Source organism: Pleurodeles waltl, chromosome 9 (assembly GCF_031143425.1).
Source record: "Pleurodeles waltl isolate 20211129_DDA chromosome 9, aPleWal1.hap1.20221129, whole genome shotgun sequence".
NCBI classification, from domain to species: Eukaryota; Metazoa; Chordata; class Amphibia; order Caudata; family Salamandridae; genus Pleurodeles; species Pleurodeles waltl.
In genome coordinates, this window is record NC_090448.1 from 536,075,557 (window position 1) to 536,147,645 (window position 72,089).

Genomic DNA, 72,089 nt, shown 5'->3' on the forward strand with positions numbered 1-72,089 from the left:
TCCTTCCCCAGGCAAAAGAACAATGCACCTGTGAGACTGAGAACTGGACTCTGCCATGGATATTCCTCCACCCCCACCCATCACCCTTAGAATCACATGTACCGATATCTAGCACTGTAAATAAATCACATTTTGCACAATAATCTGTTTTGAGTCATGCTGTCTTATTAACAAATGTATTACATATCACTGTTCAATTTCTGTTCTGTCAATTAGTCATGACAACATACCAATGTCAATACGCTGTATTTCATGGGCGAACCAAGGAGAAGTCAGGTACTGAGTCAGACAGCACTGAGAAGGGAAGGGAAAGGCAAAAATTAATGAAAAACATCTGTGGGGAACTATAGAAAGTACAGATGCAGGAGGCTAGAAGCAATTGGGAAATGGCGTGGGTGAATCTTACCTGGGTGTCACTGGAAATACTGTTGTATCACTCTATCCCTATTGTCTGTGTGGTCCTCTGAGTCTTCCTCCTCTTCACTCTCCACAGGCTCCACGGCTTCTACAACACCACCATCTGGACCATCCTCCTGCAGGAAAGGCACCTGGCGTCGCAAAGCCAGGTTGTGAAGCATACAGCAGGCCACGATGATATGGCACACCTTCTTTGGTGAGTACATTAGGGATCCACCAGTCATATGCAGGCACCTAAACCTGGCCTTCAGGAGGCCAAAGGTTCGCTCAATCACCCTCCTAGTACGCCCATGGGCCTCATTGTAGCGTTCCTCTGCCCTTGTCCGGGGATTCCTTACTGGGGTCAGTAGCCACGGCAGGTTGGGGTAACCAGAGTCACCTATTAGCCACACACGTTGTCTCTGTAGCTGCTCCATCACATAGGGGATGCTGCTATTTCGCATCACATACGCGTCATGCACTGACCCAGGGAACTTGGCATTTACATGGGAGATGTACTGGTCAGCCAAACAGACCACCTGGACATTCATCGAATGATAATTTTTTCTGTTTCGGAACACCTGCTCATCGTCTTTTGGGGGTACCAAAGCCACATGGGTCCCATCAATGGCACCAATGATGTTGGGGATGTGTCCAAGGGCATAGAAATCACCCTTCACTGTAGGCAAGTCACCCTCCTCGGGGAAAATGATGTAGCTCCGCATGAGTTTCATCAGGGCAGACAACACTCTGCTCAAAATCTTAGAAAACATAGGCTGAGACATTCCAGATGACATGGCCACTGTGGTCTGGAATGACCCACTGGCCAAAAAATGGAGGACTGACAAAACCTGCACCAGAGGGGGAATCCCTGTGGGTTGGCGGATGGGGGACATCAGGGCTGGCTCCAGCTGGGCACACAGTTCATGGATAGTGGCACGGTCAAGTCTGTATCGAAGTATTATATGGCGTTCTTCCATTGTCGACAGGTCCACCAGCGGTCGGTACACGCGAGGATTCCTCCTTCTCATCGCAAGTCCCAGCGGACGGTGCCTAGGAAGGACAACATGGAGCACAGAGTCAGCCAAAACACAGGTACGTACAGACAGCTTGCACAGTTAAAGAATGGCAATGGGTTGAAAGGCGTGTATGTGTGGCAATGCAAGGCCTAGGCCTGTGTGTCGCAGTCAAAATTAAGCCATGTGGGCCCTTGAAATGGCGGCTGCCTGACCTGTGAAGTGGGACAATGGGATGTGAGGTCAATGCGCTGGCGGGGCACACCGTGGCGGTAGGCGGTCGCAGACCGCGGCGCAAAGCCGCATTGGTTAACATTGAAGCCTATGGGTTTCAGCAGCCAATAACGAAGTGCGCCGGAGGTCGCGGTACGCACCGCCGCGGTACGCACCGCCGCGGACGTGACCGCCATTTTCTATCTGCTTAATCACTCGAGACCTGATCATCCACAGGAGAGGACCTATACTGCAAGTGCTGCTGTGACCTCGGTCTGGAAGATACAATGGCTGCTGCGCCTGGGGAAAGGGCACCTGCCTTCACGTCTGAAGAGTTGGACAAGCTCGTGGATGGGGTCCTCCCCCAGTATGCGCTACTCTACGGTCCTCCAGACCAACAAGTGAGTACACCGGGTGCTAATGGAATGGGCTATGCCTGTGTGGATTGGGGTGGATGTAAGTTGGTGGGGTGGGGGGCGAATGAGGAGTGCAACGCCCGACAGATGAGAGCATGTGCCATATGGCAAAGTGGGTGGGGGGGGCCAATTACATCTAACATGCAGGTCATTGATGAGTTCCTCCTTTCCACCCTGTACATGTCTAATAGGTCAGCGCCCATCAGAAGATCGACATTTGGCGTGCCATCGCCAAGGAAGTCCGGACCTTGGGGGTCCACAACAGACGGGGCACCCACTGCCGCAAGAGGTGGGAGGACATCCGCCGCGGAACAAGGAAGACCGCAGAAACACTGCTGGGGATGGCCTCCCAACCTAGGAGGGGTGCCAGTCGCACCATGACCCCCTGATGTCCCGGATCCTGGCGGTGGCCTACCCTGAATTGGATGGGCGCTTTAAGACATCACAGCAGACACAAGGGGGTGAGTATCAGCACATTCTCCTATCTTTCTGCGCAGTGGAGGCGTCTGGGTGGGGGAGGAGGGCTGTGGGTGACATTAGGCCAGGGCGCTTTCTGTAGTGTAGTCCTCTCCCTTAGGCATGGCCCTGTGCCCCCACCTCGGTAGGGTGACAAGTACAGCCATTGAAGGTCCAGCATCTCCCATGTGCGCGTTTGACGTCTCTTGGCCTGTTGTCTTAGTCAGTAGTACTGAGTAGTGTACCCCGAATGCGCGGCTTAGTGCATTAGGCACCTGTGTCTGTCCTCTCCGCCAACGGTGTTGACATTGCATGCACTCAACCTGGTCTTCTTTTTTCTCCCCCCACCCTTTGTCTTCATCTTCTTGTGCATGTGTGCATTAGCATCATCAGGCGGAGGAGATATGGCATCGGAGCACGAGGGAGCTGCAGGACACAAGGCCCCGGTGGGCCCAGGAACAGACACCGAGGGCACCAGTGATCCGGAGGGCGAGGGGAGCACCACGACGGGGACCGCTGGTGAGAGCAGCGAAAGCGACACGTCCTCGGATGGGAGCTCCCTAGGGGTGGCGGCAACATCCGTGCCCCCCGCCTCTACAGGTACAGCCGCCACCCAGCGCACCAGCCCCGCCCTCCCAGCAGCCCCTCAGTCTTCGCTCCGTGCCGGTTCGCCCAGGAAGGCGCGCGTCTCCTTCGCCCCAGGCACCTCAGCCCCTGCCCCTGTTGCCCCTGCTGCCCTCAGTGCGGAGCTCATTGACCTGGTAAGGACGCTCATTGTTGGGCAGACGACCCTTTTGAATGCCATCCAGGGTGTGCAAAGGGAGGTGCAACAGAGCAATGCGTACCTGGAGGGCATTCATTCGGGTCAGGCTGCCCATCAACGAGCGTTCACTGCTCTGGCCTCAGCACTGACGGCAGCCATTGTCCCTGTTTCCAGCCTCCCTCTTCTGACTGCCTCCAGCCTGTCTCTGTCTCCTGTTCCTCAGCCTATCCCATCCACACCATCAGACCAGCCTGCACACACCTCAACACCCAAGAGCAGCTCATCCAAACCCAAGCACCACAGATCCCGCAAACACTCACCCGAGCAACACCCAGATGCAGACATGCCAACAGCCACTGCCACCCCTGTGTCCCCCTCCTCCTCGTCTCCCTCCTCCCTCCCTGTGACGTCTACACTCACACCCGCATGCACCCCAACATCAGCCAGTGCTTCCATCACCACCTCACCCTCCAGTACAGTCCACACTCGTGCAGTCACCACCCCCACTGCCATGTACACGTCCCCTGTGTCCTCTCCCACTGTGTCTGTCACCCCCTCTTCCAAGACACACAAACGCAGGCAGCCACCCACCCAACAGCCATCCACCTCACGACAGCCTACAGCACCAGCACCTTCACCCAATGACAGCACACCTGACTCTCCTACAACCACCTCCTCTACCTCCACTTCCATCTCCACTCCTCCAACCCTTTACCTTGGCCCTAAAAAACTTTTCCTGGCTAACCTTAACCTCTTTCCCCCCGATGACCTCCCCCATCCATCTTCAAAGAGTCCCAAGAGCACTGCAGCCACCACCAGCCCAGCTTCGGGTGTCACTGTTGTGCCTGGGTTCTGGAGCCCACCCTTTGCCAGCAGTGACACATCGAGCTGCAGCAAGGACACGTCCAGCCCCCCCCCCCCGGCAAGAGGACCCGCAAAACCAAGGACCGCTGTGCGAGGACCGACAGGGCTGCCCCCAAGGAGCAATGTGCGGCCACTTCACCACCCACACCATCTGGGGGAGGCAAGGGCTCGAGAGCCCCATCAAAGGAGCGGAAGGGCAGCAGGAGCGCGGAGAAGGTGGACCCCACATGCCACATCCCAGCTGGGAAGGAGGACACTAAGGAGGCCAGGAGTCCGTCCCCGAAGGGTCCAGAAACGTCACGGTCCGAGGGCGACTGAGCAGGGAGTCGAGGCCAGGTCTGGCTCCCTTGACCTGCTGGATGAGCACCGCTGAACAGGGCCCGCGGTGCAGAAGAGCACCGCTGAACAGGGCCCCGCCGTGGAGATAGGCACCGCTGAACAGGGCCCGCGGTGGAGAAGAGCACCACTGAACAGGGCCCGCGGTGCAGAAGAGCACCGCTGAACAGGGCCCCGCCGTGGAGATAGGCACCGCTGAACAGGGCCCGCGGTGGAGAAGAGCACCGCTGAACAGGGCCCGCGGTGCAGAAGAGCACCGCTGAACAGGGCCCCGCCGTGGAGATAGGCACCGCTGAACAGGGCCCGCAGTGGAGAAGAGCACCGCTGAACAGGGCCCCGCCGTCTCAAGCACCGCTCCGCTGGGCCCCGCCGTCTCAAGCACCGCTCCGCTGGGCCCCGCCGTCTCAAGCCCCGCTCCGCTGGGCCCCGCCGTCTCAAGCACCGCTCCGCTGGGCCCTTCTTCTCAAGCACCGCTCCGCTGGGCCCTTCTTCTCAAGCACCGCTCCGCTGGGCCCCGCCGTCTCAAGCACCGCTCCGCTGGGCCCTTCTTCTCAAGCACCGCTCCGCTGGGCCCTTCTTCTCAAGCATCGCTCCGCTGGGCCCTTCTTCTCAAGCACTGCTCCGCTGGGCCCTTCTTCTCAAGCACCGCTCCGCTGGGCCCCGCCGTCTCAAGCACCGCTCCGCTGGGCCCTTCCTCTCAAGCACCGCTCCGCTGGGCCCGGCGTCTCAAGCACCGCTCCGCTGGGCCCCGCCGTCTCAAGCACCGCTCCGCTGGGCCCTTCCTCTCAAGCACCGCTCCGCTGGGCCCTTCCTCTCAAGCACCGCTCCGCTGGGCCCCGCCGTCTCAAGCACCGCTCCGCTGGGCCCCGACGTCTCAAGCACCGCTCCGCTGGGCCCCGCCGTCTCAAGCACCGCTTCGCTGGGCCCCGCCGTCTCAAGCACCGCTCCGCTGGGCCCTTCTTCTCAAGCACCGCTCCGCTGGGCCCCGCCGTCTCAAGCACCGCTCTGCTGGGCCCCGCCGTCTCAAGCACCGCTCCGCTGGGCCCCGCCGTCTCAAGCACCGCTCCGCTGGGCCCCGCCGTCTCAAGCACCGCTCCGCTGGGCCCTTCTTCTCAAGCACCGCTCCGCTGGGCCCTTCTTCTCAAGCACCGCTCCGCTGGGCCCTTCTTCTCAAGCACCGCTCCGCTGGGCCCCGCCGTCTCAAGCACCGCTCCGCTGGGCCCTTCTTCTCAAGCACCGCTCCGCTGGGCCCTTCTTCTCAAGCACCGCTCCGCTGGGCCCTTCTTCTCAAGCACCGCTCCGCTGGGCCCCGCCGTCTCAAGCACCGCTCCGCTGGGCCCTTCTTCTCAAGCACCGCTCCACTGGGCCCTTCCTCTCAAGCACCGCTCCGCTGGGCCCCGCCGTCTCAAGCACCGCTCCGCTGGGCCCCGCCGTCTCAAGCACCGCTCCGCTGGGCCCTTCCTCTCAAGCACTGCTCTGCTGGGCCCTTCTTCTCAAGCACCGCTCCGCTGGGCCCCGCCGTCTCAAGCACCGCTCCGCTGGGCCCTTCTTCTCAAGCACCGCTCCGCTGGGCCCTTCTTCTCAAGCACCGCTCCGCTGGGCCCCGCCGTCTCAAGCACCGCTCCACTGGGCCCTTCTTCTCAAGCACCGCTCCGCTGGGCCCTTCCTCTCAAGCACCGCTCCGCTGGGCACCGCCGTCGCAAGCACCGTTTATGGTTCACTGTGCCCACCATGCCTCCTCCTTGACCAGTGGAGACTGTCATCCACCTGATGGACTGTGGCTTTGCACTCCCCAGGATGGCCCAGTGGGCAGCCCACCCACTGTAGAGACATTGAGAGACTGTGGCTTTGCACTCCCCAGGATGGCCCAGTGGGCAGCCCACCCACTGTAGAGACATTGAGAGACTGTGGCTTTGCACTCCCCAGGATGGCCCAGTGGGCAGCCCACCCACTGTAGAGACATTGAGAGACTGTGGCTTTGCACTCCCCAGGATGGCCCAGTGGGCAGCCCACCCACTGTAGAGACATTGAGAGACTGTGGCTTTGCACTCCCCAGGATGGCCCAGTGGGCAGCCCACCCACTGTAGAGACATTGAGAGACTGTGGCTTTGCACTCCCCAGAATGGTCCAGTGGGCAATCCACCCACTGCAGAGACTTGAGAGACTGTGGCTTTGCACTCCCCAGGATGGTCCAGTGGGCATGGTGGCTCCTCGTGGATCTGGCGTCGTGGACTCATGTGGCTGTGGTGCCCCCCCCTTCCCTTCCCCCTGAGGTGCCTGTAGTTTTTACATCTGATGCCCCTGCAGTGTTCTCTCCAAAGGACTCAGGTCTCCTGTGTGGGCTTTGCCCTTGTTTCTCAAGACTTTGGCCCACGGACATGCTGAAATCGTAGGTTGTGCAGGACTTGGTACTTCAGTTATACACTGATGTGTGTGTAATTAGTTTTGTTGTGGATATCTTTCATGGTTGTACGCTAATTTTCTGGAGCTTTTTGGTACATAAATATTTATTCCAAATATGATTATGTCCTAGCATTTTTCAGGGGTGTTTGGGTGGTGTCACTGTGACTTGGTGCGCTGCATTGGTGAGTACATAGTTGGGGGGGGGGGGTCGCATATGTGTGTGGCCGTAACCTTTCGTCCTCCCCCTCCCGTGTGTCGTAGGTGCAGTACTCACCGTTGTCGTCTGCGCCGGACTTCGTACTCGTGGTAGATGAGAAGGTAGACGAGAGCAGGTAGGATGTTTAATTCGGGTTCCATGCTGTCCTCCTTCCTCCTGGAGTGCGTAGTGGTGAGCGTTTTCCCGTCCGTAGTCTGTTTCCGCCGTGTTTTTATCGGCGGTGCTCCCGCCCCGGAAAAGGTGGCGGATTGGTGAGTTGGAATAGTGTGGGCGGTACATTGTCTGCCGCCTGTCTGTTGGCGGTGACCGCCGCGCTGTTTGTTTGTACCGCCGTGGCGGTCGGAGTGTTAAGGTGGCTGTCTGTGTTGGCGGTTCCCGCCAGGGTCAGAATCCCATATTTTTTACCGCCAGCCTGTTGGCGGGTTGGCCGCCGCTTTAACACCGACCGCCAGGGTTAGAATCACCCCCAGAGTGTGCGAACTGAGGTGCAATTATGGAGCCAGCCCGAGGTCCCAGTATTGGAACAGAAGTGTGTATGACTGCAAGAAATGAGGTGCTCTAGCAGACAATATGTGTGGGGTTCGAGCACAACTGAAGAGATTGGAGTGTGTGAACTGAAGTGCACAGAAGGAGCTCCACGTGAGGTCCCAGTACTGGAACAGCAGATTGTACTGACTGCAAGAACTCTGGTGCTCTGGCAGACAGTGTGTGGAGTTCTGGGACTGGCACAGCTGAGGGCTTTTAATGTGTGAACTGCAGTGCACTGATGGAGCTGGGCCCGAGGTGCCAATACTGGAGCAGCAGAGTGTACTGACTACAAGAACTAAGGTGCTCTGGCATGTGTGGGGTTCCTGGTACTGGCACAGCTGAGGGCTTGGAGTGTGTGAACTGAAGTGCACTGATAGAGCTGCAAGTGGGATCCAAGTATGGGGCAGAAGTGGGCACTGTCTAAGGATTGTGGAGCCCTGGAAGTGTTGGGTGCCTAGGCTATAAGCAATTACAAGTGATCCTCAGCCCTTGCTCTCGGCACACAGGGTACAGAAAATCCTAGCCAAGGAAGGGAGGGAACCAGGTAGCTGAAAGAGGGTGCAAAGAGCCCACAAAGACAAAATGTGACCAAGACAGCCTGATCTATAGCCTTGTTTACAGCTAAGCTCAGAAGAAGAATCCTCTGCAAATGAAAAGTGAAGCTTCCCTGGACAGGATCAGGAACCAAAGTAAAAAAAAAAAGTCCCCTGCAGACCAGATAAACAGGACAAAGCGTAATTATACAGAAGTTGGTCCCTGTTCCCACACAGAAGAAGGTGGGACAAAGAGGGGCGACTGACCACTAGCAAGCAAGGATTTTTAAATGACACTGAAACTAACAAATGAAATAGCAGGAAGCCCACAAGAGATTGTATGCTTACGCTCGACCTAAAAAGACAAAGACAATACACAGTTGACAAAAGAACAAATAAAATAGCCAAGAGATGTCAAAATTTACAACAGATCTCACTTGCCAACAAATCAAAGAACTGTTCAAAATTATCTTCAAATTTAAACAACAAAATCAGAGCATATTATAAAAAAAGATATAGATTTTAAGACCTACTTTGTGAAGAAAATATATATAAACCATATCACATCGTTAATTGGGCAAAATGATGTTTATAGCAATACACAAACAAAACAATGATTGTTCAATCAATTATCTATAAAAGAAACAACCAAATTAATGATATCTATCAGCTGGCAGGATTTCATACTGCTGCTTGCCTCCCGCATATATTCAAAACCAATCTCAATACAACCTCTCCAGTCATAATACCCATACAGATCATCAATGAATCAATAGTGTATCTTGAAGAAGTGAAGACTGGATCCTGAACACCGAGCAAACTGCAGACCCATATCAAAAAGACCATACATGAGTGAACTGGTCGAAAAACTGTTGTTTCCACATTTCAGAATTCATGGAGAAAAACAACTTCTTCTCTAACAACTGTATTCAGAAGAAGAGGCCCAGAATCAGTACTGGTTGATATCTGGGATGACTTCAAGAATACCACTGTTTTCGAAACAGGTGTCACTACTTTCTCTGGATCTCTCAGCCATTATAGATACTATGATCCATCAATCAGTTCTCAAAAGCTTAAATGATAGAGGAATGCAGCACACTGTGCCGAAATGGATACATTCATGCCTCATAGTTGTAATAAAAAGTGAATCTGTACCTCCATTCTTACATATCAACTTCCTTACAAAATATGTTTCCCCAAGGATCAACATTTAACATCTACTCCTTAACATACATGTAACCTCACTACCACAACTAATCAACTCATTCAGACTAAACTGTTACTACTACGCCCATAACACTCTGATTATTTTCATATTGGCAAACTGTCAACTCTTGAAACATTGCAACATACTGGGTGCCTCTGGACAGTCTACAACTGGATGATACAAAATAACCACAAACTAAATTCATCTAAAACAGAGATCCTGACCTGTAGATCATGGAAAAACGTAACCCAACCACAGCCTGGTCTAAGGAAATAGGATTACCAAACTCCACATGAATTGAAGGTAAAAAACAGGATGTCGTAATGTATTACAAGCTCTCAATTGAAAATCAGGGTCAAAACGATGACAAACCTTCCTGTATCGTTTTTTCAACTCCACGCAGAATGTTTCTTCTACTTGGGATACCCCAAAAGAGAACAAACCAGTGCTGTTTCGATTAGCCTAGACTAGTAGAATGGGGCACCGTTACTGACAATCCTGCCAAATTTACAAACTATAGAACACCGTAGCCAAGAAAAAAGAACAATGAGCAACCATCTACAATTCAGAAAGGGATAAAAATCACGGCTATCCCCCCAAATAAATCCCAAACCTCTTAAGTCTGAGAGGAGAGGCTATTACCTACTTTGATTATAATGGTCAAAAAAGTATCAGTTCATATCACAACTCCATATGCATTGCGTCACACCAGCATAAATGGATGGGCCAAAACTACCTAATGGCCTTACTATTTACGTCTCATAATTATGGGAGAACCAATTAATGGCTCAACCTATGTAACAAACGCTCCCAACAGCAATCTTCAATCACTAATCACGACCACACCAAGACGTTAAGTATCAAAAAGTGCTGCAGCGTCTCTCTTTACACTACTCCGCAACATTACCCTCATGTGCCTGGAAGCCCGCCCAGCACTTCTACCTTACCTACAAACTACATGCTTCCAGCTAAACTTAAGTTTAACTGTAACCAACATTCTTTCAATCCTGCACCAGGAAGATATCTGGAAACTCAATAAAAGTTGCTGAAGTACAGTTACCTCCTGGAGCCATATAGTAGCTGCTTCTACAACAACATGAAAATTGCTTTAGGACTCTAAGAGGTATGGAAAGCAATACATAACCATACAATACACAAATTGAGAGGAGACCTTTGGTGGTACCCTTGATTCCGGGTGTGCACAAATCAGATAAGATGTTTAGAATTTGACAAGTCAGAAGTCTTTTAAAATGTAGGAATTAAACAAATGTAGATAGTGTCGTTTTATGATCTAGACTTGCTCTCTCACCAGTCTCTTGTTTTCCAAAGCTTTCATAATAAAACTGTATACAAATATACATGCATACAGGGGGCTTTTAATCAGCCATTTTTATCAATTGATCAGTTCAGAGGTTATTCACTTTTTGTTTTCAACCAACTACAGAAACGGGGGTTAGCCTACTTCTTCCACTGACTGTCCTGCTCTGAAAGTGACAGCATTTCTGCGTGATCAAACGCACAGCATACATACCACCACAGCCGATTCTGACGTGAAGCTCCCTATTTTGATAATTTTTAAGCCAAAATTGCTTTATTATATATGCCTCCCATATTCAGATGCCTGCCTTTAATAGAAGTCATTAGGGAAAATACATTCCCCATTTTTTTCAAACTTTCCCAAATCCCGGTTCTAAAATGTCATATATGATGTCGAGCTTCTGAAAAGAAATGCATTTCTGCATGTGCGAAGAGAAAAACTAAGAAGTTGTACGTTTGCCAAGGGAAGACCTACTGGATTGCCCGATTCGTCATTTCGCTAGCATTCGGGGTTTGTTTCACCTTATAAACGCACAACCACCACTTTTCAAAACTGTACTGGGTAAATTTTAATTACCCCTGCCATTTGACACTTTGTTAGCTGTAGCTACTGTAACCCCCTATCAGTTGCACATCCTCCGATTGACATCTTGCCTCAGGGGAGCGCCAAACAGCTGTTCTGTGCCTATCTGGCTCACCCGTCAGAGACTTTAGCAGGGCAACATCTTGCCCTTACTGTGACCGCGCGGTGCCGTAAGACATCGGAAGTGTCGTAAGGCAGTGGCGGAAGTGCCGTAAGGCAGTCCTGGAAGTGTCGCACAGCCTCCCCGGAAGTGGTGCTCTCCGGCAGGCCGCGGCTCTCTGCCGTGTGAGAGCAGAGCGAGGAGGCGGTGCTCGGAGTGTTTCTCAGGTAGCTCAGAGTGCTCCTGCCCGCAGAGATCATGGGCGGCGGGGCGGGGATGGCCCCCGACCTGGCCTGAAGCCTGGGAAGCCGTGTGCTTCACGCAGGATGACCACTGAGCTGCCGCCCGGGCCTAGCGTGCTGGCTGAGGCCTTTTCCGGGCCGGAGGAGGCGGCCCCCGGAGGATCCTGGAGAGGACCGAAACCGGAGGACGGGGAGTCTGAGTGCAGTGTCAAGGACCCGCACCACCACGGCCACCATCCCCCCAACGGTCTCATCGCCCCCGAGCTGCGGCATCTGCGGCCGGCCAGGAGTAAAAGCCACGCCTCGGAGGAAGACCCAGGAGATACACACCATGGGCCGCGGACTGCTGACTGCGGGGTCCCCGCCACAAACGGGCTGGAGGAGGCGCTGGCCGCCTGCAGCCTCCGGGGCCCGCACATCAGATATGTGCGTTATGAATCCGAGCTACAGATGCCCGAGATCATGAGACTGATCACCAAAGACCTGTCCGAGCCCTACTCCATATACACTTATAGGTATTTTATCCACAACTGGCCGCAGCTCTGCTTTTTGGTAAGTGAGGATCTCGCCAAAGGCGTGCAGTGAAGAGGTAGCTTGCAGAGAGCCTCGCCAGAACCCGGGTCAACGACCATCACCCGCAGTTGAACCCGGTGCTGCTACTCCCCTGCCCCCCATTACCCGTCATTTATTTTCTTTTTTTAACGATTTTTATGTATTGGACGCCAGCTGCACCTTTTTCCTCTTATTTTTGAGAATCTAACCGATTTCTTTTAACGGTCTGCCCACTTTTTTGGAAGTTGTGTGCGTCACTGAATGTAAAATTATTAACTGTACAGAGGGTTGGTCCATGTGTTACTGTTTTTAGGTATGAAAAGCTGCCTCCTCCAGATCTGCATTTACCTGCCTTAATGTGTACTGCTATAGTCAGTGTTGTCGGAGTGCCCCGTCATATCGTAGCATTTGACAGCTGTTAGGTATTTGTTTGGGTGTTTATAGAACTTATTACCAAGGCAGTGTCAAGGCGTTGTGAATTAACAGCAGTGCCTTAAATTAAATAGAAACAACACAATTGAGGTTCAAATCAGAGAAGTGAAAGGTGTTTTTTACCTAACTTTTTCAACGAGGGTCCTGTTTATTGCTAGGTCTAAGGTTGTACAGTATAAGGAGAACGTTTTCTACAACTAACACTTCCTGGGACTAAGAGTTCTTTAAACAGGCGGGTCTTCGGTCCCAACTTCCGTACCAAGCCCTCTAACTAGCTAGTGCACCATGTCCTGCCCGTAACCCCGTGGTAATGCTCCCATGGTCTTCAGGGCCATGTTGCACAGTAGTAGGCAATGTTGGAGCCCTATGCTTTTTAGGAGGACATGCCACAATAAGACCTCTCCGCTTGCATTTTATTTCGTAGTTTTTAGCTTTTTCGACATGAGGTACATCTTTCTTTATTTTTTGACCCTCAAACGGTGGTCTATTTTTAGTGTAGCTAGGAAGGTGGACCACATTTGTCTTGTTGACGTGTTGTATGTTTAATGCAGCTATAGAACCCAGCAAATATTTGTTTTCAGTACGAGAGTTCGGGCTTTCTTTGGTTGTGTGAAGTAGGAAGGTTTTTGTTTGAACTGAAAGGCTGCCGTCCTGTTTTCTTAGTTTTAGAATGCATTTATCTTCTTCAATTGGCATCCTTGCATGACACTTTAAGGTATTTTGCAGGCAGATGGGGAGTAAGATGCTTGTTTTCTCTTAGAGTGGATACCAGTGGCCAAGTTAAGAGTTAAACATGGCAGTAATAGAGCTGATTATAAAGGTTATTCACAATCCAGAGTTATGGCCCTGCAGCTGAAAGTTTCAGGGGTGTGGAATTTAACAAAAATCTACTTGTCCATGGGACAGGCTGCATCCTAAATCTACTTGTCCTATTAAAAAAAACAGCTTGTACCTTTGGTGCCAATTAGTGCAGCGACAAATTATGCCAGCAGTTTCATTATATAAGAGCTTTGACAATAGCCTATCTGATTATGCCAGGGCTCATATTATAGTACAGTTTGAATACTAGCAATTTTGTTCTTTTGCCATAGTTCCCCAGATCACACTGGGGCTGGAAGCAGCCCTTTTAAATCTGTGCAAACCTACGAATTGCATGTTTTAGGGGCTTTCACCTGCTCTTCTCTGATCTTTTCCTATACTAAAAGAGGTTGGAAATGTACTCCTGAAGGCAGAAGTAAAGCTTCTTCCAGGGTTGATGGGAAAAAATGGTTGGAGGAAAGTTAACTTGTAAACGCTCAACGCATGAGCAGATTTATGTATGCTTATTTGCTCGTGCTAAAGTGCAGTTCACAAATATTTTCTAGTGTTGCGTTTCCTGGCCTACTTCTGTTAATTTTTGTGAATTAATGAAAGCCATAACTCTGCACTAATGAAAGGAAATATACCATAAGTAGATTTTTGTGACTTTTTTTAAGACTTGGACCCCTAAGTGGGTCTGACTTCAACTAAGACCCTTTTGTTTTTATTGAAAAATTCTATTAATGCATCTATGTTTTGGCTTCTCTGTAACAGCATTCTGCTCTCTCACAAGGAGCATATCAACACACAATGTAGTTTAGTTCTGTGAAGGACTACTGAGCAATGTGTGAATTTTGAGACCAAAAATACATTTTCTTTATGCCAGTCTTTGTTATAATTGTGCAGTCCCAGCAGCTCCCACAACAATAAAGTTGTATAAAAACCATGTCAAAACAAGACACGCTTTGACAAAATCAAATTGCTGACCACCAATATCGGACCAATTCATTTTACCAATGCTTATTAATTTTTCTCCCCCATAATCGTGTTAAAAATGATTACACAGGTTTTCATTAAGAATATTATAGCATGCATCAACTCATTTTACTCAGCAAAATGATACCTACAATTTTACTGTAGTTCAGCAAAAAAAAATTCTTAGTTGCGCGTTTTTTTAAAAAACGTTTTATGTTTAAATCAAAGAATCAAACTTGCTTTTAAGCCTCAAAGAGCTGCATTTGATCAGAGAGCATTCTGGGAGCATTATACGTAGCTCCATATTGTTGTCTGACTTTTTTTTCCATCCTATTAAAATATTATTTTCATCGCACAGAAGTACAAAAAATTGTCTTTCACAGCTACTGAAATATATTTTGAAATGTTTGTAAAGTTGAATTATTAGTTATATAAATGTGTTTTAGGAAAAACCTGATTCAAAAAGCCTTTCATTTCACATAGGTCAGTTAGTTCACATTACAAAATCCCGGAACTCTGCAGTCACAAGGACAGCTATTTGCATTTTCAAGACAACAAACTGACTTTTGACCTCTGTCTCTGAACACAGAGCAAATGTGACAAGAATAAGCTTTGAAGGCATCTTAATTGCTAATGAACACCTGTTCTTCGTCCACTCACCAGAAGGGGCAAGTAGGATCTAAAAGTTGGCCATGATTTGGTTATTTCTTGTAGGCAAAACCGATATTGGAGAGCTTAGTCAGTGGGCTGCTATTCAGCTGCTACATGGGTAGAAGATGGTGGATGTTTTTAACATGCATATATACCTCTTAAAAGCATGAACCCCTAAATTTCTTCATTTGGAGAGTGAGGGAATGGGAATTTAGCAACTGCCCTCAAGCACCACAATTATTAAAAGGTCCTAACCCATATGCATATATATATTTTGTATTTCTATTCAGTGTCTGTGTTCCTCAAGACTAAATGTCCCCTGCTATTTGAGTTATTCTATGAATGCTGTAGGGATGGAATTTAACACTATCCCTTCTCACTTGTTGGTACAACTTGTTAGTCAAGATCTGCAACTTAAAGTGCAGTTTTTGTGAACTTTTTTTTTTGCTTGATTGGAGAGCTGTCATGTCTAGTTAACTGCAACATATTTTTGCAGAATTGGCTTTTCTGTGAATACATGCTGTATTTGGGTGCTGTAAGTGCTCATACAGTGTGGATTGCAAACACAGAACAAGATTACATTAATCTTACCCGGCTAAAGAGATTGACAATCTGTACTCGAAAATTGCTCCTTTTCAATTCGGAATTACTTCTATGTAGCCTATCAAGTTTGTGAAACAAGTGAAAATTGATTTGTTTTGGTTTTCGTTAGATCGTTCATCAAAGGTGTGCAGTTTTACGAGTTTTGTTTAATTAACAAAGTCTAATGTGATAAAAATACATATGGTGTTTTAGGATTTTGTACACTTACGTTTTGGGAAAATGTGCCTTATTAGATTGTATCAGAGGTCCCTCTGCCTGTAACACTGCAACTGTTTTATGCTTTTTAGGGCCTTTGACATTGGCAAAATTCAGACCTGCTTCGTGGCAGTGGTCTTCATCTTTTTAATGCAGCCCCCTCGTGTAAAATAAATTTCATCGGGAACCTCCAGAATGCAAAAACATTTTCACTGTCATTTTATAAAACTGGTAGCTCAAAACACATGGTAATAGTTCAAACATAACAGTTATGCTCAGCTAATTCTTTTAAGAATGCAATTCATTACATTATTGCCATTACGCTCTACGCAGCACTGTGGCCCTAAATTGTAAAAATATCAACATACTGCTCCTTTGTGAGAAATGGGGGCTCTGGGCCTTTAGACGTATTGGCTCCCAAAAGACACCTACTCCCAGCTATGACAAGAGTGACAAAATGTTATGATGGTCAACTACAGTGCAGCACACTCACACTTTTTTCAGAAAAAACACAGTTACAGTTTTCAGCTTGATGCTCTTCTTGATCATTGCCTACCTGACCTCATCCCCTGTTTTGCTACTCAGGTCCTCAGGGATTTGGGTGAGGTAGTGTCTTTCTCCCCTGCTCCCCCTTCCAGTTTGAATACCTCTGCTCTAAAACCATTCCATATGAAAACGGGGTTTGTGCTTGGAGTTGATATTGTAGTCTAGACAATATCATAAAGATAACACAACATTGAAAAATTCTAGATTTCAATTTGAGAGCGATTTCCTGCCAATGCTTCAGTGGCAAATATTTATATTACAGCTGTAGGTATAAATATTGAATGGATCCGTATAATTATGCTAAATCTATTGATAGCTTCAGAACAGCAGTGATCTAATCTTGTTGCCGTGGCAAATTACTTTTCAACGCCTCATTCTTTGGGTTTATTGGAAATGTATAGTGAGGAACATGTTGGACTGTTTTTCACCTTTTTTTATGAACAGTTTTCAAGAAAGGTGCATTCATTTTAAGCAAATATTCTCACTCGTAGGATCAAGATGTTATCATGCTTATTACCTAGTTACCACCAAAGGGACACTCCTAGCTTGTTGGCGAGCCAAGTATTCTACTCTTAATAGTAAATCCTAATTAAGCAGCATTAGCTTTTTCTGTACCAGCAGACTTACTATAACCCTTCGATGGAGGCCAAAGCCAACACAATACTACAGCTAGTACCCTTCACATGCAGTTGTGTGGAAAAATGGGTAACATTTTTACCCCAAATGAAGGACTGGATAATTGAAAACTCTTCCATATGCCGTAGTACAAGGATGTGAACCTGCTACTCATTACCACCAATAGCTATATCATTGAGATGACCCTCCTCACAAACTAGGCACGTTGCTACATTTAGTTACTGAAGCAGGCTAATTATAAATTGCAGGATACCAAAGTACCCTTCACACGACTCTCAAGTGGAAAAAACCTGAGCTAGATCAACAAAACCAAATACAAAAGGGGGGCTTTTCAGCTATAAATCCAACACCCTCTGCCAGTACTCATTTTTCAAACTAAACTCTATTTCTTTCTCTAAATAAAAACAAGGCCTATGTTATTGCCATTCCGCTTTGTCAGCATCCCAAAGACTGTCACCTATGAAGAGACTATTAAACATAACCTAGGCTTCAGGGGCACGGAGGTAAAGTAATGAAAACAAAGGTGTTCTCTGTACAGATTACGGTGTTTTTTTGCATTTATTTTAATTGTCTCGGGGTAATGATCAACATCATGTACCTGTTTAGCTATTACAGATTAAGATGCAAAGTACCTCATGTTGCTTTCGTTAGCCAGGGCCGAGACAGACCCTTTCAAATGTCCACATCTCGCCAAACTGATTCCAGATTCACTAACCGGATCCATCATGTTAAAAGGGGATCGTGGATTATGCATGATTAACCTGGACTGATTGCCCGATTCCAAAACATTTAACACATTATTCCTTAGAAAAAGGAATACTGAATCAGCTTGATGTCTAAAGTGAAAACCAAAGGCCAAATGACAACGCAGTGCACATCCGTCATAGTTGCATTTTGAGTAACTAGCATGTCCAACAGCTTGGAGCTCCTTGGCAGTCCTTTGTTTTGTCTACCTAACAGTAAGCCAGTAAAACAGTGTGCCTTTTTTCCCTTGTTACCGGCTCTGTGCACCATTGTACCTATATGGTGTAATTCTCACTGGCCTGCTGGCAGTTTCAGCCTAGGCGGGATGTGGCACCTTAAGGAGCCGCCCGATGGTACCATCATTTAATTTGGCAAATAATGATGTCTGCTTTTAAGGGCACTCCCCATTTAGTACTGATAGATAGTCGAACATTGTTTTTTTTTTTATTTTATTTTTTTAAACCCTACATGCCTTCTACTGTGTCATTTTAAACAACAATCCTGTTTTTTTTTTTTTTTTCACATAGGTGTTTTTTTGAGGGATTCAGCAACAACCACAGAGCGGGGAGGCCTGATTTTTCTTTGCAATGTAATCGAAACTTTAATGCCCTTCACCAGCACCTCTTTCCAAGAAATGTTCCACACCGTTGTCCATCAGTGACAAGCTTGTGTGAGAGATGAGCAGCATAAAACCCATGATTTGCACTTTACTAGGCACAGTAGATAAAATACACGGCTATTTTACAGTAGTCGAAAGACCAGTTAAAAGTAAGGGAAACTGGTAAAGACCGAGTTAAAAATGGTTAAGTGAGTTCCAGCAATTGCATAACTCTACTGTAAAATAAATGCAGAGCTCAATTGAAGGTATTTATTTTTAGTTTTGTCTCTTTTTAAATTAATATTTGTTTAGCAAATGTCTTCTAAATCATTGGATTGCCTTTGTATTTTATTACAAATGCAGGCTTAATAGACAAAGGGAATTGTCAGTTTTCTTACTTACTGTTGTCATTATATTGCATTTCTTTGTCTTCTGTATTTCTTGTTATGCCAATTCCCTTATTCAAATCCCAAGCAAAAAGCTGTTCGAGACGTTTATTGTAACATCTTGTCAGCAGCCAACAGTCCAGAAGGGAGAAAGAACCCTTCAGGTACTCATTCCACGCATCTTCTTCAGGTACTCATGCTGCACATCTTTGCTATGATATATTTTGATAACGTAAGACTTGTTACTCAATGTAGTTACCAGCATCACTGCTATTTAACTAGAAAACATTTACACTTAATTACTTTATCTTTAAGGCCATGGTAGGAGAGGAGTGTGTGGGTGCCATCGTCTGCAAGTTGGATATGCACAAAAAGATGTTCCGAAGAGGTTATATAGCCATGTTAGCTGTGGATTCCAAATATAGAAGAAATGGCATTGGTAAGAAAATCGTCCTTCATTTTTAGAGCACGTTTTGTATTTCTCTTTATACCAATAGTTGTAATTCTATCTGCCATTGGTACATTGATTGCATTTCACCATTGTGTGCTGGTTATGGCCACAGCTGCTAGTTTAGATAGGGCAGTCTTCATTGATAAGAATGCCCTAGCTGAATTATACTTTCTTTGGGTGACCTGAGTTTACCAAGCCTGCAGTTGATGTACTAAAGCAAAAGTGGAAAACGGGAGCTTAGAAGGGATGGCGAAACAAACCTGTTTCTGCCGATGGCACTGCAACACAAATTACAAAATAGTTGATTGAGCTTCTGGTTTCAGAAGTCTGGTCACTATCAAAGAATATTTTAGCTTGTTGGACTCTTCCTCTCCCCGTCATTACACTGATGTGCCACATGTGTTTTTGTTTCTCTCTTCCTTCTTGTCGTTACCTGCGCTGTGATGAGATTGATTACTGACTACGCCAGTGAAAGTCCAGTCCATTTCCTATTCAAGGTCTTTTGCTGTCATGGAGTGTGCAAAATGTATTGTGAGTTGCGTGTGGGTGAACAATGGGCCCCATTGTAAACTAGTTGTCACTTAAAGTGTTGTTTTTGTGGGATTAGGAGGGAGCTTTAAGTTGTAAGGATGATTGAAACCAAACAATGCTGTGGTCTTTAGCCATAGATACTGTGTCCAACCCGCTAGTTACATTCATTTGCCATGTTGTATGCAGCAGAAAAGCCCAGCGTTCTCAAGGGAGTGCAAATTTCTACAGCAATGATGCATAGAATGTAGTCCTAGAAACGAAACAGGTCAACTTCTGTTCCATACCAAGGTCTGAATCCTGATGAGTAAGAAAAAGAAGCTTGACGACAGTCACGTCTAATACCATTCAAAACTCATTCCGTCCGGTATCGTGGCAATAATTATTAAGGTTGTGATGGGGACAAAATTAGGTTATTAATTAGGAGGCAAATATTTTTAAACGTTATCTTAATAAATAGCAATACCCTGCCTCAACATTACAGGTATGGTATCTTCCCCTGATGGACACGTTTTTGAACTGCAGCTTGCTGAGTGGAAAGCACATTGACAAATACGATAGGTCTTGTTTACTAGAACTAGTAGCTTTGCCAATCTTTTTGCCATGCTATAGAGCATAGCAGTTGCTGTGCAGCATGGTAATTATAACAACAACAAAAAACACACGGCGTGTTTTTGAAATCGGAATTTTTTTTCTTTAAAAAAGGAGCATGAAATCCCTGTTTTAAAATGCAAAAGGAACAGATGATCGACTGAACGGTGAATAAATAAAACATTTAAAATGAAGTGCAAAGGGATCATTTGGTTGGTTTAGCAGGTTGGAGGTGGAAGAAGCAACATAGGCAAAATAGCCTCGCAGACCAATGGGCAGTATGGGAGGACTGCACATAATTGAGAGGTGGAGGAGGAAGAGAAACACAGAGGCGGTAACTGGAAGACACAGACAATCTCATGCTGTGCTTCAACTCAGAAAAAAAGATGGTATTTAAAAGTAAGCAGTGAAAGCATAGAAACTAGAGAGTCAAAGCGATGGTAATGGGCTGCACTTAATTGGAGCGACAAATGCAAAATTGAAAAGCTGGGACACACATAAAAAGCGGGCACATGAGTGACAGTAATCCCAACCAGTGATAAGAAATGGATGGACTTCAAGCCACTGTATGTTCATAGTAATTCCACAGTATCTTTTGCAACCATACAGCTTGCACTGCCTTGTAGCGTGACCTAAGGTGGCCTGTCAGTTTTAGTTGAACGAATCTGAAAATCAGTAGATGTTTTTTATTATGAAGGTTAACTATACTTTTCTCGAATCAAGGGGCCAACCAATTGTACTGCAGTCTATTGTGGGAGGAAAGGACAGTGGCTTCCCTTGAGGAAAGTACATGTTGGATGTGCAGTGGATGTAATAGTGGGTGAAGGTGCTCACAACAAACCATCTTACAGATTTTGTTAATGAAAAACGTATTGCGTATATTTCACAGGTCTTGTGAGAAGATAATAGTTGGAAAGTAAAGCATGGTCAGGTTGAGTAGGGACCACTTTAAACAGAGCACCATAAACATCTTTACTTTAATGCGTTTTATGGTCGAATTGTACATTTTTACAAGAGGTTGCTGTGTTAGCTTGTCCTGCAGAGGCATGTTGCCTCCACTTAGGTTCTTCCATTAGACGTTCTTGCTTAATTTAGGATAGGTGTAGTGAAAGCGATTGTAATCAATAAGGAGTGATGTGATATAAAAGCATCTTTGTGGCTTCATTCGTGTATTTAGTGAGTACATGTGTGTACTTCCCTTTTTACTCAGGCAGGACCTGAAGCAGAGAGAGAAGCAAGTGAAGGCCAAGATTATTTTTTCCCGTTTTGAGCAGCAGCAATCAACCTCTCTCTTGCACTCACCATCTTGTAACCAAAATATCCTTACTGTAAAGTAAGGTAACGCTTACAACAGGTGCACCAAAGGTTATCTTGATGATAAATTAAAATATGTATACTTCTACTTACAACCGGCCCCTTTGCAGAGAGATCAAGGGCAGCTACCCCCTCTAGCCTACAGCGGTGAGGAGACTGATTTAGAATCTTCCCATTCTAAAGGTACAACAAAGGTGTCCATATTTGATCAGGCCTAAATTCATTGGCATTGCAGCCTATTTTTTTTTTTTTTTTTCCGTTTTTTTTTCTCGATTTCATTTGAAATAATTTTTTGGATTCCTTTATACTTGATTATGGTACCGCCAGTGATCCTGAGCAAGGGCATCTCTTGTGGTGTTTGTGTGTTGTGTTTAATGGTTTTTACAGGTCTTCACTAAGATATATTGATTTACCTGATTGGTTATTAGTCAAACAACAATCTATCAAACAATAGATAGATAATTGCTCGCCGACCAGTACATGGTTGTCCTACAAAAGCTGTAGGATAACTGTTTGGCAAGTGAAATTTTATGGCAAGAAGGCACTCCTTCCCAGGGTATATTACAAAAGCTCACTTGTTCTATTTCTTATTGCAGTGGCATTTCCAGGTATGCACCAATCAAAAAAGGGTGCAAGTCCGAATTGACAGTGCACTCCTAACGAGAGAAGACTTCCTCGCTAGAAGACCCAAAAATGTTGCACGTTTGTTTTTTCTTCGTAGTGCAGGATTGTTTTTTGGGCTAAATCACTTGTATGTTTCTCAGCTGATGTGTACAATTTAGGAACATACATACATACATTTTTGAGTAATTCCTGTACAAAACTGCTGTAATTATCCCGGTTTTGTGCCTGGGAATCCTTTACCCCTATTTAAATCTGTACCTTTATATTATTGCTTAAGTAGGGGACACAAGGAAAAAACATTTTGTAGTCTATTTGCGCAACCAATCTGTTCTTGTGATGAAGATTGAAAATGTGCATTCATTTTTCACTTAAGCAGTGTCTCCATATTTAAAAGTATTTGTAACCAAGTCATTGCAAGCTTTCAGATACAATATGTGTATCCTATCATTCATTTAAAAACCATCATCCTGCTATGGTAAAAAACAACATCCGCTAAGCATTCTTTTTCATTCATGGTAACCCAGGGCAATAAAACAGGTGCTTTTTAGTTCTATTTAATGCCTCGCCTACTGGACAGCTTTTAGCTGTCTGTAGATGAAAGCTTACTGTGGATCATGGAAAAAACGTAGCGGGCTTAGATCCTGTACATTGAATACCATTGATTGGCTTTATTGACCCTCTCATTTACTATTTTTATTATTGCAATTTCAACCATAAACTGGTATAACTTCAAATCAAACTGACCATGTTTAGTACACAGACAAGTAAGCAAATCCAGACTATTGGTATTATTAGACTAGACGGTGTATGTACACAATAAATAGAAATGATTCTTTTACTTTACACAGTGAATGTTTGAGGTAAAAAATAAACACGTATGGGAAGCCCAGCAAATGCAACAAGAACCAGGGACATAATTTTTACTGTAATGGTAGAAACACAGTGGATCCCAAATATAGCTAGGCCTGAATGCACTTGGTAGCAGTGTGCCATATGTTTCAGCATTCGCACAAGAGGTTAGCTTTTTTTAACCAGCCTGCCCAACTCACTGATGTTCTACTCCTTCAGTTAATCTCAAATATGTGTTTTTCCAACAGCAGGGCAAGACTTACACATTTACAAAGTGTTCAGTATCCTTTTAATATGCTGTAGGAAAGTATACCTTCGTCCTTGGCATGTTACCCCCAATTTCTGCCTGTAAGTCAGTATGTTTTGCCTTTCTTACTGGGATCCTGCTGGTCAGGACCCCAGTGCTCATAGTTTGTGGCCTAATGTGTGTGTTGTCAGTAGTGTTTAACTGTGTCACTTCATAGTATATGGTACGTAGGTACCCAGGGCATTGGTGTTCCAGTAGATCCTTATGAGCTGCAGCATTTCTTTTGCAACTGAGAAGGAGCTCAGACAAACCCTTTCACAGCCCTGCCACTGCAGCCTGCGTGAAATAGTCCACACACTATTTCACAGCCATTTTCGCTGCACTTAAGTAACTTATAAGTCACCTATATTTCTAACCTTCATTTACTGAAGGGTAGGTGCAAAGTTACTAAGTATGAGGGTACCCTTGCACTAGCAAAGGTGCCCCCATGCTGTCCAGGTTCAATTCCCCAAACATTGTGAGTTGTGGGGGTACCATTACATGCGCGCACTACATATAGGTCAATACCTATATGTAGCTTCACAATGGTAACTTCGAATATGGCCATGTAAGGTACAGGGAGTGCAGAATTATTAGGCAAGTTGTATTTTTGAGGATTAATTTTATTATTGAACAACAACCATGTTCTCAATGAACCCAAAAAACTCATTAATATCAAAACTGAATATTTTTGGAAGTAGTTTTTAGTTTGTTTTTAGTTTTAGCTATGTTAGGGGGATATCTGTGTGTGCAGGTGACTATCACTGTGCATAATTATTAGGCAACTTAACAAAAAAATATATATACCCATTTCAATTATTTATCATTACCAGTGAAACCAATATAACATCTCAACATTCACAAATATACATTTCTGACATTCAAAAACAAAACAAAAACAAATCAGTGACCAATATAGCCACCTTTCTTTGCAAGGACACTCAAAAGCCTGCCATCCATGGATTCTATCAGTGTTTTGATCTGTTCACCATCAACATTGCGTGCAGCAGCAACCACAGCCTCCCAGACACTGTTCAGAGAGGTGTACTGTTTTCCCTCCTTGTAAATCTCACATTTGATGATGGACCACAGGTTCTCAATGGGGTTCAGATCAGGTGAACAAGGAGGCCATGTCATTAGATTTCCTTCTTTTATACCCTTTCTTGCCAGCCACGCTGTGGAGTACTTGGACGCGTGTGATGGAGCATTGTCCTGCATGAAAATCATGTTTTTCTTGAAGGATGCAGACTTCTTCCTGTACCACTGCTTGAAGAAGGTGTCTTCCAGGAACTGGCAGTAGGACTGGGAGTTGAGCTTGACTCCATCCTCAACCCGAAAAGGCCCCACAAGCTCATCTTTGATGATACCAGCCCAAACCAGTACTCCACCTCCACCTTGCTGGCGTCTGAGTCGGACTGGAGCTCTCTGCCCTTTACCAATCCAGCCACGGGCCCATCCATCTGGCCCATCAAGACACACTCTGATTTCATCAGTCCATAAAACCTTAGAAAAATCAGTCTTGAGATATTTCTTGGCCCAGTCTTGACGTTTCAGCTTGTGTGTCTTGTTCAGTGGTGGTCGTCTTTCAGCCTTTCTTACCTTGGCCATGTCTTTGAGTATTGCACACCTTGTGCTTTTGGGCACTCCAGTGATGTTGCAGCTCTGAAATATGGCCAAACTGGTGGCAAGTGGCATCGTGGCAGCTGCACGCTTGACTTTTCTCAGTTCATGGGCAGTTATTTTGCGCCTTGGTTTTTCCACACGCTTCTTGCGACCCTGTTGACTATTTTGAATGAAACGCTTGATTGTTCGATGATCACGCTTCAGAAGCTTTGCAATTTTAAGAGTGCTGCATCCCTCTGCAAGATATCTCACTATTTTTGACTTTTCTGAGCCTATCAAGTCCTTCTTTTGACCCATTTTGCCAAAGGAAAGGAAGTTGCCTAATAATTATGCACACCTGATATAGGGTGTTGATGTCATTAGACCACACCCCTTCTCATTACAGAGATGCACATCACCTACTATGCTTAATTGGTAGTAGGCTTTCGAGCCTATACAGCTTGGAGTAAGACAACATGCATAAAGAGGATGATGTGGTCAAAATACTCATTTGCCTAATAATTCTGCACTCCCTGTATCTATGCTCATGGAATTGTCCCCCCCCCTTCCAAAACTGGTATAGGGGGATGGGGGCAATTGCATGCATCATGGGGGCTCCACCATGGATCCCCAGTACTGCCAAACCAGCTCTCTGAGGCTTGCACTGCAGCTACAGCTGCTGCCACCTCACAGACAGGGTTTTGCCCCCCTGGGGTCTGAGCAGCTAAGGCAGAACAAAACATTTCCTTTGGGAGGAGGGAGTTGGCCCCTCTCCTTTCGGAAATAGGTGTTACAGGCTTGGGAGGGGTAGCCTCTAGGAGCCTCTGGAAATGCGTTGAAGGACACAGATGGTGCCCTCCTTGCATAAGCAAGTCTACACCGGTTCAGGGACCCCCAGTCCCTGCTCTGCAGTGAAACCGGACAAAGGAAAGGAGAGTGACCACTCCCCTGTCCATCACCACCCCAGGGGTGGTGCCTGGAGCTGCTTCAGTGTGTCCTTGGCATCAGCCATCTTGTTTTCTGAGTGGCCAGTGCCAGCAGGTGACTTCAGAGACCCCTCCTGATAGGTGAATACCTGGTTAGGTAGCCAATCCCCCTCTCAGGGCTATTTAGGGTCTCTCCTGTGGGTTCCTCTTCAGATTCAGCTTGCAAGTTTCCAGCAGGACTCCTCTGCAACTCCTGCTTCATCCTCTGACCGTCGGATCAACCTCTGACTGCTCCAGGAACAGCTGTAACTGCAGCAAAGTATCCAGAAAGGCTACTTTGACCCTGCAACTTCAGCTCCAGTTTTCAACTGCAACAGTTTCCAAGGTGGGCACGCTCTGAGGACTCCCTGTCCTCACCCTGCACCAGAAGGACCGAAGAAATCTCCCTTGGAGTGACGGAGTCACTTCCCTGCTCCAGCAGGCACCTTCTAAGACGACGACGACCGGTTCTTTGGGACTACTCTCCTGGCGGTGAGCATGTTCCCTGGAACGCAGGTGGTGGACTCTTTCGACACAGACTGTCCAAGATCCAGCTGTCCGAATTTGAAAGAGGTAAGAGTTTGCCTTACCCGTTTGTGGCAGTACCCCTATGCACCATGTCATCTCTACCTCCTAAGGCCTCTGTGCACTTTTTGCAAGAATCCTTCGTGCACAGCCTGGCCCAGGTCCCCAGCACTCTATCCTGTGACACTCAACTCACTGAGTTATTCCCCGGCGGCATAGGACCTTCTTTTGTAGTGCTGCTGCAACCGCAATTTGCACCTTCTTTGTCACTGTGTCCTGGGACCTCCTTGGGTGCTGCCTAGTCAGTGTTGGGAGCCCGCTCTGCCTCCTCAGTCCGAGTTGAGGTCCCCAGGTCCCTCCTGGATCCAGGCAGCGCAATTTTGATGCAATCCGTGACATTGCTTGAACCACGGCTTGTTGGACAAATCAAGCGCTGCAACTCGCCTGCATCCAACATCTCCACGTGGGACATCCTTTGCATCACGCAGGAACCCGCAGCCATCTTTTTTGGTGCACTTCTGCAGACTTATTCCAACTAGGGAATCCTCTTTGGCACCATCTTCTAGGTTGGCAGGGGCTCCTTTCCTTCCTGGAATCTGCTGAGACTTTTGGACTTGGTCTCCTCTCTTTACAGGTCACCAGGTCCAGGAATCCACCATTTGTTGTTTGCAGTCTTGCTTGGTTCTTGCGATAACTCTAATCGCAACTTGTTGTGTGTCCTGCGGAAATTTGCAGTACTTTACTCCCACTTTCCTGGGCTCTGGGGTGGGGTATTTCACTCACCTTTGTGGTTTTCTTACTCCCAGCGCCCCTCTACACACTACACTTGCCTAGGGTGGAATTTGTGATTCTCATTCCACTTTCTCCGTATATGGTTTGTGTTGCCCCCCTATGTCTATTTCTTCCTATTGCATTCTATTGTATTTTCTATTATTTGCTCTATCCTGTGACTATTTACTTACCTGATTTTGGTCTCTAGTGTATATATTGTGTATAATACTTACCTCCAGAAGGAGTATTGCCTCTAAGATATTTTTGACCTTGTGTCACTAAAATAAACTACTGTGTAACTATAGTGGTATTGAGGAGCTTTGTTTGTATCCTAGTTCAACCTAAGCTGCTCTGCTACAGCTACCTCTATCAGCCTAAGCTGCTAGAACACTACTACATTTCACTAATAAGGGATAACTGGACCTGGTATAAGGTGTAAGTGCCCAAGGTACCCACTACAAACCAGGCCAGCCTCCTACATATGCCCCAGGAGATAATCATCGGACAGAGACCCCAGTCCAATTTCGTCATCCTGTCTTAAACTTGTAGGCATCTCTCTGAGGGCAGAACCACCACATGTGGAAAGTCAGCGTCCCAGCACCTTGCATCTCCAACCCTGTGAGTCTGTTGACATACCATATATAACCATATCAGCAGGGGTGTAATAGACACCGTGAATAAAATTCAAATGTATTACCAGAGTCTGCCATTAGGTGAAACTTCTATTGTGTCGGAACAACAGTAAAGCCGTTCTGCGTCTGTAATAGCTTGTCTCAAGTCATGTTCACGTTAATCTTTGTGCTCGAGTTATCATCGGTTAGGGCACTTAGACATGCAAGTGACTATTTTTATGTGGGCTCTGGTTGGCAATATTCACAAATAGCATCTGCCACTCAGGTGGCTAAACTGTGAAGGCAGGAACATTTCCTTCAGTGAATGCCTTGAGAGTTCGTAGTTTAGCACTTTCGGGAGCTGGAGGGAGTGCCATTCAAATCAATGTAAGTTGGGAAGTGTCTACTGCTAAACTGTTTTCTTTTTGTATCTAAGTTTCGGTCACACAGCTGTCTGATGACACCCATTTCAATAGTCAAAGCCAGTCTGGGATTCTTTGATGGAGGGAACATTGGGCAATATATGTCTGCTACTTTGGCTCTATGTATTTCATTAGTAGGACTACTGGGATGCAGTAGAATGGCCTTACGAAGTGGGTGGAAGCAGCTAAACGTACTTGCAGATTGCGATGATTGTTTAACATTTTGCAGCCAGCAATGCGTGAACTGGGCACGAGCTTCGAGGTCGTACACCTCAAAGTTGGAAATGCCAACCGTCGCCCCCCCCCCCCCCCCAAAACACACCTTCCCCTCACCACACATTTTATGGTAATTGTATCTTATTCCAGGATACTCTCAGCTGTTGTCCCTTCCATACCAATATTACCATTGAGGATGCAGATGTGCATACAAATTTAATTAAGTGATATTAGGATATTCTATGGGAGATATAACAATTTAGGAGGATCAAATTATTAACTCTAATCCTGACCATTGGTTGTTTATACAACAGTGTGACCCATTTTAACAATGTTCTACCCATACCATTCCCCAAAGCACCTTTGGTATAAATGTCCTTTCAGTAGAGTCAAACGACTTGGCAGGTTGTAGGAACGTGGCAGGCACTTTGGTGTTGGGATCAGTTTGATGGGTGAGGACCAAACCTCGCAGAGATTGTTTGCAGTAGACCCTCCTGGGATAAATGCAGATTGGTCTGGGTGCACCAGGCTGGGTAGGAGAGAGAGATGACTATTTGCAATTATTTTGGCAAATATCTTATCAGCATTGATTGGTGATAAAGGGCGGTATGATTCACTTAGGAATGGTTGCTTCCCTGCTTTTAGTAATGTAATTACAACTGCCTCCGTTAACATTGGGTTGAGCGTTCCGCATTCAAAGGTTTCAATGTGTATCACTAGTAGAAAAGGGGCCAATTCAGGAGCATATTCTCTCTAAAATACCACAGGTAATCGTTCCACACCCGGCCAGTTCTGTTTTTCATGATGTTGATTACCAGTAAAAAAAAATTGTGTAGTACTAGGCGCACATAATAGTTGCGATTGGTGAGTCTCCAGCCAGGCCAAAGTGTCTCGATGGATATATTCATATATCTATTTTATTTTAGCATGCACTTTGGTCTCCTATAAATTATTGTAGAACTCTGATAATTAATTTATACATCAACTGGATTGTACTACACCTCTCCCTGTTGTCCACTATTTTTAAAATCTCAGAGGCTGCTCAGGGGTGTCTTATCACACCCAAAGGGCTACGGCAAGGGTGCTCCCCCCCTCTCTAATTCTTTGCCTCTGCATATGTGCACAAAAAATTACTTCCTTATCTGCTGCTTCTCCGAATGCTAGTCTTTCTGAATTTAGGTCAGTCTGCAGGTTTGGATCCTGCTCTTCGACTACAGTGCCCCTATATCAGCCTGCAGCCCAGCCAACTGACCACGAAGAGTTTTAAGGACACAGTGCTTTTTTTTTTTAAATGCAATCTCCTCTTATCACTGACTTGGCTACCTAGTGAATGATCCGACTGTGTCCTAGGCAGATAAGGTATTTCAGGACGTTAGCCAAATCAGTCCTAGAGTGGGAGCTATGGGGTGCTGGGTAGTAGGTATATTCCCTGGTAGACTGATTGGCAGTGTGATATATGTTTAGTAATTCAGTTCGATCTATAATACTGGTAAGTTCAGCTCACACACTGCTGTAACCTACCTGTGTTTCTGCCAGTAGAGTCCAGTGTTGCATGTAGCCTAGTATTAAAATCGCCTCCCTAGATATTCATTCAAGGGGAAGGTTCAGCAAGGCTTTTCCTAGCTGCAATAAAAAAAGACTCAGGGTCATTTAAAGTTAGGGTTTATGTCTTCACCAATGTTAAGTGTTCCATTTCTGTCATACCCTGCACTAGCAGCAATTCTGCACTGATCATCGCCATAGGTGTCCAAAAGCTTACATTGGAGTCTTCGTCTAATTAAGACTGCCACTCCTTTTGATAAGTTTGAGTACGATGAGAAATAGTGGCGTGAGCTCAAGCTAAAATATATAATTAGACAAATGGTTCTCTTGGGTTAGAGCGATGCCCAGCACATTCAGAGTCAGATTAGTGCAACTAGCGGGCCTGAAAAAGTTACAACCCCTAATTTTCCATGTTACCAGTCGACTCATCAGCAGTATATAATTCTTGGGACGTGTGCGCGAGGTAACATGAAAAGAGTTGCTCATCCCTTAATTGCAGACCAGTGTGGGCCATTCACCTCACAATTCTACATCAGTGTCTACAGTGCCAAGCCTCGGCCCGTGTTGGTACCACTGAAGGCAATAGAAGGACTCAACAAAACTGTGGGAAGTTTGGAGGGGGCGAAAAAAGAAACAAAAATAACAAGCTGTGTTTCTTGATTGTGTGATAGTATGTTTCTGAGAGGCTAACGAAATGAGCTGAACATGTTTTATTTTTTTTATTGTAAAATGAGTTCTCCCTGTGCAAAAATGACATGTTGCTAAAATAAGTATTAGAAGGTATTAATTGACCGCAAATGCCTATTTTATAGGGTGGTGGTTCTCCAGGGCACTAACGTCTCCAACATGCAGACCTCTCTAAATTCTTTAATGGTTAGCTAATACTTTATAAGCATCCATAATAGCTTTACATCCCTCTTTAAAACATTATATATGAACCTACCACATTGGGATATGTAACAGTATTTATATTAAGGGTTAAGGATGGATCCCATGAAACTTCGTACCAGCTGCTTGTCCTGGTTTTTGTTTTCCACACATTCTGTGATCATATATCTGAAATCTAGGTATCCTGAAGCTGTTATTTTGAGCAGCCTTTTTCTTGGTTTTTCTCTAGATTTTTATTTTTTTATTTTATCATTTTTGCACGTTTTTAAGGCACATTTGTATTACAATGGTGCAGGTCTTTAACAGTGATTTATTTATTCTAACAAAAGAGACATAGAATGCCAATCATCAGTGCCATTGGACAGTTATTCCAGCCATGCCCCATATGAGTATGTGAAATTGGGAAATAAGCTAACTCTATTTACATGTGCTGTAGATGGTCGTTTTCCCATAGGAAGTGGCAAGTTTTTTTAATGAACATGGCCTTGAGGGAAAGTTGTGACATTTTCAGGAAGGGCCATAGTTTTGGATTTCTCCTTTTAAAGATAACAGCCTATTACTCCACCATTGCCGCATGAAGTAAGCGATGCTTACATGTTGAAACTTACAACCACGCTGATGGACAGGAAGACACTCTTCAAGCTTGCCAGGAATGTCCCCCTTAATTCATGAAAAGCTACTAAATTTTTCTCCCCCTCTTGCTTACTGTTGAGCCCTGTGATTCTGAGTGAATGCCAGGATGTGTGTCTTTGCTTGTAGGGTGTTTCAACACTGCATGTTGAGAAAGAAATTCCTGAAAATGCACTTCTTATGACAGGTACTTTTCAGTGCTTAGGTGACCACAAATAATCACTGATAGAAGCCTGCCTGAGCCATGCAGCACACTCTTTTTCAATTGGTGTCTCCTGCCAGTTCGCATGAATGTGTGTGCTATGTCTTTACATTAGTTAATAGAAAGTCCTTTTGAGGTCGGATGTCCAATGAGAACAGTTTTGTGCTGTGTATCACTTTTGTGCTAATGTCATCTATGAACTTAAGATCTAACCAAGGTTTTCAATATTTCATTGCTTGATCCACTGCTTGTATGTGGTTTACTCCACAATGCTACCTCTTGCACTACGACCTTTGAAAATATATTTTGCATGGTCTTCCAAATATTCTTCTGCATTGGCTTCACCTGAGTGTGGAGGAGTTCTCCCTGATATACCCTCAGCCTGCATAGTAGATGTACACCTGCCACAAGCTAAAACTAAATCATTGACCAGTGCTAGAGAGCACCAGATGCATTTCGATTCCTGGCTCATGAAACGTATGACTTTAACTTACTCACCAGATATCCCACCTTGAGAGGAGTAGGCTGGATCCTGCAAATCATAAAATGATGGGTACCATAATATTTGTGCAGGACTTTTCATATGAGATCATTCTTTTTGCTTTTTGTAGACCCACTATTTCAACCCTCTCCCCTCCCACTGGACAAAATATATCCATTTCTTGTTAACCATACCCTCCTTAGACAAGGGTCATTAAACAGTAAATAAACATCAAAGACCAGCTTAGAGGAAAAAAGGTTGTTTTGCATACCAAAATGTAGGGAAAGTCCTTCTGCTACTCAACATTTCCTCGGTGGAAAATGTCTAAAGCATATGTATTTGAGCTTGTTTAGGTAACTTGGTGAAAAATGTTTGAAATGTGAGCAGGGAATGGTTGGTGTCTGTGCTCACTGTCAACCAGAACCACACTTTGTTTGATACCACAAAGACGTCAGCCATCTTTGCTATCAATGGGGATGTTGCCTAATTTGTATTGTAGCTATTGTGAGGTTATTTTAGTAGCTTTTATGAGCAGGTTATTTTATCCATAGGACTGCAGCTTGTGACCTTTCGCCTACTAACAATTCATTTTATTTTTTGAGCAGAAGCTCTCTTCTGTGGTGCTGTTTTATTTTCCTTTATCTCATACGCTTATAGCATAATTACTGTTTTCATTCCTTTTACTAGGATATTCTTGCTCTGTGCTTTGCTCAGGGCTGTCTCCAACATGTTGTCACTACAAAGTGGAACAACACAATCGTTGTCACTTCATGAGAAACGTGTGTTCTTATGTTACAGCAGGTTTCTTAGAACACCAGCTGTATTATAAAACATCCCTTTGCCACTCTTCTCCAACGTTGGAGGAAGAGCTCCATTCAGAAAATTGCCACGCATGCTTGCGCTTCACTGCATCGGTCTGCTGAGACTTGCTGTCTTTCCATTTACATGAGAGGATGCTCAGTAGACCAACATCCCTCTTCACTTCAATCATATTTCAGTATGGGGGAATGGTATCTTCTTAGGGAACCTGAAGGGCGGATTAGGGCGAACACTGCTGTGCTCTAGTAGTACCTTAGTGGCGTAGGTAGGAATCCTGATCCCATCCTCGAGGCTATCACAAAGGCTAGTGTTCCTAACACAAAAGCATTATATCCACGTTTGATTCAGTGTGCAACGTCTCCGACAGCCACTGATGTAGACTACATTCTCAGTCCTAAATTACAAACTCCAGAATTCCTTCAATTCGAAATGGAATATCGAATACCAGCAAACACTTTGCCAATTGACCAATAAAAAACAGTAATTTCCACAAATGTATCAGCCCAACCAGCCATAGGCACAAAACATCAATACTCCACTGCTTGCCAGGCTGAGAGTGGCTACATGAATGATGGTGAATTCCATCCACAAAACACTTACACGCAGATGTTTGGGGGGGGACTGCACTGCACAACTAGGGGAGCTCAAGGCTCTGGAACACATGGATCCAGAACAACTAACGTTGATAGTCTGTGATTCATATTACTGTGTCCAGTCCTTTAATGAATACCTGCATTACTGGCATCAGAATGGGTTCAGAGAGTCTAAAGGCATCACCATAAAACAGGTTGCTGTGGGGGAAGGTAGTGCCAACATTGGGACATCAACATGTAGGAGTACGCTTTGCAGGCAATATATTGGCTGATGAAGCAGCCAAGTCAGCAGTAGCTACGGCTTACGTTGCTACAAAAACTTGTTCGCGAACGAGGTTGGATCATGAAATACTTGCTGCTGTGAAAGCTTCGGCTAACAGCAAGCCATTAACAAATGTATATCCTGCCAAACATTCCTACTGCATAACTAGCCTAATACTGCCCTAGTAACAATTCCAAGGGTCGGTGATCATATGATCCCCAACCAAGATCAAAGATCTGAGGTGTTGAAAGCGGCACATGAGGGAGTTGCTTCTGTCCATGCCGGTGTAGCGGCTACTTTTTCTTTACTGCAGTAACCAGGTTGGTGGCCAGGTCTATACAAACAGACAAAACAATATGTCCTTTGTTGTGACATTTGTCCACTGTAAAACAACCATTGCAGACACCCCTCCCAATTTCAAACAAACAATTACAATGTGCATACCAGGACCATTGTGGTCCTCTGACACCTGATGGTGTATACAAATACATTCTAGTGGCTGTCGACTCATGCACCAGATTTCTATGGGTCTGGCCGCAACGATCAGCGGACGCTCAAACTGTTATTAAAGATTTGTAAGTGTTTATCAATACATATGCAGATGAGGCTTTCCACTTGGACCAGGGCCCTACTTCTGCCTCAAAGGCATTCAGGTATACCATGGTTTTGTTAGGGGACCCAGCAATGTTTTTCGTATCAAATCAACACTTAAAGCAATCCTTAATACCAAGAGTCTTAGGCACGGTCGTAGTTGGCTTAGTCACCTATATGGAGTCCAGAGAGCACTTAATAATCTGCCAGAATGTACTTGGAAGTGCACTTCCTATAGGAGGTGCTGCTTGGGAAACAAATGTATGTTCCAGATCTTGATGGCTCTGGTACGGAGGCAGCAGACGCACCTTTTGACATAAATGAACGTGTCACTGTCTTGCAGTTCTGTGACGACAAATCCGTCTGCCTGTGCCGCCATCTAGGGACTAAGGGTTACACCAATAACATCTACCGACTGAATTCCAAAAGTTGGAAGGGATCAAGTACGAAAAAAAATTGCTGTGAAGGAGGAGTCTGGTCCATCATATCATGCACAGGTTTCAGGCCTGGGAAGGCATGGTACCAGAACTGTTATTCTACCACTGCTGCCTGGATCAAAAGAAAATTGCTTTGTCAAGCTACACCAATATGGCCGATCCTCTACAGCAGACCTCGTGGACTCTTGAATAGTTCCCGAATGTCTCTCCCTACAGACCAGGATGTTCCTCTACCGGTTTTGAGCAGTGATGTGGACACTTCCCCCGAGATTGGGGAGGGTGAAAAATGATCTTTAGTATCACTATCTTCATCTGCGACAAGCAATGACTTAGATTCTGAGCACTGCTACTCAAATGGATGGCATTGTCTACTACGAACCAATGAGGAGACTTCGATTAGTTCTCAATTTCCTAACTCGACTCCAGCTTTTGCACCAACTGCCTCTGGATATTTTGCCTATCAAGATGATTGTTCCTTTGTCTCATCTACTTCTTCTGCAACACCATCATCAAGAGCACATAAGCTGATACATTGGCTTAAAGGTAACTATCTCATTCATTCACAGAACTCTGTCGCTTTTATTAACTGTACCTGCCTTTGTCCTTTGGATTGGGTTTGGCATCGTCTTTTTCTTAATGATAAATGGCCATTACCTTCCTGAATGCTGTGCAGTCAAACTGGTGAATGCGGTCCTAAAACCACATTTTTTTCTCATAAGGCCCTTCGAGACTTGTCCCTTGTGAACATTTCAGCTATACAGATTCCTGATGGGATTGTTTGAATATCTTTTGATATATTTGGTCTGACAGAAGTTCTGCAAATACCATATGTTTATAAATTCTCTTTAAGTGATGTGATAATATCTGGGTTTGTTTCTGATTACTAGGACGTAACCACTCTTGAGTCTTTGTTACCTGTATTTGAAAGTGAAGACATTTACCAAACAAAAAAAAATTATGGTGAAACGTTCTGTTACAATTATCATGGACATCATTTCATTCATAGGGCAAGTACCAGAAAGACTATTTTTAATTATACACAATGGGAACCTTGTCCTCCCCCGCCATTGGTGAGTTCTAAAACATATATGGATACGTTTACATATTTTTGTGGGCGTAATGTCGAAGATGCTGCGTCCTATTACTTTAAATTACCCTCAATACAAATACACAATGTATTGTTGACTGATACAAAATTGATGTATTCTTTTTCCCTTGTTTCCCGGTTGGCTGTAGAAGGCTATGAATATTGGATGAAGTTGATTGACTTAAATAGTATTTGGGGAACTAAACATTAGCAAATACAGGTTTGTGAAGCTTTATTTAGAGCATGCCAGAAACCTATACAAACAATATTTTTAAATGACACAGTGCAGCAGACCAATTGTTTAGGCATAACAGAAATGAAAGAATTAAATGTGTGCAGTATCCCCTCTCCTTCAACATTTTAGAAATAGCAAAAATACATTAATGCCACAGAAGGACAGCTCGATGAGTGAGTCAAAAATAAAACTTTCAACAACGCTTTTACATCTTGGCAGGTGGTTATTGTGGCCAGTGGAAACAAATGGTTGTCTTGCACGTTTTGTAAACTCAATGGGGGTTTTAGAGCGAACAGGCCAGACCCTCACTTTGTGTCATTGGAACATTCTTGTATGTGGCAACATGCATTGTGGGAAAATTATGCCAGTAGTGGTTGAAAAGTTCCACGCAGGATGCTGTAAAAGAACACCTCAGTCTCCTGTCTAATAACACAGACTTACAAGACTTTCTGTTAGGTCCCAACTTAAAAAGTGCCTTTACAGTGAAATTTGGAAACTTTTACTACAAGAAGCCGAAGCCCGGTTAAGGCAAATAGATCAAGAAGACTTACAGAAAGCATTAGCTGTTGTAGATAATGGGAGTAACGCCTTGTCTGACCGCATCTGAACTCTCCCGAACATAATTTCTATTACAATTGACATTATGCAACTGACATATCATCTCTACAACAAGGACAGAGACAACTTAGGTCCATTATGCACTTAAATTGGACACTACATGCTTTGAAAAATAGTCGCGTTTCGTGGCATTATGTCATGGGTAAGGACCCATTTGCTGCATTTATTTTGACCCAACAACAACAAATAATGGCTATGAAGGAGGCTACTTACAATATGCTGAACTTCGAAAGATTAGAAAAATTGATTTTACTGTGGCAGAAATACCATCTGCTGTCTGGCTAATTCATGGTGTTATTAATCTGCCTATTTCAACACTTCAATTCACATCCAGCTTGAAACACATTCCTGTAGGCAGATATGAAAGTCTGGGAGATAGTTACATTCATGAGGTGTGAGGGCTACCCTTTTCGTTCAAATGTTTCAGTGGCATGAAAGAGGTCTTTCTCAGCGGCAGAGAATGTGAGACTTCTGTGAGCTATTCAATGGTTTGCAAACAGCTTTCCTTGCACCGAGTGTGTAATGCTTCAGCAGCAAATTTTGCCTGTCTGAAGGCAGTTGCTGTCCCCTTGATTCAATCAACATTCCAGGTTCTCTCAAATGGAAGTTACGTACTTCTATACAGCGACAGCTGTTGTGGAAAGCGAGCCGGAATTGCCTACGTAGTTTCCGTCTCCCAAGTTGTAACTTGTTGCAGCAGCATCCTTTCCCCCCCGTATGCAACAGACGAAAGCAGCAGACACCTGGCCTCATATTGCTACCTCTAATGTAAATTTTTACATGCTGAGCAGACTAAACGCCCTATTGTTTCAGAAACCTGTAACGCTGACATCTGCACGCGAGACCTATGCACTCCAAGTAGGCAGGTCACCCGTGGAAATAGAGTCCCTTTTAAATACAAACTTTCTGAGACACTTTAATGAACTCTTGGGATGAACATTTAATGCTTCCAATACTGCTGAAATTGTACACTTTAACGCTGTTGGTTTTGGGTTTGTCAGCACCTTCTCATCTGTATTTGGTATAATACCTTCAGCCATTCACTCAATATTTTTGGGCATTTTTGTGGGATTCCCGCTTACTTTGGCCTTCATTGGTGGCATTTTGCTGTTGCTGTTTTTCATTTGCAATGGCTGCCCCGTCTCATCAAGGAAGACTGATGGTGCTTCCACCAGCGCAACTGTGTCGTGAACGCATGATGCAGTATTTTGGAGCTCCACTCCTTGAGGAACCGGAGTGCAACTGGTCTCTGTCATTCAGACCGGTACTGAACTGTGTGCAGCCCTTATTTCATTGCCTTTTCTAATGTGCACTACAACTGTGCCTTTTTTACGCAGCGCTTATTTCACTAGACGCCGATCTATTGATGATCTTGATGAGGGCTCATTACCAGATGCGAGTGTTGAGGGTGTGTTTGCTACAGGAAGCCTCCTATGAACCGCCCTTTGTGGATCAAGTGGCTCTGGGTACTTCAACATCTGGCACTACATGGACTCCTGGCGCTTCGGCTGGAGCTGAGGTTTTAGAACACAAGTGCTCTTTGGTTTTCCTTGGCACCTATTTGGTCACATTAACATCTGCCGAAGCGGGATCATTCCTTGAGTCGATTGTCCTGGTTATAATTGGCTGTTTTGAAAATGGCAATGACTTTTAGAATATGACATTTGGCTTTTAATACCAAAATTGTTTTTAAATGACCTTTTTTTTTCCTCCTCTATCTAGCCTGGTTTGCATATGCTTACTTGTCAACTTGGACATTTACATGTATATATTTTAATTCATTTTAATGTAGTTTAGATTGGATTTTCCTCTAACACTTTGAACCAACAAGGGGAAGGTGTTGTGAGTTTATTTTAGTAGTAGGCCAGCAGCTTGTGCCTTTTAGCCTAGTAACAATGAATTTTATTTTATGAGCAGAAGCTTTCTTCTGTGGTGATGCTTTACTTTCCTTTATCTCATACGCTTTTAGCACATAAACTGTTTTCATTCCTTTTACTCGGACAGTCTCGATCTGTGCTTTGCTCAAGGCCGTCACCAATATGTTGTCAGCACAAAGTGGAACACTGCAATCTGTCACTTCACAAGAAACTTACGTGTTAAGTTAGAGCAGGTTTTTCAATCACCACTGTTTTTATTATAAAACATCCCTCTGCCCCTATATGTTAAAGGAAGAGTTCTAGCCAGAAAATGACCACTCCATGCTTTCTCTTCGCTTCACTGTAGCTGTCTGCCGAGACTTTGTGTCTTTCCATTTACATGAGAGAGGACTCACAGTATACCAACCAAAAGCCCTCTTCACTACTATCATATTCAGGTATGGGGGGTAGAGGGTGGTGTCTTTCTAGGGAACCTGAAGGGAGGATTAGGGCTAACACTGCTGTGCCTTAGTGGAGTAGGTAGGAATCCTGACACTTAGCACTCTCACACTATGGTGGGACTTTTCTTGTGTTTCACCACATTGCCATTCTGTTTTATCATCCTGTTCATTGCTATTTTATCAAGAATGCAGTTGATTCAGTAAAGTATATTGAACCTATTTCTGCTTCTATTTGATTTTGCATGTGTGAGACTAATGTAACTGAGAGAAAAGAATGAGATCTGTTGCACCACGATTTCCCTGAGAAATCAGAATGTCATGCGTACAGCTGTCACAAATTACTGCCACTTTCAGGTGCTGATTAGAAACTGCTAGATGGCTGGTAGGGTAAAGCTGACAGTTGTCACACAGTGTGGAATTGGACTCCGTTCCTCACAGCCTGGGGATGCTGCCACCCGAATCCAGCAGTTTCATTTAGTATAATAAGAGCCAAACACAACACTATCACAGTGGAGGCATCCTCAGCTCAGCTTACCATGAAGTCCAAAGCTTCCTGCAGTCAAGTAACCAGTGATTCTGAAATCTTACTTGTGCCACTGAAACTCATAAAGATGTGAATGTCTCAGTTGATATTTCTAAACTTGCTGATGGCTATGCTGTTGATTATGAATACATCCTACTTCCCAATCCGTGCTTTGGAGCTATTTAAGAACTAGTGCTCCTTGGATCATTGTAGCTATTTTATATATTTTCGTATAGTTTTTAGTTCTATAGCTTTCATTCCAAGTAGAACACCTGTGTTGGAGGACGGTTCTTACACCTAATTAACATTTCTTCGGTTCACCAAATTTGTACAGGTGGCCAATGTGATCTTATGAATAGTTCGATAATTAGTCTTTCAAGTCATTACTGTTTGCATTGAATGCTATACTTTATGATTAAAACAAACCAATGTATTTTTCTAAAATTATGGGAAAGGGAAGTTGATTTGCCATCTTAAGACCAATATAGATATTAGATACCATTTAAACTGAAACATATTTTTTACAGCATTTTCATAGAAATAAACTATGTTCTAACCTCTAAATGTGATTTTTGTGCAAAAAAATAAGTAAATGCTCTCATCTGTTTTAGGTACAAATTTGGTGAAAAAAGCTATTTATGCCATGGTTGAAGGAGATTGTGACGAGGTAAGATTTTTAGACCTTCGAATGATGCTGATGTTAGAATGTGCAGATTGAGCAAATTCTCAGTTTTTTTTTTTTTGTCCTTTGGTATTGTTCAGTTAACTATAACATGTTTTTATTTTGGGTTTTTTCGTATTAAAGTATGTTTTCGAGTACTAGCAGACATGCTAATTAGTGACTTAACTCTGTGCTTGGGTTGTTTTTAAGTTCTGCAGGCATGCTTATACTTATTGGAAGTTTATCTTTACAGAAATGCAAGACTTTGTTCCCATTGTAGCACTGGGTTTAGTGCACTGCTTCACAAAAAGAATAAAGAAGCAACAATTGAGTACGTTTTCTGGGAATCTTTAGTTTGTTATAGTTTTCAAAACGGATTTGTTTTTGAAGTAAAGAAAACCCACTGATTACATATGGTCCTAGGTATGATACTGTTACTTCAGATAAATAAGCTCCAATATTTAACTGTTGTTTGACGACACAAATGAGTACCACTTCGCCGAACACCTGAGCTTAGAAAGCAGAATCATTGCATTATGTGTTCTAGGGCCTCTGATAGCCTTCAGAGATGGGTGCTAATGAGTGTGCATCCAATTTCCATTTCCAAGTGGTAGTTCCTGGGGATTCCTTTTGTTAACCTTTGCCACATTCAGCTCTGAGCATACATAATACTGCTGTGAATTAGTTGAAGACCAACAATAGATTCATGATAAGATGTCTGCAGAGGTTTTGAAGGATCATCTTCTGCTCAAAATGGCACTCCGGTAGTTAACAGAAAAAAAAGAGATTACCTAAAAAAAAAAAAAAAGGTGTGAACATGTTAATGGCACACCCTGCTATGCCTAAAGGGGAAACTCTAGCATTCATATAAAACGTCCCATTTCACAAAATCAAAGGCGGAAACTTTGAGTTCTACATTCTGCAATACATTATTGTATGAAGCCAGATAAAGTGGGCCACATAGAAACAGAATTTAGAATTGTAATTTGCACTACTTTCACCTCAGACCCACTGCAAAATAAATTCTTATTAATGCTTTTTAGAATTCATGTGACTTTGTAACTATTTATGCCATAAAAGAAAGTGTTACATATCAGTAACAATAGTATTGCAGCTCAAATACGTTGTAGAGTCACATGGAAACTACTCAGAATCCCTTTGTTATGGGGTTTTGGGGTTTCTCGCACACACATTCAAAATTTGATGGTGTCTAAAATGCTGTCCAAAAAGGGCCCTAGCACATGAATTACTGGAGTGTCATAGTGAAGTCTTGTAATAGATGCATACTTAGCCTCCACCTGAATTAAATTGAATGCATTTTTCCGACCAGTCGCTCGTGGTAGAATTAGTCACAGCTTGTGAATCCACAATGTTCTCAAACTGTATAGCTTTTGTTACAAGTCAATAAGTATTTCCTTGTTGGTTATGAATATCTTCATATTAAGCTTTAACCTATTTGCATGACCCTGAATTACTTTTTCAATGAAAAACTTCTTCCCAAATATTAAACTGATGCTTATCAACATGGCAAACTTTTCTTTAAAAAAAATATTTAAAAAAACACCTTAAAGTGATTTGACTGATTAGCCATTTACTTGCTCAACTTTAAAAGGCGACAATGTGTGAAATGGGGCCAGAAGCCTTCAATCAGGAGAGTGCAGGGGCAGTTAATTTTGAGCTGTCAGTCACAGAATCTTGATCACTCCTACTCTAACAATTTTTTTTCTGAATGTACTGAAAATGCCCACGGAGTGAATTTCCTTTCCTTCTTCATCATTGATTTGCAAGTCTGACTTTAAAGTATTAAGAGCTTTTGTATGACCAAATCTATTTGCGGATCATGTCCAGTTCCTGTTGGTGGGGGAAAGCCAATTAAAATTGTTAAATTCTGCAAGCATTCAAACATTTCATACAAAAATTGCAACGTTTTTCTTGAGAGATAACGTCTTTAGAAAATGACCTTCATGATGCCAATAACATGTATTTACACAAATAAGGCATTGAATGGGGGGTGGGTTTCCTACACTTTTTATTTGAAGTTGGCTATTACATTCTTATGAATGGGCTTTAGACTATTGAACAAATGTTACTTAAGCCCTCCCACGTTCTTGTGTGGAAGAAAACATATTTTTAGTTAGCTTTATGTGGTTGGAAAATGTGTAGTAGGATTTCTCACACTTAACGGATGCCCTGTTCAATTAGTGACTAGTGGTTGCATGCTAACAACCTCAGTGTCTCAATGTTTATCATCACTAACTTAGTTTTGGGGTTATGACTACTCCACTCTCTGTTGGCCATATCAGAGCGTTCTGCATAACCCTGTGGGACAGAAAATATGAGAACAGTGATTTTTGTCAAAAGAGGACTTTAGTTGTACTAGATGTTCATTGATGGGAGTCACAGTGCTGGAAAATGTCCTGTAGTATACGGTGTTTTCAACTGCTTACACTGTGGTACAATGGGTTTCCTAAGTAGTGTTGAACCCTGACACACATGCTTGAAAGGAGATACCCAATTCTGTAATGTTTTCTTTATGACTTTTTGAGGCCCATTAGTGCAGTCAAATCGATGATAACAGTACTTGTAGACAGCTTTTATTCCTAATATTAACATAACTGAAATTTTTCTCTCTCTTTAAAGGTTGTGTTGGAGACAGAGATCACAAACAAGTCTGCTTTGAAACTTTATGAAAATCTTGGCTTTGTAAGAGATAAACGGCTTTTCCGATACTATTTAAATGGAGTGGATGCACTTCGTCTTAAACTATGGCTGCGTTAAGTGGACAATGTCGCGTCTAGGAACAACTTATCAACACTGCAAAGAAGTTCTTTGCACGCAATGCAGTTTGTACGGAATTGCTTTGCAGATGGACTTAGTATTTTCCATGCAGCTCTTATTTGTCAGTGTCTCATTGAGTATCACACCTATTTGTTGCACTACGGCATGGATGGCGCATTGGTTCCTAAATGAAACAGATTCATACTTCAAGGAGATCCTTTGGTACCTGCGGATGTGCCAGTTTAGAGTCAGGGTATGTTCATTGATTTGCAAGTCTGACTTTAAAATATAAAGAGTTTTTAAGACCGAATCTGTTTGTGGAACATCTCCGGTTCCTGTTGGTGGTAAAAAGCCAATGTAGGTTGTTAAATTCTGCAAGCATTCAAACATTTCATAAAAAAATTGCCATGTTTTTTCTTAAGAGGGAAAACACATTTTTGGTTTTATTTTTCAATATAAAATTTTCCATTCATAAATATTGGTACCTCAGTGATTAGTGAATAACAACATGTATTGTGGGGTGGGGTGTGTGTTCCAATGAGTAACGGTAACAATTAAATTGCGTCTGACAGTGCCTGTATAGATAAGTATATGTCTTCACCTCCTTCTTTGAGTGCATGCTTTCATTTTTGTTCTCATTTCTATGGCAATGCCCTTGCAAAGAAACTTCTGATTTTATTTAAATTCTGAATTTGATAAATTATTTCAGATTTTATAATTTGGATGCTTATACCAGGTAAGAGACGGAGTGGTATAATTTGGAAGGCCCCTATTTTCTTAAAAGAAATGTAGGCTATTTTGAAAAACCTGGAATAGCTGCTAAAAGAACAACGCTGGTAATGCAAATGAATCTCTTGTGGTTCTGGATGCACTGTTTCTTTAGGACTGAGGGAATTTTTATAAGGAAAAATATAGAAAATTATTGTAAATTAGTATGATTTTATTTTATCACAATTATTGCTAGGGTCACTCGAACAGCTATTTTAAAGCAGTTGGAACAATTTTCTCAGATTTGGATTCAGATTGCTCTGCTTCAGTGTTCTAAAATGCTTCAATCTAATTCAGTTCTTGGAAATAAATTTCAAGGTATATTGTATCCTACTTCTAGCTGCTCTCATTTTCTCTGAACTTGTGCGTTCCGTGTTTACACAGGGGTTTGGATTTGCTCAGCCCAATGCTAGTGGGTTGAAATAGTATTTTTCATACAGGCTTCATGGGTTTTAAAAGCCATTCACCTCTCTGGCTGTTACATGTAGGCAGTGTTTCAGCGATTCAATTTAATGTGACATACAGTACAAAGTATTTTTATTTCTTTTTTTCCTTTTTTTAAGGTAAACAGATTTGATTATAATTAGACAAACTTGAAAACCCTGTGGAACGTTGAGATACTCTGCAAGTCATGTTTGTGAAGCTTTAGACTTGTCCTACTGCCTTGTGTTGTTTGTTTCTGTGTTTTCTTCACTAGCTTTCACTGAAAGAAAACCCATTTCTTCACATGCTCTTCTGAGGAACTTCTCTTTGAACGGATGAGATCCAAATGGATTATACATGCATTTTCCGAAGTGTACAGACCACCATTGGTCATCCAGTGATACCTTCAAGAATCAAGATGGAGTTTTACCCTTTCTCAAAAAGAAGCTTTCCATGTATTTGATTGTTTTTTTAAATAATTCGTCATTTAAAGTTTTGCAATCTTTTTAATCTGAGAAGGTGCTAACAATCACTCAGCTGTGTTTCCCAGCATAATGTGGTTTCCATGTATCAAATGGAGAACTGAATACTGTTTTTGTGTTTTGTTTTGTTGGAAGAGGGGAATAAAGTAATATCGAGCTTGCCACTTTCACTGAGATTCAATTTGGAAATTTGTACTCGAAATAGATTTTCAAGTACACTAGCTATAACAGTTTATTTGTATGGAGTTGGGGTTATTACCAGGGTGCACAATGTTAAACATAGCTGAAACCCAGGCCTGATTTTGACTGGTTCTTGGAACATCTTATGCTGTGATGTTGGAAAGGAGTATTACAGAGGGATTGCGACTGTGTAAGATGCAGTCAAATAAAGGATTATTGGTTTTGCATGCTTCCTTAAATGCAGGTACATTGATTTGATGCTTAATGTGCAAATCTGCCTGGTTAATGTGTGTGTTTAGGTATGGGTGCAACATTTTTTGGAAGACTGGTGCAGAGATAGGACATAAGGGTGCAATTGTTTTGAGTTCCTTTGAGTAAATTCTAATTGATAATTAGGGAAACTACACAGCTGAGGAGACCAGAGCATATGCGGAGTAGTGCCTGCAGTGAATATTTTCTGGATGGTTGTCCATTGGATCCGATGGATTTTATCCTGCTTCTGTTGCTCGCTTGGAACTTTTGCTTTAGTTATGATGATGCAGCTCCTGGTTGGCTGTTGCTGCACCAGCGTTTTTTTTTCTCTCTCATTTTTCTTGTTCTCATTTTCAGCAGTTGATATTGGTATGAATCTGCACTATTCTGCTTCACTGAGGAATTTAGTACCTGGTGAATGGGTATAGGCTCCTACAGAGTGAGGAGAATGGTTGAGGCAGGTTTACCCATAGTTTTTCGGGGGAAGATATAATTTCTCTACTTGTAGTCCTCACAATTGTTTAAAGTATCTCTTTAGTGGTGGGGATTTTTTGACATTGTAGAGGGATGTTGGGATATCAACTTAGGTAATTGGCTATAATTGAATCTAAACCCATTGTCCTCTCCTCTGTTACACCCCCAGCTGCCTGTCGATGAGTAAGACGTTTAGGGGAGGAGCTTGGTAGTCCCGAGGATTTAAAGTGGTATTGGGGATAGAGCAGGGTGTGCATGCTCCGAGTGAGGCAGACACATTCGTGGGTGAGTATGGGTGACAGTGGGTTTTACCTGGTGTCCGAGGGCAGCTCTGATTGGTTTGAGTTTCTTTATCTCCAGAGGCATACATTGTTCTCACAGTCCACGGAAGGTGCATGCATAGGCCCAAGAGGGACAGAAATCTCAAGATTTAGTCCATAGTGGACTCTTTCCTTTTTGTTCCACCAATCAAGGGGTTCTTGGCAGAGAGAACAACACTTTAGTCTATGAGAAGATGGCCTTCACAAGCCTCCCCAAGACTGGCTGCATGTTTTTGCCTCAAGACCTTCTCAATACGTAACTCAGATTGCTCCTGGATGCTCTGAACATATCAAGTCATTAGTATGGCCACTGAAGTTATGCAGCTACGGAAGATCACATCATGCAAAAAGAAAATGCAAATTAAGTGAATGCATGTTATGCATCGTACTGCAGAACAATTTGTAAGAGTAATATGTATTGATTTGGTAATTTTTCTTTTATATTTTACACTGTCTGGGCAAACATTTCACCTTATTATTACTATTTAGCACCAGAATACACAAATAAGGATCTAAATGGTGCTCAGTTAACCTTTGCAAAGTGTTTTGCATTTCTCAACATGTTGCTGCATATTTAGTAGGGTTTGACAAGCAAAAGAGCTAGGAAATCAATTAATGAAGCAAATAAGATTGACAAGAAAGCCAACCAAAGCAGGGATATAACTGAAATTCCGCTTTACCTATCCTTATGTGCACAATAGGTATTTGAGGACACTTAAAAGTTGTGGGTAGAGGAGACTTAAAAATGACTGGCCATGCTTATTGGACCTCAGGGTGGTCGAATTCCTATTGCCTGACATCCAGAACATATTGTATGGGGTCATGGGCAAACTATTTTCATGTTTATTTTTTTCTTGGGACAAGCTCTCCCAAACCCCAGCAGCATAAGCCCTTTGTCTGCCAGATTACAGATGACATTATGAATCAGAGAGGGGCATTGTTGGACCTGGCCCATTTTGCAGGGTCATCCCCAAACTTTTTGCCTCCTTCCTCCTATTTTTCCTGACCTGTTCTTGTTGGCTTTTGAACTGTGAGCACTTTACCACTGCTAACCAGTGCTAAAGTGCATATGCTGTCTATGTATTTGGTTTATCCATGATTGGCATATTTTGATTTACCGGTAAGTCCCTTGTACAGTGCACTAGAGGTGCTCAGGGCCTGTAAATCAAATGCTACTAGGGTGCCTGCAGCACTGATTGTGCCACCCATATAAATAGCCCTGGATTCATGTCTCAGACCCGCCACTTTACTGTCTTTGTGTGCAGTTTTAAACTGTAAATGTGTCTTGGCAAGTGTACCCACTTGCCAGGCCTAACCCTTCCCTACATATAAGACACCCCTAATGTAGGCCCTAGGTAGCCCCATGGGGGGCACTGTCAAATTCGGTTTTCAATGTTGCAAGGCCTATAGGTTAACCTAGGGACTGTCTTTACACATGATTAAAGCGTAGATTCCCTTTAGGAGTAGATAGTCATGTGGAGTTTGGGACCTCTGAACTCGCAATTTAAAAATACATCTTTTAGTAAAGGTGATTTTGAGATTGTGTGTTTGAAAATGCCTCATTTAGAAAGTGGCCTTCTTGCTTGTGCCATTTTTGTGACTGTTTGTGGATTCCCTGTCTGGGTTAGTCTGACAGTTGGGCTGTTTGCACCTCTCTCCAGACAGTGACAAAGGGTGCTTGGGTGTAGCCTGCCTATTCTGATGAGCCATCTGTGCTAGAAGGGAGGGGAAGAGTGGTCATTAGCACCTAAAAGGGCTGTTCCTGCCCTCACACAATGCAGACTCCAACCCCCTGGTGTGTCTTAGGCCTTGCATGGGGAAGGCAGGATTTGACAAACAAGTGAGACTTTCCTTTGAAGTAAGCCTACTTCAAACGCCTAAATGGGTATAAGAAAAGGACCCAAAACCACAGACTCTAGGCACTTCTTGGGATAGACACCCTATCTCACAGACACTTCTTGGGGTAGACACTCTACCTCACAGACACTTCCTGGAGAAGAAACTGGAACCAGAACCTTCATCCTGCCAAACAACTGCCTGGCTGCCCTCACCTGTCTTTCTGTGAAGGACTGCTGCCTTGCTGCTCTCTGGCTGTGGTGAAGAAGTGCTCTCCAAGGGCTTGGATAGAGCTTTTCTCCTGTTCCCATGACCAAAAAGACTTCATCTCTTCAAGAAGGACTCCTTGTGTGGTGAAATTCGACTCTCAGCCTGCTGGAAACGACACAAAGCCTGCACCGCGGTGAAAATTTCACCACACGCCGAACCGGAACGACGCAGACTTTGCAATGAGAAGATCAATGCAGCGCCAGAATAGCAACCGAAAATTCGACACATGGCCCACTGAATCGACGCACAGCTGAGCTGGAACAATGCAGCCCAACTTCCAGAGAGGAGTTGACGCAGTGCCTGCTGTGCAGTAGAAAATTCGATGCACCGCCCTCCGGATTGACGCTCTCCTGTGACTTCGTCCTTCCAGCGCAGGAAATCCACTCCCCGTCCCCGGGGCGCCTGAAAACCCTGCAACCCGAAAAGGATCCGCGACCGAGCACCGGAAGTCGCCACACAGCCGTCCCTGCGTGAAAACTAAACAACACATTGCCATGTGTGGCCTGAGAAATCGATGCACACCCCTTTGTTTCCACGCATCTCCTCCTCTGCGGTTCTTTGCGGAGATTTTTCACACGAACTAGGTACTTTGTGCCTGAAAGAGACTTTGTTTGCTTTTAAAAGACTTAAGGTGCATTATATCACTTTTCAGTGATATCTCAACATTTACTCATTGCATCTTTAATCGTTTTGACCTGCATTTATCCAGATAAATATTATATATTTTTCTAAACACTGTGTGGTGTATTTTTGTGGTGCTGTATTGTGTTATTGTATGATTTATTGCACACATACGTTACACAGTGCCTTCTAAGTTAAGCCTGACTGCTCGGTGCCAAGCTACCAGAGGGCGGGCACAGGATAATTTGGACTGTGCCTGACTAGATTGAGGGTCCTTGCTTGGACAGGTGGTAACCAGACTGCCAACCGAAGACCCCATTTCTAACATTGGTGATCAGTGGTGAGGATAGGACTTGCATTTGTGCAGTGACATAGTGTAGCTAAGTATTCACTACCTACCCACAGTTGAAGGTCAACTTGATTTTTCAACTTTTTGCTTTTGGTTCTCTGATGTCCCCCCTGGATATATTGTTGATATTTTTGAAATCCGGTTTTGGGTTGCACCTGTGAGGCCTTGGCAGAATGGAAGTCAACTTTTGGCACTTCATCTATAAAGAGAAGGAGCTATTCTACAAGGAAAGGGGACTGGCTGTAAAGGGGAAATCCAGAAAGGAGGATCTTGAGTCAGCCCTGTTTCAGTATGAGTTGAAACGCTGGCAGACAACACTAACGGATGAGTGTGAGGAGGAGGAGGAGGACTACTCGGATGAGGAAAGGGAACCAGAGAGACGAATGGCTCATAGCTCAGGAGTGGTGGATGGAAGAGCTAGATGACGAGATTGAGAGGTCTGAGGCAGAGAGAGACTTAGCCCAGGAAAAAGAAAGGATTGCAGCTTAGTAGCTGAGCTATGAAGAGCTGAAACTGGAAGCCGTAAGGGCTGAGTTCAGTTAGATGGTGGCAGCAAAAATCGTGTATCCAGTACTGCTGACATGTGGTGCCCTACTGTTGAGGCGGGCCACTCACCTGAAAAGCAGGATGTCTGCAGGAGCGATGGTATGCCCCCCTGACCGCCTGGAACACCTCATTGTACTTCCTGGTGGACACACAAACCCCGGCAGGTGTCCCAAAAGGAAAGGGGAGTGGAAGAGAAAGAGACAAAACACTGCCACGTCTTGCCGGTCCAGCCAGGCACCCTGTATCTTCGGGGGGCAGGTAGTTGTTGACAGAGCGATAGAGTTAGTGCACTCAACTTCCTTGACACTGAATCTCTCTTTCTGATATGGGCACAGGAGCGGTAGAAGAACATCGGGATGCTCCAGCACTTTTCTTGGATAATAATAACTTTTGGCTCAATTACACTGCATTACCAAAAACCCAAACCGAGTACCATAACAATAAGTACTGCAACACTAGGGCTGGCTTCACAGAGAGTCACTGTTGCACACTACAATCGGAACTGTGGTTGCACTTATCATGCACAAGAAAGACAAACAAAGGGCATTAATTATATCACATTTAACTTTCCTGCATAGGGCTAACCTAAAGGGAACAAAAACAATCCAAGAAATACAAATGTCCACTCTGGGTTTAAACAGTTAGGGTGGCACAGTTTGGTTTCACTGTGTGTGTGAAAAACCCTTCAAAAGCAAATTCCTCAGACCTGAAACACAGGCATGAATGACCCAATTCAAATCCAAGGGTTATGCTGTAAGAGAAAGAAAAGTCACGTAAATGCTCTTTTAAAATTGCACGGTCACTTTTTGTAGTTCTTGAGCTCAAGCAATTTCCTGAAGCACATTTAGACAAGTAACTACAATAATAATGTAGAATGTTCAGAAATGCATTGGTCTCTTCAAGATAAGCACTCTGCCAAAATACGAGGTCTGAAATACACCAGCTGTTCTAGGAAAGCGTGGCGCTCAAAGAACCAACTCCCTGGAGAATACTAGTCACTTAGCTGCAGTCTTTTCTGGAGTGCTGGAGGAATGTCTGGTGTCAGCTGGTACAGGAGCGAAGAAAATGACTGCCTCAAAAGTCCTGAATACAAGGATGACTGCAGGGGCTGGACTGCCAAATTAGATGCTGAGATCAGGAAGCAAAACAAATCCAAGCAGGGAGGCATGCTTCACTCTATTTATAGCCAATCAGGAAAGCCGTTGAGTTTCCACATGTCACTACACCCAATTAGAAGCACGTGTCTACACCACACCCAATTAGAAGCACATGTCTACACCTGCTCACATTAGCAAACCAGCATTGGTAAAACCACTTGTGTAACAGCACATTATGTTTACTTAGAAACATGAAGGTTTAACCAAGAACAGAGATATGATTTAACCCTAATCCCTGGGGATGCTGACAGATAACACAGGAGGCACCTTGGGGATTCCTGACACCTACTTGAAGGAGGGAGCGGACACAGGGAGGTTCAGGAGTATTAGGTAGTTCCCGTAATGCACAGGGTCTCTGAGGAGTATTGGGGAACTGGCACAGGGAGTCATATTCCTACTGAGGGGAGGGACACTTGATCTCGCTCTAAGTGAGAGGGACAGGGAGAAGGGTTCCCCCCCAGGTAGAAGTCCTGGTTATGGAGTGTGGAGACATCCGAGAAGAGTGTGGGTTGAGTTTCAGGGAGTCCGTACTGTCTCGCCAGTCTCAGGAGGGTGATGTGGGTTGCTTTTTCAAGGCTGAGTCACTAGATAGTTGGGTGATGGGTACTTTGTTTAGTACATGTGAGGGGCCGAGTGATGTAATTGCTGAAGAGCAATTGTCTAGTACCTAATTTTCCAGAGCAATGCCAACACCAGGTGGAGTGTGAGTTTTCTGACCACAGGGAGCTTACAATGGAGGCAGACTTCTGGCTGAGTAACAGAGCCTGAAGTGGCATTTGGGGGTCCTCCTGAAGGGAGTGGTCTAGAGTTACCCAGCCAGGCGAGGTGGGAAATGATTGCAGTGTCCCAGGTAGGTCCCAGTGTAGTGGGATGGGTGACGGGCCCCATGTCCAGTCTCAGAGGAGAGGGAATGGGCTGTGGCCCAGGGTGCCCGAGATCCAGTCCCAGGTCCTGGAGGGTTCCATGAGGGGACCAGGAGGGGAGCCTAGCCTGTACCATAGGGCCATCTGTTGAGGGAGAACCCACAATGTCAGGAGAGCTTGGAAGGTGGCTGTAGCCAGCATCCCACCAGTTCTGGTGTCTGGCAGTACACCTCCTAGTGAGGGGGTGCAGAAGTCCAGACAGAGGGTTGAGAGGGGGCTATGAACACCAGTGGAGGACCGAAAATAGTCAGGGGTCATTTCTGAGAGCAGAGCCCCCAGGAATGACCTAGGTGGGACCATTTCTGGTTTGGGGGGGGGAATCCAGACTGCCAGATGGGCAGCGGTCAGGAGACCTGCGGCAGCCAGGCTCATGTTTGGCCCTTGGGGACGATATGCCCCTTGTGGAGGGCGAGTGTGCCCCCCAGGGAGTCCTGGCGTGCCAGGCAATAGTTCAACCTCAGGGTGGTGACTCGGTTGGATAACCGGGTTTAGGGGTTAAACCCTGACCTGGTTGGGGGTAGGTGTGCCCCCCCAGGAAGTCCTGGGTTGCCAGGCAGTGATCGAGTCTGAGGGTCCAGACCCTGGACTGGAGGGCCAGGTTCAGGGTGTCCCCCCTGACCTGCAGGAAGGGGCTACTGCTAACAGTGCCCCTACCATGTTGTCTTCTGGGGGGGAAGGGAGGGCACTCCTAGTTCAGAGGGGTGGGGAGGGCAGGGGGAGGGAAGCCATACCCCTGGCCCTAGTCCAACCTGAATGTACAGACCCCAGGTTGGAAGACCAGTTGCAGGTTAACACCCCTGCACCGGTGGTATAATTGTGCAGGACTGCTTCTATAAGCACCCTGACAATTTTAGACTCTTTGGGTGCAGCTCCAGGAGGGAGGGTTGAGAGCCCCAGAGGGGAAGACCAGGGTCAGGCTGTCATCTCTAACCTGGTGGAAGGGAGAGTGGTGGAGGGGTGCGCTCAGCACCTGGGGCTACTGACCCCCCAACTCTCCACAGTCACAGTGGTTAGAGAGGCCTGGGGCCTGGCTCTCATCCCTGACAGCTGTCATTGGCCACTTTGGCTTGCTGTCCTGGTGGACAGAGTTGCCCGGGGGTGGGGGGGAGAGAAGACGAGTCACACCCCGGGGGTGGAGTGGGCAACACCACTGTGTTGTCCCTGGTGGTACTATCTGGCCCCGGGGATACATCTGTGAGCAAAGTAAGGTTAGGTGCTGCACAGATAGTATATGCATGGGAGGAGAAAGATTCCCCGTGGGTTAGCTTAGTGGGCCCTGGAAGTATGGACAGAGGGATCCAACTGGAGTCAGGAAGGCGTAGAACCGGAACATGGCCCTGGTGTTGTGGGCCTGGGTCCTTGTTCTATCACCTCAATCAGGGAAGTACACTAGGATAATGATTGTTCTCCCCTACCTTTAGGCTGGTGGGTGGTCATGTTGGACCTGGCCCTTTTTGCAGGGTCATCCCTAAACTTTTTTGCCTCCTTCCTCCTATTTTCCCTGACCTCTTTTTGTTCGCTTTTGAACTCTGAGCACTTTACCACTGCCAACCAGTGCTAAAGTGCAAATGCTCTCTGTGTAAATTGTACTGTTAATTGGTTTATCCATGATTGGCATATTTGATTTACTGGGAAGTCCCTAGTAAAGTACACTAGAGGTGCCCAGGACCTATAAATCAATTGCTACTAGTGGGCCTGCAGCACTGATTGTGCCACCCCCTTAAGTAGCTCTGTAATCATGTCTCAGACCTGCCACTGCAGTGTCTGTGTGTGAAGTTTTAAACTGTCAATTCAACTTGGCAAGTGTACCCACTTGCCAGGCCTAACCCTTCCCTTTTCCTACATATAAGACACCCCTAAGATAGGCCTTAGGTAGCCCCATGGGCAGGTTGCCGTGTATGGTTAAGGTAGGACATCTGCTATTGTGTTTTATATGTCCCAACAGTTAAATACTGCCAAATTCGGTTTTCACTGTTGCAAGGCCTATCTCTCTCATGGGTAAACCTGGGGACTGCCTTTAAACATGATTAAAGCGTAGATTCCCTTTGGGAGCAGATAAACGTGGAGTTTGGGACCTCTGAACTCACAATTTAAAAATACATCTTTTAGTAAAGTTGATTTTTAGATTGTGTGTTTGAAAATGCCAGTTTTAGAAAGTGGGCTTTTTCTTGCTTGAACCATGTTTGTGGATTCACTGTCTGGGTTAGTTTGACAGTTGGGCTGTTTGCACCTCTCTCCAGACAGTGACACAAAGGGGGCTTGGGGTGTAGCCTACATATTCTGATGAGCCATCTGTGCTAGAAGGGAGGGGAGGAGTGGTCACTTGCACCTGAAAGGGCTGTGCCTGCCCTCACACAATGCAGACTCCAACCCACTGGTGTGTGTCTGAGGCCTTGCCTGGGCGAGGCAGGATTTCACAAACAAGTGAGACTTTCCTTTGAAGTAAGCCTACTTCAAAGGCCAGAATGGGTATAAGAAGAGGACCCAAAACCACAGACTCTAGGCACTTCTTGGGATAGACACTCTACCTCACAGACACTTCTTGAAGAAGAAACTTAAACCAGAACCTGCATCCTGCCAAGAAGAACTGCCTGACTACCCACAGGACTCACCTGTCTGCTTTCTGTGAAGAATGCTGCCTTGCTGCTTTCTGGCTGTGGTGAAGAAGTGCTCACCAAGGGCTTGGATAGAGCTTACCTTCTGTTCCCTGAAGTCTGAGGACCAAACAGACTTTGGGGGTCATTCTGACCCTGGCGGTAATTACCGCCATGGCGGAGGTCGGCGGTAGCACCGCCAACAGGCTGGTGGTGCACCGCTGGGCATTCTGACCGCAGCGGTTCAGCCGCGGCCAGAAACGGAAAGTCGGCGGTGTACCGCCGACTTCCCGCTGCCCTTGAGAATCCTCCATGGCGGCGGAGCGCGCTCCGCCGCCATGGGGATTCTGACACCCCCTACCGCCATCCGGTTCCTGGTGGTTCTCCTGCCAGGAACAGGATGGCGGTAGGGGGTGCCAGGGGGCCCCTGGGGCCCCTGCAGTGCCCATGCCAATGGCATGGGCACTGCAGGGGCCCCCGTAAGAGGGCCCCACGAAGAATTTCAGTGTCTGCTTTGCAGGCACTGAAATTCACGACGGGTGCAACTGCACCCGTCGCACCTTCCCACTCCGCCGGCTCCATTCTGAGCCGGCGTCCTCGTGGGAAGGGTGTTTCCCGCTGGGCTGGCGGGCGGACTTTCGGCGGTCGCCCGCCGGCCCAGTGGGAAAGCCAGAATGACCGCCGCGGTCTTTTGACCGCGGAGCGGTCTTTCGGCGGGAACCGCTTGGCGGGCGGCGACCGCCGTCCGCCGCAGTCAGAATGACCCCCTTTATCTTTTCAAGAAGGATTCCTTGTGCAGCTCAACTTTGCAACGATAAGATCGACGCCGCATCAGCGTAGAGACCCGAAATTTGACTCTCAGCCCACCAAATCGCCGCACATTCGAGCTGGAATAACACAGCCCAACTTCCAGAGAGGAATTGACGCAGCGCCTGCCATGCAGTAGAAAATTCTAAGTGAAGCCCACCGGATCGACGTTCTCCTGTGACTTCATCCTGCCAGCGCAGGAAATCCACGCACCATCCCTGGGGCGTCTGAAAACCCCGCAACCCGAAGAGGATCCACGACCAAGCGCCGGAAATCGACACACAGCCGTCCCTGCATGAAAGCTAAATGACTCATCGTCGTGTGCGGCCTGAGAAATCAATGCACACCCCTCTGTTTCCACTCATCTCCTCCTCTGCGGTTCTTTGCGGAGATTTTTCACGCGAATCAGGTACTTTGTGCTTGAAAGAGACTTTGTTTGCTTTTAAAAGACTTAAGACACTTTTTATCGCTTTTCAGTGATACCTCAACATTTACTTATTGCATCTTTAATCGTTTTGACCTGCATTTATCCAGATGTGGTGTTATATTGTGGTGTTGTATGATTTATTGCACAAATACTTTACATATTGCCTTCTAAGTTAAGCCTGACTGCTCAGTGCCAAGCTTCCAGAGGGTGGGCACAGGATAATTTGGATTATTTGTTATTACAATGTCCAGTAGATTAGTCTGTATGAACTTGAGGTATTAATTGGTGTTGTACAGTCCTATTAGCTATCTATTGGCCTATGTGGACTGTGTTGTTTCAATGTTGAGTTTCACTTAGACATGCACTGTTATGTGATGGTGTTGGTTAATGAGAGAGTGCATTGTTTTTTGGCATGGGGATATGTGCCTATGAAGAATATCTTGTTGGATGTGTAGGTGCTGTCATTTTTTTGTTGTTTTTTTTAGGTCTCTGCTCTAGATGGCACGAATGCGCTATCTCGAACTGAGACATGCTGTATCTACATCGCGGGCTTCAGGCTTCCCATAGCCTTCCCATTTGCTGGCACCATTGTCACTCCATTTTGCAGTGCCCGTTCGTCAAGGGCATGCATACGTCATTCCTTTTCCACTGTTTAGCCCTCCCTGAGAGCACTGCCAACTAGTTTACTTACTCAGTGGCCATTGTTTCAGGACTACTTTTTTTTTGTTTTAATGGCCGACCAGACGCGCTACACGTGAGAGCGATATTGTTCCCGTCGCTCGTTTATTTTGGTTTCACTGAGTCACCGGTCCCACCACAAATTAGAAGTGCTATTGTTCCTTTTGCTTTGTTTCATATGGCTTCTTTCTTTTCTGTGTAGGCGTGGATATTTAACAATGCCGTTTGTGTTTTATGAGCTTCGCCATGGAGTCTGTGAGACTGGAAAAATGTTAATCCGAGAGTGTTTGCTAAAGGAAAGTTCTGCCCTATTTCTGTTGCACAGTCTGTTACATATGGCTGCTTTCTTTTCTGCGTAGGCTTTGATGTTTAACATTGCGTTTGTGTTGCATGAGCTGTGTCATTGAGCCTGCCCTCTGTTTGTGCATTTCTGTCCATTTGCTGCTTTATTTTCTTGCCCTCACTTCTTGCCTTTCTGCTTGTTTCTTGACCCCTGTTCCTGCCTTTCTGCTTCTTTTTTGCACTCTGTTTCTGCTTGGTTCTTGCCCTCTGTGCCTTTCTGCTCATTTCTATCCCTCTGTACCTGTCTGCTCGTTTCTTGCCCTTCTGTTTGTGCCTGTCTGCTTGTTTCTTGTTTGTGCCTCTTTGCCAGTTTCTTGCCTTCAGTTTATGCTTCTGCCTGTTTCTTGACCTCGGTTTGTGCCTTTCTGCTCGTTTCTTGCCTCTGTGCTGCTCTGACCATTTTTCTGCTCGTTTCTTGCCCTCTATTTGTGCCTTTCTGCCTGCTTCCTACCCTCTGTTTGTGCCTCTCTACCCGTTTTGTGCTCATTTCTTGACCTCTGTGCCTCTCTACCTGTTTTCTGCTCATTTCTTGCCCTCTGTTTGTGCCTTTCTGCTCCATCCTTGCCCTCTGTGCCTTTCTGCTCATTTCTTTCCCTCGGCATGTCTGTTTGCTTCTTCTGTTTGTGCCTGTCTGCTTGTTTCTTGTTCGTTTGTGCCTTTCTGATCATTTCTTGTTAGTTTGTGCCTGTCTGCTCGTTTGTCTGTTTGTGCCTCTCTGCCTGTTTTTTACTCATTTCTTGCCCTCTATGCCTTTTTGCCCGTCTCTTGCCCTCTGTGTGCATTTCGGTTCATTTTGTGTTCTGCTTGTTTTCTGGTCGTTCTTGCTCTCTGTTTGTGCCTTTCTGTCTGCTTGTTTCTTGTCCTCTGTTTGTACCTGTCTGTTTGCTTCTTCTGTTTGTGCCTGTCTGCTTGTTTCTTGTTTTTTTTGTGCCTTTCTGATAGTTTCTTGTTATTTTGTGCCTGTCTGCTCGTTTGTCTGTTTGTGCCTCTCTGCCTGTTTTCTACTCATTTCTTGCCCTCTGTGCTTTTCTGCCAGTTTTTTGCCATTTGTGTGCCCTTTTGGCTCATTTTGTGCCCTCTGTTTGTGCCTCTCTGCTCGTTTTTTGGCCTCTATACCTCTGCATTTCTTGGCCTCTGTACCCCTCTTCCCATTTCTTGCCCTCTGTTTGTTCCTCTTCCTGTTTCCTCCTAGTTTGTTGCCCTGTTTGTGCCTTTCTGCCCTTTTCTTGCCGTCTGTGTCTCTGCCCGTTTTCTGCTTGTTTCTTGCCCTCTGTGGGCTGCCGTTTCTCCCCCCCCCCCCCCAACAACGTTCTCTCCCACTGACCCTATTGCCAAAGGCAATAGGTCGCCCATTGCAGAGACCTGTTGGCTCTTCCAGTGCTTGTTTGTTTGCTTTTAGTTGGACGTTTGTGCATTTTGATTAGTGGAAAGTGCTTTCAGAAGCAAGTTAACAGCAATCATGACACACCGGTGTGGTTTGCTTACAAAGATCTATGTCAAATCTGTGCTGTAGAAGGTAGCGTTAGTATTGTGTCTTGTTACAGCCATACAGCAGCTAATAAGCACATCTGAGAGCTGTGTTGGGTGCATGTGCTACACTCTAACTGTGAAGTTGAAATATATATCATCAGAAGGAAGAATGCTGGTAATCAGTTGTTAAAGTAAATAACAGTAAACTAAATTAGGAGTTGATTTTTAAATTGGAGCCAGTATTCCAATGATACAAAGATTCAACAGCGGCCATTTAGCAAACATAATGACAGTGGTGCACGCAAGGCAACAAACCCTGAGGTGCCGGAAAATGTACCTAGGCACATTGGCCCTACGTTAGAAGAGAACATAAAATAGACCAAGTTACAAAGTGTCTAGGAGATAGTCTAAACCTATAAACTTCACCTTTACCTATGCAGCAGAGAAGAGGCAACATAACATATCCTAGAATTGTGCATCAAACTTCATCTGAGACATAGTACCTGAACTCCGGAGATTTTTCCACTTTGCCATCTCTAATGTTTGTGGCTTTAGGTGTTTTTTACTTTGATGTATGTTTCTATGTTGCTAGAACATAATGTTCTGATGTTCATGAGATTATGATGGAAGATTACAATCCAAACATAGCAGATAAACTCCTTCAAAACTGTTGCACTTTTTTTTGTTGTTCCAGATGTTTTATTGATTATTAGTGCAATATAAAAAGAGAAAATCTCACCAGACAGATTATAACTAGTTCAGTTTGTTGACCAGTGTTCAGGAGCATAAATATGAGAGCAACCACATTGTCCTCGAAAGGCATTAAGATATTGGTACACATATCATACTATAGATTATAGGTTCACTCTACCGGGACGATCTACTGGCAATAAAGACATATATACATCTTCTGTAATATCAGTAGTGAACTAGATTCTGGTGAGTATCCCTAAACACTAAACTGTACTGGAAGAGAAGAAGACAAGAATACAGAAGAATACACCAAAAAGAGAGAATAAGGTAGAATGGTAGAAAAAGAGGAGAGGAAAATGGAAAGAGTCCTGAGAAAGGAGAAACAGACCCAAGGAGCAGGTTGCTAGGGCCACATCATGACATTTTCTGACCAGGGCAACTGGGTTTGGGTGCAGGCATAGATCAAAATTTCCACACGTGGGACTGGATTGCTAGTGCAATGTGGATGGGTAGAATGTGTGCTTCTAAAATATGCGACCCATGCCCAACAAGTATGATAAGACATTTTTTAAATCTTTCCAGTTGAGTAATATAACTTTAATGGCAATGGTAGTCAACAAATCAACGAGCATGAGGTCAATGTCTGTGAGCGTGAAGGATTTCCCAGTCGCATCTAGGCCCAGAGCCATTGTCAGAAAGTCCAGGGAGACAGTAGTGTTTAATACTTTACTTAATTAGGTCTCTATCCCTTCCCGGTATGGAGCAAGATAAGGGCCAGAAAAAAACATGTGTTTATATCACCACACATTGTTCTGCAGGACCAGCAAGTATCTTTATCCTTTAGTTTCAGTTTAAAAAGTTTACTCGGGTCCAGTATAGTGAGTTGAGTGGAAAGAATTTCATTTGCAGCAGTGAAGGGGAACAAGTTTGCTTTGGAGCGGGAATGATCCTATCTTACCCCAGAAGTCTTCTGATAGTGTAGTTATACTGTTGTCAGTAAAGTAACTGGCTGATTTGTTCTCCAGGGTAGATGATATTAGGGTAGAGCCTTCATAAATTAGTTAATAGACCTTGGAGGCTACATGTCCACCTGATTGGATATTCCTGAGAGCAGTGAAAAAAGGGGTGGGGGTGTAATGAGCCCAGTTTAGAGGTCCTTGCCATGAGCTTAAACAAGTCATAAAAATCCAAGTTCGGTAATTGTATTTCCCTTGTAAAGCCGCAAAAGAGAGGGGCTCCTTGACTATAAATCTGAGATTAGAGCAGTGGCTCTTTTGGCCCATTCCACGCCTAGAGGGTGTAGATGTCAAGAGCTTCTTACTGTTCCATAAAGAAATGGAAAACGATCTATTGATGTTGGAGTCCAAAGCTTGTCTAATGGTAGCAAGGACTTAAATCTTGTCCTGTAGAATGACGTGGGAATGAGTAAACTTGAGGTGGGACATATTTGAGTTTGCCAATAATGGTAATGGATTGCTAATATATTTTTCAATCCTAAGGCAGGACATCAGCAGGATTCAGTTCCAACCAACATATGCCTTGAGCTGCTAGAAATGCATTCTGGTAGTTGAACTAGTTCAGAAGGTTGCAGCCACTGATATGGGTGGGAACTCTGTGTTTCTTAAGACTCATTCTGGCTCTTTTGTTACTCCAAACAATTATGAACAAATGATTCTATTGTTGAGAAGAACAAGGTGGATAAACAAAAATCCCCAAACTTCATCCCTTTAATGTCTGCAGATAAGTTCAACATCAAAACTAGGGGATTGATAGCCAATGACGAGTGGCCTGCTGGAGTGGAACCAGGAAGGATAGCTCTCCATTAACTCTGATGCATTAGGTAGGCCTGGCATATAAGGACATGACCACTTTGATATATTTATCCCCAAGGTTGCAACTAGTTAGAACAGTCTCTAGAAAAGGCCAGGAAACCCTACTGAAGGCCTTCTCCGTATCCAGAACTAATGCTGCGTCGGTGGGCCCTTGCGCAAAGGATGCATTCTTTGATGAACAGATGATGGGCGGCCATGTTAAAATCCTGTTAATAGGTGACCTACACAACTGGGCATACAAGGAAGCGGGTGGGCACACAGCGGAACTCACTGACCTGCTTAGCAACTTAAATCTAGTACAGCATATGTTCACACCCACTCATGTGAAAGACCACACGTTAGACTGGGTATGGTCTGTTAACCTATCAATGGCCGATATTACAGTCTCCCCTTGTGCATGGTCAGATCACCATTTCATTAAATTTTCAGTACTCGTTCCAGGGGTGTGGAATTTAATAAAATATCTACTTGTCCATGGGACAGGTTGCTTCATAAATCTACTTGCTCTGTAAAAAAAAAAAAAGTTCCTTTTGGTGCCATGTAGTGCAGCGACACATTATGGCAGCAATCTCATTATGTAAAAGCTCCAATAATAGTCGCTTTGATTGTGCCAGGGCTGATACTACAGTATGGCTTGACTACTAGGAATTGCAAGCCCTACTATAGCAGTTTCCTTATTTTGACATCTTTCTGCAGATCTACTACTGAAGCTGGAGGAAGTAGTAAGCAATAGTTCCAGGGCTGGCATACCTTTGAGTCTGTGCAAACCTACTAAAATGCCTGTTTTAACAATTTTCACCAGCTCTTCTATCTTTTCCTATACTGAGAAAGGTTGGAAATGTATTCCTGACAAGGAGAGAATTAGAAGTTCTTCCAGAGTTGGGGAAAAAAGTGGTTGAAAGGAAAGTGAATTTGTAAACGCTCAATAGATTTTCGCATGAGCAAATCTACATATGCTTATTTGCTCGTGCTAAAATACAGTTCACAAATATTTTCAAGTAATATGATTTTCCGTTCTACTTCTGTAAATTCTTGTGAATTCATGAAAGCCACTAATGCAAATACATATACCAGAGGTGCACTTTTGTGACTTTCTTGAAGAAATAGGCCCCCAATTAAGTCTGGCATTTACCAAGACATTTGTTGATTATTAAAATTCTATTTCTTTCTACTTCCATCTGTCGGCCGGCCTCACTTTGCGTGTTAACATTTTGCTCTTCAAAGGAGCATATTGGCACACAAAGAAGTTTCGCTCAGTGCCAGGAACTACTGTGCTTTTTGAGACCACTTTGTTTTTGCTTTTTTGCCAATGTTTGTTACAATGGTGAGGGCCTAGCAGCTCCGACAATAAAGGGCCCCATTCACAAGAATCTGATGCATCACCATTGATGCGTCAGATTTCTTGCGCTTCCCGCTCATCCCCTAAAATACCCATAGATACGCTGTATTTACAGTGCAGAGCCCCATGTCACACATTTTCATAGGTGGGTCAGACATTCTGATGTATCTGTTGGTGCTAAACTCATGCATTGCTGGTGTAGTCATTAAACTGACTCAACTCCAGCAATGAAGGTGTCTCCCATAGGAAAAAGCCCTGCATCAATTTTATGCCTACTCTGAGCAGGTGGTAAAATTGTGACACAACGTGTCACAGAATGACACAGTGAAATGTAAATTTCACTGTCAATTCTGCGTGGCTTTTCTTGTGGAAATGTCTACCCTGCATACTTTATACCTGCCACAGTTAAAATGTGATGCAGGGCTTTACAAACTGATGCAATGGGCCCCATGCATCAGTTTGTAAATACGGAGCATTGTAGTGCACTGCTAGCAGCACAGCTGTGTCAAAAAAACAAAATGACGCAGCAGTGGAGCAAAGGGCTTGTAAATGAGGCCAAAAGTGTTACAAAAGCCATGTAGAAACAAGGCCCGCATTGACAAAACCAAAAGACTGGCCACCATTGTAGGATCTGTTGGCTTTGCCAGTGCATGTTTCCCATAATCTTGTTGAAAATGGTTACACTGATTTACCATTATGAATATTTTTTGGAAATAATACCATGCATCAACAAAGTTTACTAAATGATGATTCAAAGAAATAGTACTTAACATTTCACAGTAATTTAACAAAACATTTTTTCCTACTTGCATTTTTTCCCTGAATGTAGGAAGCTGGCCTGGTGTGTGGTGGACACCTATGGTGTTTGTACCTTGTAACAGGTCCAGGGAACCCCTATTAGTTAGTGATACAGTGTCTAGGAAGCCAGGGCTCTCTACTGGTAGCTGTCGTGAGCAGCCAAGACGTATCTAGATGGAGTGTAAACCTCTTGCAGTACCACAGCAGTCACACAGTAACTTATCTCATATGAAGGAAACCACAGTGTTACAAAAATAAAGGTACTTTATTACAGTAACCCTGAACTAGATCACTTATAGGCAGTCCCCCAACAGGAGGTAAATACACAATATATAGATGCAGTAAATATTTGGAATTAGCATAGAAAAACAAGAAGCATTGGCAAGAAATAGCTCAAAATAGCTAGGGCTCTATAGGGGAGCCAAGCCATATACTAAAATAGTGGAATGCGAAGTTAGGTTACCTCATCCAAGGATGTGGAGTAGTTAGAAGGGAGCTGGGAGAACTCGGGACCCCGAGAGGTGAATACATAGATGACCCCCATCGACCAGGAGAGCAGAGGTAAGTTACCTGGTTTTCCCAAAGACTAGCAAGGGGACTTGGAAAAGGAAGGTTGCAAGACCAAGACCAGTCCAGGGGAACCCAACAGTGGATTCCGGATGAAGAGGACCTGCAAAAGAACGGGACAGAGTCCAGTCCACACAGGAGTGTCCAGACAGGGCAGGAGCCACCACCCACCCTACTGTGGACGAAGATCTGGGTCGACAGTGGAAGACGAAGATCAGCTGTGGAGCCCAGGAGCGGCAGAGAGGTCCTTGGAGTTGTGTAGATGATGTCCCACGTCAGTTGCCGAGTCGCAGATGGTCAGTGGTCAGGAGGACCACCAACAATCCTTGGCAAATGCAAGATAAAGCAATAGAAGGTTTGCAGTGAAGAAGAGGACCAGCAAGGTCCAGGGGACTCGACCCTTGGAGGGGAGTCCGGTTTGACCCTCAGCAGTTAGGAGAGCCAGCAGCAGCAGTCGCAGCTCACACAGGCAACCCACTGGCAGCAGGCACATTAAGTTGCAGTGAGGCCCAATAAGCACACCTGGAGAGGAGACCCACGTTGTTGGAGGATTAGAGGAGAGACTTTCCTTGTAAGGATGAAGTGCTGGAGGCCGAGGCTACTTGGAACCTGAGTCAACAAGCCTTGATTGTTGCAAGAGTCACGGTGCACAGGGGTACTGTCCTGCAAGGCGAGGCAAGGGCTCACCATCTCCCAAGATGGACGGTAGGTAGAGAGGACGAAGGGATCCACTCAGATCCACCACCTGTGTTGGAAATTCTTCCTGGAGCCGGATGGCAGAAGATCGTCCTCGCCTTAGGTGTCTGCTGTTGCAGGCGAGTGACTCTTTCACTCCAAGGGAAATTCCTTTTTGCTTCTTTGATGCAGCTAAAGTCTTGCCGACCCCAGGGGGTGCACAGCAGTGGAAATGTTGCAAATGCTGGAAGTAGCCAGTGAAACAATGTTGCAAGGCTATGTCGTCTCGGGAGTTGCAGGCTTGTTTGGTTCCTGTGAAGTCCAGCAGTGGTTCCAGTGGCCGAAGAGGTTGTTGCAAAGGAGTCCTGGTGGAGTCTTGCATGTTGAATCTGGGGACCCACCCACAAGGGAGTCCCTAAATAGCCCTAACAGGGGGCTTGGTCACTCAGCAGGGTGACCACCTATCAGAGGGGGTCACTGACATCAGTCACCTGTCCTGACCAACCAGATGTTCCAGGGGCCTCTGTACATCTTGTTTTCAAGATAGCGGAGTCAAGTGACCAACCGGAGAAGGTCTGGGTACCATCTCTGGTGTGGTGATGGACAGCGGAGTGGTTAACTTTCCTTTGTGTGATCTTGCACCAGAGCAGAGACCAGGGGTCCCTGGACTGGTGCAAACAGATTATGCAAGGAGGACACCAAATGTGCCCTTCAAAGCAAGCCGGGGCATGGGGAGGCTACCCCTTCCCAGCCTTGAAACCCCTTTTTTCCAAGGGAGAGGGTGTTGCCTCCCACTCCCACAGGAAATCCTTTGTTCTGCCTTCCCCTGCTTGAGCTGGTCAAGCAGCAGGAGGACAGAAACCTGTCTGAGCGTGGACTACCCGCATACCCTTAAAGACTGGTAGGAGCAATAGTGGGGGTCCTCTAAGGAACCCCTAGAGTGCATGGAATCATGCCAACAATACTCACATTAGTATTGGGGTATGGTTCTGACACATTTGACACCAAACATGCTGAGTTTTGGAGTTACTGTTATGTAGCTGGACCACAGGTAGTGAGTGATCTGTGTCCAATACACCGGTAAAATGGCTTCCCTGCACTAGTCCAGTGCATGGGAACCTGATATCATAGGGGCATCTCTGCTCATTCAGGGGTGTCCTCACACACGGGGATCTTCACCCTGCCCTCTGGGCTGGGACGGCCTGCCATAGGGGTGGCTTGCAGTGTCCTGGTGCAGTGACTAGCAATGAAAGGGTGCATGTAATGACAGGCCTGCAGAAACAGTTTTCTTGGGCTCAGACGGGTGCAGCCCCATGCTGCAGCCAATGGGGGACCCCTGGTGTACCAATGCCCTGGGAACCTAGGTACCATATACCAGGGACTTACAGGGGTACACCAGTATGCCAAGTGTGGGGTGTAAAGGGTACCAAAGCAACCAAAATTAAGAGGCTAGAGCACATTCACTGGGGTCCTGGTTAGCATGCTCCCAGTGAAAACAGTCTGAACACACTGATAAATAATCAAAAAGTGGGGGTAGCCATGCCAAAAAGAGTGACTACACCAACTTATCTTGAAAAGCCTATTTTATTGTTACCTTTCCTAGTGAAAGTGCTAGAGGCACATGTTGCCAGGCACCTCTGCTTCTTGGAGGAATCTAACTTCCTTGACCTCCACAATGCAGGATTCCGGCCAGCCCACTCAACTGAAGCGCTCATCCTTTCAGACATTGATAATATGCAGGAAGAAGCCCACAGAGGCACCACCCAGTGGTCACGTCCTCCTGTTTTTTTTACAGCTGCACAAAATTAAGAAGATTTGCAAATTACTCACATTTGAAGTCATGGTTCAGGGTACTATGGCCATAGACATCTCCAGGCTAGTAATGCCAACTCTTTATATCTTGGCCTCCCCTAAGGCCTTAATCAAAGACTTCAGCTGGTTAAAAATTAGACTGGCAGGCTAATTTTTCCACCCCCTAAATGTTGCCACATCAGCCCCCTGCTGAGAAAGCTTCAATGGATACAAGTAGAACACCATTCTTTTTTCAAGATGGGCTGTAATATTTTTAAATCCCTTCATGGTGAAAGCCCTGCTTTTATCTAATCCAGAATCAAAAAATACATCCCCAGTTGCAACCTAAGGTGCACTTGCATGAATCTCCTCACAATTCCCTCTTTTAAAAAGAAGAGATTGGGAGGTTCCTGATTCTCCATTCTCACCCCCCCCCGCATCTGGAACTCCCTTCTCCAAAGCTGAGATCCATCCCCAACTATATGAGATTTTGGAAGACTTGACTCTTCAGACAAGCCTATCCTATGACTAAGCCTTGTAAGCAATGTGTGATTTCTGTTGCTCAACGCTGATTCAAACTAGCCTGGTTGATGAGGTGTAATAACCCAAAACCGGTCCCAGGGCGCTTGTTTCTGGTCCGGAGAGGACCTTGCCTGGCAGTTAGGTTTGGACTGTTCCCATGGGGAGCATGGTCAGCCGATTTGAATATCTCTGGATCCCAGCAGGGGTGGTACAGTAGGCAAAAAAGCCATGGATTGAGATGCGGCCCAAAACAATTGCCAGGGTCTTTTGAACATCTGAATAGAATTTCATTGTTTTTTGATATTCATCACAAATTTGTCTAGGGAGAATCTAATTTCTTAGTTTTTCCAAGTTAAAAGGTTTATTACCTAGCTACGATAAAAGAATTTCAGGCTATCCCAAGGCGTAACTGGAGAAGAGACCAAGGGACTGTTGCCATCTAAGAACAATGCCAACTCTTGGCTTAATTCTCATTCATCCACTTCATTATCTAGAATTTCTGTATTCATACACTCCAACTGGGTTTTAGTGGGAGGGACAGAATCCAAAGAGAAACAGAGATGGCTGCATGATCATAGATGGTAATGGTTTCAATGGCAGATGAGCAGGTGTCTTTTTATAATGAATTGTCAACTAAAATGTAATCAGTTCTTGAGAAACTATTGTGTGGAAGGTGAGAAGAAGTTGAAATCATTACTAGTAGGATTATGTAGTCTCCAAACATCTACTGGTGCATGCGCTGTACCTAGTGAGCGTATTGCTTTATGAGCTCTAGGGGTTCTGTATCTAAATGCTGAATTCCTATCTAGATTTTGTCCATTGGTAAATTAAAGTCTCCTCCCATAATGATATGGGCCCTCATTGGAAGCAATGTCATTTTGGCAGCTAATTTGGACCCGAAGGCAGAGTTGTCAATATTTGGATCGTATGTGTTTATTGCAAACACTTCTGAGTGTCCCCTTTGAAGTCGGTTAATCAGCATTCAGCCACCGTCGTCCTCCTCTGAGGTAATGATCGAAGGGCCAAAATTCTTGGATATTGAGTTAACTACTCCCATTTTTCTCAGGTATTACCTTGGAGCAGGAAAGGTCATGCACCCAAGCATTGCACATTAAAGGAGCTTTCTCAAAGCTGATCGTTGTTCCTGTAGGAATACTATGCCTCTCTTCGGTGAGTGGCAATAATCAGAGATCTTTCTACATTTCACAGGGTGGTTAAGCCCTTTCACGTTTAGAGAAACAACTTTTAATGTAGACATGGGCCAGTTTGAAAGGGCCATAATAGACCATTTGGTGTAAGGGGCAATTGTGGGTTATCTAGCAACCAAACCTGAGCATGCACAGTAGAACGTAACATGGCCCTGAAGAAGAAAAAGATTATAAAGATAAAGGAGAAGAAAAGGAAGAAGCCACAAAATATGTAGACTTCCCAAAAAATGGAAAAAGAGGTGAAAAGGTGTAAGCGAGGCAGTAAACACACATGCACATAGGAGAACAAGATCTACCCCTGCCTCCACCTACACCTTCAGAGTAAAACAGGTTAACTGTCTAGTTAAACGATGAGGCAGCATGTATAACAGGTAAACTGATCATAGTGAGCCAATAGAAAGTGGAACATAAACAGTAGTAACACCTGCAATTGTCCAGTTGGATGAATCCCCTCATACCAGAATCATAGTGCGATATAGCGTCAAAACATTACTCATGCAGCAAAACAGTCTGTAGTAAGGATGGATCAAAACCAAAAAAAAAGTGGGACTGGTTTCAAACAAGCCTGGCTGATGAGGGTTGATACCCCGAAACTGGTAACAGGATGCTTGTTTTCCAGTCCAGAGAGGACCTGGTCTGGCAGTTTGGGCTGGACTGTTCCCATGGGGATCAGAGTATAGGCTGATTTGCATATGGCTGGGTCCAAACTGCAATGGTGTGGCGAGCAAAACAACAATGCATTAATCCCAAATCTGTGACTGGGGGTGAATTTTTGACAATGTTCAGCATTCCGTTAATCATCTTTTTGTGTTGTAAGGGGAGATCAGACAACACAGACACCGCATTGTCTAAACACCATTTATGTAAACTCCAGCCCGCAGCCACTACAAGACAGACCTACAGGTGAAGCCAATCTCCCATGGAGCATTGTAGATTATTGGGGGAAAAAAAAAAAACACTAGTTATACTAAGAATAAGACATATCCAAGGGGACCGAAATGGCAAGTAGACAAACAGCAGGCCCTGCACTCTGGGGGTACAGAACGTCCTGGTAGGTTGAGAATCCCGAAAAGTCAAGAGAGGCGGCCTCACGTATAGGTCAGACTCAACAGTGAGTCTAGCACACGGACCTCATTTCAGCACAACATACGCCCAATCAAGACTAGCAATAGGCTTGAGGGCAGAAAATGTAATCATGCATAAATAAGTAGGTCAGTGAGAAACTGAGAGGACTTTGAAACATTACAGCACAGTACATCATGCCCAGATTTAAGGTCCAACCACTGGCCAGAGGCCTGGAGCTGCAATAAAAGGTCTGATGCAGAAAACGTGGAAAGAAAAATATAACCACAAACTACTAATGTAGTCCAATGGAAGACAGTTATAACCAGAATATCCAAACCTGAAACAAGCAAATGTATGTTAAATGGTGGGCATAAAAGTAAAAAATTGGTGATTCCAGGAAATCCATTGTCCACAATCACTGGGGACTCCAAACCAGGCCAGTGGGGAAAGATATACAGTAGTGGGGTTGAGTCCCCCGGTGCCTTGAGAATAGATAGGTCAGACAGTGCCTTTATTTGGCTCAAGGTTGATGTAGGCTTTGTCATGCACATCCACATCTTTCAGATCAGGCAGGCTTGCCATTATTTTCCTCCATCTTTGACTCAAAAGTATTGTCAAGAAAGGTTATCAGCTCCTCAGGTTACAAAAGATGTGCGAACAACCTTTGAAGACAATCCTGAACCTTGAGGGGCCCACAGAGGATTGCTGGATCACTCTGCAAGGGTTTTCCTGAGAGCCAAGAAGCCATTCCTCCTCATGACCGTATCCCTGGCAAAGTCCCGAGAGATGGCTATCATGGCTCCCTTACATTCGAGTGACTTGACTTTCCTCATATGTGCCGGAATCAACTTGATGTATTGGTGCCTAAGGGGTTTAAAGATTAGAACTCAAGGGGCTGTAGCAGCCGAGGTCTTGTGAGTAGGTGATAGCGCATTCAACGTCATATTCTCCTTCAAATAAAAGGCCTAGGACCGTCAGAAGCCACTTGTCTAGAAAGACAACCACAGAGGAGGCATCACATTCTACGATTGCTACACCTGTTATGGTCATCGAAATCTGTCATTTCCAGTTTAAGCGAGGTGATCATTATATCGGCTTCACCGGGCTCTTATGTTGAGCACATATACAGTCTTCCACCATCCCAATTCTAGATTCTGGGTTGGACATCCTGAGATTAAGGTCCTTAAGATCCTTGTGAATCCCAGAGATCTCCACTTGTAAGAGGTCGGTATTTATTTTGGTGCTTTGTACCATGTTGTATACCTTGTTGAGTTTCCTCATGATTGCTTCTAAAGTAGTCGAGTTCTCCTGTTCTTCTTTTATGGGAAATTTCAGGAGAGGGAGTTTCTTGTTTTGACCATTCTAGACTGCCCTTCCCTTCGTTCCTTCCCTTCTCCTTGTGGTCTTTCGAGTCCGCCATTTTCATCTCCTAAGACATTGAGATACCAAAAGTAAACACTCAGCTTCTAGCCAATCCAAGTGCACACAGAAATGGCCCAAATCTTGATCTGAGTGTGCATAGAGGGGCCAAGCCACACAAGGGGAGGTTGAGACTGTAGTGCTAATAACTGTTGGTTTGGACCATTGCTGGATACAGAATATAGGGGAAACTGATATATCTTGGGTCCAATTACCAAAGGATTTGAGTGCTGTGGTCTGACCCAAACATAGCAGAGTTCACCAGAAAAGATAATAAGTCGCCATGGCCCAAGATGAATGATAGATCAGGCTCTCAAGAAGTAGGGCTGTCTTGGGAATGACCAAAGTCCAGGGTGCCAGATTTGTGTAGGGAGGTTATTAGTGCCAGCAATAGCGCTACTGATGAGAGGCCCAGCAAAGATGAGAGGTCCAGCAATGAGATCTAGAGGCAGCAGGTAGGTCAATGGGCATGAAGCTGGGGTCAATAGAACTTCTAGATGTTCCAAGGACCTTCAGGTGGATCACGTTAACAGTAAAAACAGTATGAAGTTCCTGACCCCCCCACCCCCTGCTCTTGCTTCTTCTGAGCTCTTCTGCTAGTGATGCCTCCTGTTGGTATCCCTTTCTGCTGTAGCACTGTTGTCCTGTCTCCTGTATTGCCTGTCCTCGTCTGTCTGGTAGTGTATTATGTGTCTTCCTCGTTTTGTACTCTTTTTTTCCCCTCATAGCGCTGTCCTTGTTTTTCTGGTACTGTAGTGCTTGTCTTCCTCATTTTTTCCGATTTCGTTGTTGCCTCTGTCTTTGCCACGTAGCCGTGTAGTGCCCTGAAGTGCCGCAAGCCCCTGTCTCCTTTTTACAGCTGTTTCCCTCTCTCGTGTGCTTGTCCCACCCGCTCCCCATTGCGCCCCGCCCTCCGCAGGACCTAAATAATGGTGGTCGCTGAACCCTGCTCCCCCCCACTGCTCCCACTCAGTCTGAGCTCTTCTGCTTGAGCTGCCTCCTGTTGGTATCCCTTTCTGCTGAGGCACTGTTTTCCTATCTCCTGTATTGCCTGCCCTGTCTCTCTGGCAGTGTATTACATGCCATCCTTGTTTTGCCCTGTTTTTCCTACATACCACTGTCCTTGTTTTTCTGCTACTGTAGTGCTTGTCTTCCTCGTGTTGTCCGGCTTCATTGTTGCCTGTGCCACATAGCCCTGTTGTGCCCTGAGGTGCCCCCAGCCTCCGGCTCCTTTTTCCAGCTGTTTCCCTTTCCTGCGCTCTTCTCCTGCCCACCTCCCACTGCGCTCCACCCTCCTTAAAACCTATTTAATTGCGATTTCTGCAGGACCCAACTGAGCAGGTCCTCATCTCTGCTCCCTCTGCTGCCCTTTCTGGGCTCTTCTGCTAGGACCCTGCTCCCTCTGCTGCTCTCGCTCCTTCTGAGCTCTTCTGCTAGTGATGCCTCCTGTTGGTATCCCTTTCTGCTGTATGGCTGTTGTCCTATCTCTTGTATTACCTGTCGCTGTCTGTCTGGTAGTGTATTACGTGTCTTTTGCTTCGTAGTGCTGACTTGTTTTTCTGGTACTGTAGTGCTTGTCTTCCTCGTTTTGTCTGGTTTCGTTGTTGCATCTGCCTTCGGCACATAGCCCTGAAGTGCCCCCAGCCATCCTCCTTTTTCCCACTGTTTACCTCTCCTGCGTGCCTCTCCTGCCCACTTCCCACTGCACCCCACTCTCGCCAGGACCTGCTTAATGGCAGTCGCTGTGCGACCACGTGCAACAATGCGCCAAGATGCACTAAAGGCAAGCCCGTCTGTGCCCAGACCGGGCCCAGCATCTCTACCCCTGGATCTACAGCCCACTGCCAATACACCTCTGACGAAATCCGTAACCGAAGACTCCAAACACAGACTGCAGCATTGCCTTGGTCCACAAAAGGACACTTCTCCTGGCACAATTGCAACTTCTCCTGCAATGTAGGAACCACCGCTACCCGCACACAGAGGACCCGCAGCCACAAGCCCCAACTCTACTGGTCTCTACTCAACATCCAATCGCTCTGCAAACACGCCATAGAGATCTGGGACACCATCACCAGCCTCTCTCAAGACTTAATGTTCATCACTGAAACCTGGCTCACCCCCGCATCTACCACA

General features: G+C 45.0%; 1 protein-coding gene across 1 annotated transcript; it reads left to right on the forward strand.

The window, feature by feature from the left end:
• The first annotated feature begins 11,426 nt into the window (after positions 1 to 11,426).
• Positions 11,427 to 44,968, forward strand: NAA30 (N-alpha-acetyltransferase 30, NatC catalytic subunit). Its single transcript, XM_069207442.1, has 4 exons — positions 11,427 to 12,142; positions 19,022 to 19,145; positions 40,298 to 40,353; positions 42,988 to 44,968. Exons 1-4 carry the CDS (start codon positions 11,675 to 11,677, stop codon positions 43,123 to 43,125), a joined length of 786 nt encoding a protein of 261 aa, XP_069063543.1. The 5' UTR covers positions 11,427 to 11,674; the 3' UTR covers positions 43,126 to 44,968.
• The last annotated feature ends 27,121 nt before the right edge of the window (positions 44,969 to 72,089 follow it).

Bases quoted from the DNA above. Each gene is read 5' to 3' on its own strand.
- NAA30 (XM_069207442.1), top strand. From the start codon at position 11,675: ATGACCACTGAGCTGCCGCCCGGGCCTAGCGTGCTGGCTGAGGCCTTT. The intron at 12,143-19,021 runs GTAAGTGAGGAT...TTTATCTTTAAG, and splicing joins GGCCGCAGCTCTGCTTTTTG to GCCATGGTAGGAGAGGAGTG. The intron at 19,146-40,297 runs GTAAGAAAATCG...CATCTGTTTTAG, and splicing joins ATATAGAAGAAATGGCATTG to GTACAAATTTGGTGAAAAAA.